Here is a 72089-nt window from a genome sequence, read left to right as displayed (position 1 = left end):
ATTTTACATATTATATTGTTAATTTCTTAAATAATTTTCAGAGAATTGCATTCTTTAAAGAAAATAAAGAATGCATTAAGCCTTATGCAAAATTTAAAGAAAAAGAAATAAGCAAACATTTATCAAGCAGTACTATAAGACAGTACACAAATCAGGAAAATATATCCTTCAAAGATATGTTATGCCTTGCCAAAATTTCATTAGAAATATTACATTCCAAAGCCATTATTTGTACATCTTATATACATTCTGAAATCATAATTTTTTTACTTATCTATTAATACATTCATGAGGTTAAATCCCAGGATGGGAGTACATTTCTGTTTTTGTTTCTCAGGAATAGAGTCGTCCACAGATCCTTACATGAATACAAGCTGTTTTCTGTTTTCTTCAAATATTGCCTGCTACTACTTAACCAATTACAAAGCAATGAATCTAGGTGGAAATCACCTCAGTAGGAAATTGCTCTCAAACTATGATTTCACTAGATGTATGTGGTAATTACCACTGCAACATTAGCATTAATGGCAAAGATAATTTAGTTCTCCTATTGGCCCTAGATCAGAATGACACGTTATAATATCTTCTTCTATAAGTAGAAGAATATTTTCACCAGTTGACATTTATGCTACATATAAGAAGTAAACTGTTTAAAGTAGAAAGCAATTGAATTTCTACAAGGTAATTGAGACTGAAATTATACTGAATTAAGTCATTGATTGATAAAAACAATCTTGGAAAGTACAGATTTTTTAACAGAGGTTTAACTTTCAATATACTCAACACAGAATTATCCAAATATATTTTAATTTCAGATAAAGACAAGCTAGAGTTAGAGACAGACTATAGGTAAGTTCATTCTTACCATTGTAAATTCTAGTGACCATTCAGTGCCGAGAAGAAAAACGCAATGTATGAAAATGTTCTCACCAAATCTGTGAGATGACATCAAACCAATTTTTGAAGAAATTTTCAAGACCCACTTATATACCCTGTAATACAATGAAATGCTAAACAACCTATTTAGCAGGAAAAAAGCTAATTATATTTGAGCTAGAGATACTCGTTTATTGCTTAAATCTGGTAGAGAAACAGAGCATTTAATCAATATTTATTACTTCTGAACTTAGTGTTCTTTCTTACGTATTTTGCATGTTTTGCACAATTTATATAACAGCCTTTTCTCAAAGAGCTGGAAATTTGGAAGGAAAAATGCTTTAGAGAATTAAAAACAAAACTGCTTTGTTAGAAGTTTACATCTTATGTAGGTTTCATCCCTCTAGATTATATTTTTTCACTGTGTATGTTATCTGTCTGATTTCACTGTCTATACCTTTGGGCCTGATTAGATGATTTCTCTCTATTTTTGCTTTCTCTGTTTTTGGCTGTGTCTTAAATTTCCTCCTTAGAATTGCTAAAATTGCTTCTTCCCTATATCACATGATTTTTAAATCGTCTTCATCTCCCTTTAGCTTGTGTATTGCCCATAGTGTTTTCCCCATAATGCTTAAACTTTATTTGGCTACCTCCTCTCTACTTTTCCTGTGATTAATAACATTGTCTATAAAATCACATAAATATATGATAGGATTTCTGGACCTAGTAATACTGACAATTTTGATTGGATAATTCTTTGTTGCTTGGGGTGAGGAATGGGGACGGGGGAAGGACTGTCATGTGCACTGTAGGGTGTTTTGCAGCATCCCCTGACTACTCACCGGGTGACAGTAGCACCTATAAGTCAATTATGATAATCAAAAAATATTTCCAGACTTTACCAAATGTTGAGAATCACTGATGTGTATGACAGTGTTCACATCTTGAAGCTCTTCTAGTTTCTCACTGTTTGGTCCCTGAATAGCTTTTTTACTGTGGGGCAGGCTCACTGTGTACTGGTTACTTACTTGTTTAAGACTGATGGATAGGACACACTTACGTACAGAAAATTATATGAAGTGGATTTATTACTTACTGATAGGCACCAAAGGATTAAAAAAGACTAGGTTTCATTGCCAGCTGGTCCCCCAAGGCTCAAGATATCTTCTGCATGGAGGATGGAGTCTCGACTGTGTGTGCCCCACTTGCACCACACTCAAGGGACCCCAAAGGCAGGCCTCACTGGGTTATGAACTTCAGTGACAACAGGACTCACTGGGAAAAACTTTGAAAGACATCTTGATTCCACAGGAGACAGGAACAAATCCTGGGCTGTCCAGGGAAGTTCCTGTCTACCTCGGGAGATTGCATAACCAGTGCATTCTGAAGTTATTTTTGAGAACTATGAGCAAGAAAGGAAGAGAACTGGATCAGTTCAAGGCTACCAGAGAACTGTCCTTAAATTATTACTAAAATGATTTTGTTTAAAACTATGTCTGGAACTTCTAGGCATTACTTAATATTTGTTTAAATTATAGGACTAATCTAAAATATCTTAGTTAAAAGTTAGGTTAAAATGAACAGTTCTATTTATGTGATATCTAGTAGTCACATGCCAAAATATATCAAGCATTTCTCTAAGAATTACTGTGTCCCATTCGTTATTCTGGTCCAGCACACATCAAACTAGAAACACCTAATGAACTAGAGTGGCTGAACTTTATTGATTACGATTTCACAAAAGAATTATTCAACCTGATTAAGGATATTTAGATGAATTGGACCATAACAACGGGCTTCTCTCTTCTGTTTCTAGAAATTCAGGAGATGAAGTTCTCTGAACAAAGACTGAAAGATTGTCACCACTAAAATATATGGTATAATATTCAAAAACATACTTTAAAATCCAATGGTGAATTTACGTAAAATTAAGGAAAGTACAAATACCAAACCATCAATCCTTGGCAGTAAGAGAGCACCAAGACCAATTTTTGCCCTGAGGATTCCTATTGTGTGCTTGAGAACTTTAGCTGCTTTTGACGGCTGCTTTAGCAAGTAGGACATGTGATAAACCTTAATGCCTGAACACAGCAATGCATTTTACACATTTTATACATTTACAACATAAAATTTAGAATCTAAGGTTTATAATCTAATGATAATAAAATATAAAGTCTGCCACATGTTATTAACTTTAGAACTGTGTGAAAAGAAAAAAATAATCACACAAATAGCAATCTACAATGAGCATGTCACCAGAAGTGTTTTGAGTTTTGGATTTTTTTCAGATTTTGAATTATTTGCGTTATACTAGTTGAATATCTCAAATGCAAAAATATGAAATCTGAAATGCTCCAATGAGCATTTTCTTTGAGCATCATAATGGCACTCAAAAAGCTTGGGATTTTAGAGCATTTCAGATTTCAGATTTTCAAATTTGGGATACTCAACCTGTACGAATTTTCAATTATTTCTAAAATTTCTTCTGCCTTAGGATGTAGTATGGCTAGAATAGCACAGGTATTCTTCACAGTTAACACCTATTTTACCTCCCAGGGCCTATGGGGACAGACATTCAATAGGATTCACTTTCCCAGCTATGAATAGAAATTTGAAAATATCCACATATGAAAACCTCTGTGAGTAAATAGTTGAATAAATAAAATGGGAAAATGGCTGCCCACCAAAAAACTTGGTGGCCCTGAAAAATTATCTGAATATTAAAGCAGATATTTTAGTTAGAGCCCTAAAACTAGCTGCATGGGTTAATGAAGCATGGGGTTAATGAGTGGGTATTCAATTGTTCACGCTATGCAACAGAGGTAGAAAGATTACATATTCCCCTTGTACGTTATTAAATGGCTCATAAGAAATTGAACTTAATCTGAACAGCAAAAAAATTGCTCTGAATTGACTATGGGTAAATTCTCTGAGGAATTTCTTGTGATATTTATAAATTAACCACTACAGATATGACACATATTTAATTCTAATCTACATGATTAAAATTTTCTCCATTATTTTCATGTCTAGATAATCACAAAGCAACTAATCAAGATATAATAGTAGGTTTTGCTAATTTTAATGGTGTAAATACTTCCAGGATGGCTGATTTCAAAATATCAACATGAAGTTGCTGACTGCAAAATTGTGAATATATTAATATGTTTATTATACAATGGCTTGCCATTATATAGTAGTTCCACTACGCAGATGCAATGGTGAACAATATTGTTTAATAGTCCTCTGCCAGCTAACACCTATAACCTCAGAACACACAGAATAGTAAAATGTCTTGAAATAATTAGGCAGTTATGTTTTGACTACTTATTACCTATGTTTTTAATATAAAATATTTAATTATTACTGCATAGTATGCCAAATCTCATAAAAATTTTTATTGTGCTCAAACATAACCTAGGTTTATTGAGTGAAGAGAATTCTGAGAAGAGTAGTTCACACTTAAGATTAAGTAGACACAGTAAAAACTTAACACATTGAATATGAAATTAAGATAATAAATATACATATCATTCAGCTCTTCCCATCAGAGTTATATATAAGAATAGGAGTGTGTCCAGCTTATACATCAATTTTGAGAATTCACCAGTTGCATCACAATAGGCCAAATATAGCCTGAAATCCTTCTGCTGTCATGGTGAATATCTGGGCTGGTAAACAAACATATCTATACATATCTATATCTATGTATATTCTATATCTGTACAGATAGATTATAAATGCAATTGGTTAATATTTAGTCATTTTGTTTGAATGTATATTTTGTTGAATTTTCACCAGAAAGATGATACTGAACACCTATATATGAAACTAAAAAACCCAACTGATTTTTCTACTACCATTTTGCAAAGAAGGGATTTAAGCTCAAAAATAAAAATTTAACTATGTTGTGAGGAAGATGACTTACATGGGAATAAATTGGAAAGGACTTGGGCTTGAGTCTCATGTCTTCAAATATTGTTTAGCAACCATGTCCCAGCTTCTAGAAAGGTGGGAGGTCAGCCATATATTGCTTCTTTGGTAAGAAGTACATATCATTGTTTTATCAACATATAACATTAATTCCAAATTATCATTACATTTTTAAAATTTCAAAGGTAACAAAATATTAAATCATGACACTGACCACTTATCAGTTAACCTTAATGCAAAGAAAACATTTTTGTCTTGGTGTACTATTCTAATAAGTACCACTACTACAGGATACACAATTGAGAATTTTCTGTCTGACATATTTGGTTCAATATAAGAATGTACATTTTTGCAATGAAACCAGATAACTAAACCTTTATATCAATGTACTCCTACTGAAATATACTTTAATTATAAAAACAGTATGTATTATGAAAATAGTTCTGAGAATGCCTAGATAATTTGAAAATCATATATGTATGTAAAAAGAAATTAATTTGAATTTCCAGTGAATGGTTAAAAGATATAATATTTGACATATTTTCAGTTTTCATATTTTTAAAGTTTTATTGTATTTTATTTTATATGCTATACTGATTTTATAATTTTTTAAATTGGTTTGGAACTTCAAATGTGCACAGCAGTGAGGTAATGGCTATTTTATTTCTCCAAAGGCCTCTGAGAAATCAAGGTTCTATATTAATTATACTATAATTAAAATGCTGGTTCTTATTTTATGTAAGTGGAAACTGAATATTAACTCATGAGTCAAAATTCAAGCATATCCTAAAAATATAAAGGGAATAAGATTCCATCAGTATTCAATTCATTTAAGATGAAATTCAGAGATATATATTTAAAAGAGGAAGTAGTTTTACATATCATAAACTTGTCAACTCGGGCGGGAGCTGGGGATTCCAAGTATACAAAATATAATTAGTATTACATACAAATTGAAATTAGGAAAAGTGCACTATGACACCATCCCCTCTGGAAGTTATGGAATCAATAACAATGTAATATATAGAGCTTTATTCATCTCATCAGAATTTGAAACAAGAATCTAAACAAATTTCAACCTAAGTATCTGTTAGTAGAAAACAAGAGTTGGATAATTCAGATCTCAGTGGTCTGAGACCTTGACAATTGTCTATGTGTATGGTAGGATGCTGTTCAAAAGACAGTGGGTTTGTAACTATTTTCTCCGAATCTGTAAGTTACTTTTTCATTTTGTTGATTTTTTTCTTTTTGTTTTTATTTGTTTGTTTTGCTGTGTGGAAGCTTTTTAGTTTCATGTAGTTCCGCTTGTTTATTTTTGCTTTTGTTGCCTGTGCTTTTGGTAAGATATCCAAAAAATCCTTGCCAAGGTATGCTAAGTGAAATAAGCCAGACACAGAAAGAAAAATACTGCATGATCTCACTTGGACCTGGAATCTAAAACAAGACAAATCTCAAATACATAAAAACAGAAAATAGAAATGTAGTTACCAAGGGTAGCATAGGGTGGGGGAAACAGAGATATGAAGATCAAAAGTTACAAAGTTTCAATTATGCAGTATAAATAAGTCTAGAAATATACTGCATGAAGACTATAATGAATAATATTGTATTAGATATTGGAAACTTGCTAAAAGAGTAGATTTCAGGTACTTTTACCATACACAAAAACAGTAACTGTGAGATAACGGATATATTAATTTGCTTGACTCAAATAATTATTTCACTATATATATATATATCTCAAAACATCATGTTGTACATAAAAACTAAACACAAAAAAGAAGATAAGCTCTTTAATATGAATAGGCTGTAGCCATGCCAACATATAATATCTTAAACTTTCCATGTTAACATGGAGAAATAAATGAGGTTATATTGTTTAAAAAAAATAACAGTGTGGATTAGACCACATGAAATTCTCATGAGAAGGCCAATGGTTGTTTCAGCTACTATTCTAGCTGTTTCCTTTAACTTTTAGAGGATATATTGCTGTTATGTCAAAGACTTATTCTTTGCTCCTTAAAGAGTGACTGTATCTGTGGATTACAGTAAATGAGTTTCTAGAAGGGCATCACTAGAGAATTGAAGGAGATGGGAAGCTTAAAGAGGTAGGCATGTTAGAATGAATAAGACCAGAAAACCCATTATCTGCCTATGTTCACCAGCAAGACCTAAAAGACACTTCCTTCATTAATGCAATAAAGAATTTTATGATAAGAAAAGCACCTTTGAGAAACTCAGTAGTGCCTATTCTGTGTAAGTCATAGTTCACAATAGGAGATGCTTCCACCTAATCAGACTAGAACAGTGAGACATTTCCTCAAAAAATTAAAAAGAGAATTACCATATGATCCAGCAATTCCACTTCTGAGTATATATCCAAAAGAATTGAGAGTAGGGACTTGAACAGATGTTTGCTCATAGCAGTATTGTTCACAATAACCAAGATGTGGAAGCAACCTAAGTATCCATTGATGGATAAATGAAGAGACAAAATATACATACAAGGGAATACTGGTGTGATAGTGTAGTATGCATTTAATATTTCTAAAAGAATTCAACTCAAAGACAGTAGGTACAGAAATCTTTTTTTTAAATTTTTCTAAAGAATAGTCACTCTGCAGTAATAAACTCTTTAACACATTTCCCACCAATGCCCTTTTGTGTGAACTCATTTTTAGAGGATGATGCACCTTCACCTTTCCTGTAGGACTGCTAATACTGTCAAGAAAAAGAAAGAACTTTTACCCTTTGAGATCTCTTGAGACCACTGCTCTTTCTCTGTTTCATCAGAGGTGAGAACTTATCAGTAGATACATTTAGTCACAGGTCATATCAGGACAATCTTCTGGGACCAAAGCAAACCTAAAGTCTCACTCTAAGCTCTTAAATAGGTTGCTTTGGACTTTACTGGTTGGTAAAGAATTGTGATGTCCGTTCCTATTGTGAGATTACTGAGCCATAGTACAATGTGGTTTTAAAATAGAATAGTATGGTAAAAAAAAAAAAATTCAGCTACACTTTCGAAACTAAATATAAAAAACAAATCAAATATCTCACATTTTAAAAACCATACTATGTTATCACTCTGGTAAAATATTTACATGCATTTCCTTTAACTATCTTAAAAGTTAAAAAAAAAAATTTTAAATGATACTAAAGGAAGATTAAATGTTGTTCCAAGTTTTTAAAGATAATGAATGACCCAGGATTTAAAGCCAGGTCACTTTAACTAGACTATCATTAGCTTTCCACTTCGTAGCATGACTTTTTTTATTTTCATGGATTTGCTGATAAATCTAAATGTAATTCAGAAATTCGATTAAACACCATTAATTAAAACTTAAAAATTTTAATCTTATTACACTAAAGAAGTTACAAATAGGAAGTCTACTTGTGTCAGTGTGATTTTTTTGTCACTTTAATGATGGCACGGTGGGGATTAAGCTTCCAATACTTAAAATTTCGGGGGCATATTTAAACCATAGCACAATTTTATTTATTTTAAATAAAATAACACTATATTTAAAATCATACTTGTCCATGCTAAAGAGCAGACAGGATAGATTTCATTTGAGGTTAGGAGCTAGCAAAGAACCTAGACTAACTAGGACAGAAAGTGAGGTTTCACATTTTAATCACTAATACTTGGAATTTACATAATACGTCATTGTCTTTGGGAAAAGAGAAATAAACTCTTCATCTGAATCATTCCTGAAACATTCTTAACATAGACCTTATGTTGCATTAGGTCACAGAAACTACAGGAACTTAAAAACTTAGAAATTAAATGGGTCTAATTTATAAAATGTTAAATAGTTAAAACAACTATTACAAAACACAAGAAATACAATGTCTAGCAATTTGTACAAAATAGTTATATAGAGATAGATATATAACATATCTTCATCACATGTGTTAAGTGTATATAAGTAAAGACATATATAGAGAGATAGATACTTATACATTTATATGTATCCACAGATCTAAATATTTATGATATCTAGAATAAACCTTCACAAAGATTTATTTGGTATGACCAAATTGTGGTCATACTTGTTACTGCAGATTAATGGACATTATTATAAATATATGTATTGAAAGCTACACACTTTAAAAAACAACTGTACTCACTAGACAATATTAAAATTTTTTAAATAATAATTCATAATATTGATTGTAATGATGAATTTCTCATTTAACAGAACAACTGAGAGCAAAGCAAAATAATTCTTTGAAAATGAAATATGTTAGAAATCATTGATTGCATATAGAGCACCCTTTTTACCACCATATCAGATAATTTACTGTAATATTAATAAGAGATACTTCAGCTATCTCTTTGCTCCAGAACTCTGTGCTTCAGAGAACCTGAATTGACTTCCAGTTTCAGCTTTGGAATTAATAGGAGGTATTTTTATTATTTTTACAACATATTTGCTGTAGCACGGATATGTAGCAATTCTGGCCAATAAAATGTTAAGAAAAGTCATAGGAAAGAATGATTTATTTTCTTTGTCTGAATACTATTGATTCTGTTTGCAGTGGTTGAAACTGACCTTGCCATCTTGCTAGCATTTGGGCATGAAGCAAAAACTAATAACAGCAGGATGGAAAGAACATGGTGCTTTGATGAAATCATTGAGTCAGTGAATCAACCTGAAGGTCACTAGTTCTCAAGAATTCTTAAGAAAGAGAGGCCATTGTCCTTAGAGTCTAACTAATTTTGAATGACGGTTTTTATTTTCTGTCAAAAGCATTCTAATTATCAACAGAAAAAACTTAATAAAGATCAAGGTAAAATTAATTAAACTACAGAAAAAAATGACGGATATGTACAATAGCCAGAGATGTGTAATAAACAATACAAATAAACAGCTCATTAAAATAATACACAAAAGAGAGTAATATTATTTAATTCCTGAAAATGAGATGAAAGAAGGAAATAAAATCAGATACAGAAGGAATAAAAGAAATTTTAAAGGCATTCATGACTGGATGTGGAGGATAAAAAATTAAACCCACAAAAAACTTCATGCACTGGATTAAAGACTAACCCATCAAAAAAGAACACACTACATATTTCTCAACATATTAAATTTTAAAATTAAAAATATTAAATTTTAAAATTAAAAATATTAAAATTATCATGGGACAGAAATATACAATATTTTAATTGTAGCATAACAAAACAATAAATATTTTCTCTGGTATTTTATTCAGAATAGCATAATGTACTATTAGCAGCCTTAAAAAAGTATTATCTGTGTTAGCAAGAACAAGCACCTTACAAAACTGAATATTAGACCTAAATTTAACCATATCAATAATTGCATTGGTTATTAATGGAATAAATTCAACAATTAAAAAGAAGAGACTTTCAGAATGATTAAAATATCAGCATACGAGGGCTAACTTTAAAATAATTATTAGGTATAAAAGTAAAAAAAACTGAAGTAAAATGTATGAAGTATATATACCATGTAGACTGTAAGGCTAGTATGACTAGATTAATACAGATAGAGGGAAATAAATAATTACCCCAAATAAAGATGGGTATTTTATGAGCACATATAATGATCAATTCTTAAGGAAGATATAGTAATCATAAACAATAAAAGCCTAATCATAATGCCTTAAGATACATGAAAAATATTGGCAGATTTAAGGATGAAATAGAAAAATCTACAATATTGGTTAGAGAAGTTAAGACTCTTTACTCAGCATTTTTAGAATAACCAGAAGAAAAAATTAGTGACCTCATTTTGTTGTTTCTTAGATTATTGCAATGAGTAGAGCATTAATATAATATAGAATAGCTAACAAATCTGTCTTCCATTTTAGGAGAAAACAATTCAAAAGTTTAACGTTAGGTATAAAGTTAACTTTATTGTTATTGTTTTCTAAATACATCCTTTCCTAATTTGAGAAAATCACTCTTATTCTTAAATTTCTGTTTCTTCTAATAATGAATGAATGTCAAAATATTGTTCTATATTTATTAAAGTGAAGATAAGATAAAAAAACTAAAATAAAAACACAGAGAATGAAGAAGAGAAAGAAAGGCCGGGCACGGTGGCTCAAGCCTGTAATCCTAACACTCTGGGAGGCTGAAGCAGAAGGATCACTTGAGGTCAGGAGTTGTAGACCAGCGTGAGAAAGAGCAAGAACCTATCTCTACTAAAAATAGAAAAAATTAGCAGGGCGTAGTGGTGAGCGCCTGTAGTCCCAGCTACTCGGGAGGCTGAGGCAGAAGGATCACTGGAGCCCAGGAGTTTGAGGTTGCTGTGAGCTAGGCTAATGCCACAGCCCAGGCAACAGAGTGAGACTCTGTCTCAAAAAAAAAAAAAAAGGAAAAACAAATAGGCAAATGGAAAGGATAATAGCACACAAAAATAAACTCAGAAATATTAGATTGAAAATTGATTAGGTCTCTTTGAACGTGCTAATCAGTTTGGAAAAAAGGGACCATATAATTTGTTATTCCTAGAGGAGACAGATAAATATCAATAAATATAAAGACTTGGGGAAAAGGCAAATGTATGAAATTTTTAGAAAAACATATAAAATAAATTTTAACAACCAATTTGAAGCAAAGGTGTTTGAAAGCGTAATTCAGAAAAGAATAGATTAGTATTAAAATTGCTAATTTAATTTTTCAAAAGAAAATCCAGAGATGGAGAAAACTATCTTGAATTTTATTTTCTATGTAAACTTCTTTGAGTCAAAGAATAAAATACAATAGAATCTATTTCACATAAGAGGAGACACAATTGTCCATAGTTTATAATAATATGTTCAACTTTATTTTTAGATAGAACCATACAATTGAAAATTAAAATTACAATGACACACTTTCATACTATTAATAAGTAGAATAACAAAATCTGAGGTCAGCCTAATAAGTTTATTTTCCAGGGGGAGCTACTTACATTTGGTTATAATTATTTTTAGAGTAAAATTCAGGATCATAAGTTTCAACCAACGAAGGTTGAGCAGGAAAGGCTGCTTTTCAGGGGTTCTAAGTTACAGGTAACAGTAAGAGATGTGGTAGTGTAAAATGGATATACAACAAAAGTTAATATTTAAAAAGCATCGAAAGAAGAGAAAAAAATAAAAAGCATGTTACATGGCTTTTGGAAAAGATAATTTAAATTCCTAATGTTCATAGATTTGAAAGAAATTTAAATGTCTGCAGAGTGAAATTTAAATCATTGCAGAAATGTATCTGCTTTTAAGTTATGTGTTTCATTTAAAAGAAAAACATTCAATTCATTATTGATCATTGATATGCCTAGGGGAATTTAATTAATTTTTTACAATGCTTAAATAATAATTCTTTGAAAATCAATGTAATTATTTATGATTTTTATGTAATAATTTGGTGGGTAATCTTTTAATGTATGGATTTTTAATTATTTAATAGAGTTAAAAAAAAACATGCATTAACAAAGCCTAAAAGTAGCAATCCTCCTCTTGGCCTAAAATAGCCCTTCAGTTATTTAAGGATTCTGTTAGTCCCCAGATGTGGAAAATTCACCACAAAGTACACTGGCTTATAATTATCCCCTGCCCCAAGTTGTTATGAACAGATCAGTTTCCTTCCCATATCATCCAATTCAAATGCCTTTACTTTTTTTTTTTTAATTAACTGTCCTAATCAGTCAAGAGACTAGTCAAGTCTTTTATTTTATTAGAGACACTACCTAAGTCAAATTCTCATATTTATGTGCAGAAAGGTAAGTTCAAATTAGAAAAGTTTCAACCACAGTCAACCAATGGATCACCAAACTATTATTGGACCCTCATAGTGATGCTTCCTTTATCCATCCTTTAATCTAGCACCTGTCATAACCCAGGGCAGAGTTATCATGAATTACCAGGGATACTTTTGTAATCTCTCAGTACACAAAATACATTGCATCACTTTGAAGCTTGTTGGAATTGTGATTTCCTATGGCTATAATTGCATTATTTAATTGTTAAAAATAAATTAGTATCAATAAAAGGAAAAAAATCAAAAGCAATATTTGAAAGCCAATTGAGATTTCTTGGATACAAGTTGGCTGACAAAGTAAATTTTTCTATAGATGGCATATATTAAAGAACTAAATTCTGTTTCCAACATAATTCAGGTTAAATTATAAATATATGTTTTCATTACACTGCTATTTTAAATAATAAATACAATAATCCCTGACATTTAGATAATCTAATTGTTATTTACACTATATTTTGTATAATAAGTTGTGTGTAAGATTGGAATACATTTTTCCCAAATATATTTTATTAGCTATTCAATTCTTGTTCTCTTTTGCTCATTGTAATATTTCATAAGATTAATAATTAAAAGATAATAATATAGGAATATCTCATAAATCATTCCTATGTAACAAAGTATATAACAAGAAACCAATGTACAATGCACTGAGAAAAATTCTATGGTGACCTTAATAGGAAAGAAAGAAAATCTTACACTTTATGAAATAAAATCTGTTTTTATGTGAGGTGCCAATATTTATTTATTTTAGCATCTGATGATATTATAATATATTTCTGGATTGAAATACGGTACCTATGCAATTTAAGTAAAAATGACTAACAATAATCATTAAGCAGTTAGTTTCTATTTGAAACCATGCCAAGATAATGTGTATGTTGTGGATGTTTGCATGTCTATGTGTCTGGATTCGCACATATGAAAAGGGAATAATTTGGTGTTGCAACAAAGACATCCAAGTGTACAAGCCAACGATAAACAGTACAGTGACAAGTATTCTGTATCATTCAATGTCATGTCTGCCTTGGCTGCAGTATCCCATTAAAAGTCATATAAATTATTGTCCAGTTTTACTTCAATGGTTGGAAATAAATTACTTGCACATCTCTTATGGATTAAGTTATCTCTGTGCATACATATAAATCATGCTGAAAGAAACCAAATTACCCCCAAAATGCTCATAGACCCATATTCTTCATTCATAATAACACACATTTCATCTACAGACATTTAATAGTGTAGTGCAGTTAATATGTTTCAAAGATGACCCTATAACACTCAGGATTATTAACTACAACAAATCTGAACAGCAATTCAAGGCTGCTAGTTTCTTGGCAGTATAGTAGATCATTTTAATTCAAGATATACCTGATATGTTTCAGCTGCTCTCTACTTTCAAAGGCAATTTCTTCTACCCCCTTTTTCCAGGACTAATAAAAGAAAAAGTCAGAATGTTACAGTAACTTTAGTTTAGTTACTCTAGCTATAGAGTGTTTAAATCTGTCCTGCTTTAAATATATGTTTGGCTGCTTAAAACTTCTCTTATACTACACCTTCCAACTTTAAAATCCACAGAATTAGTTTTGCAAAGGCATTACAGAAAAACTTTTTATTTAAAAAGTAATTCAGCCATGACTTTGTAACTGAATTTCATTCGGAACTGCTATAACTGAACTGAATATTGCAGGAGAAAAATTAAACAAAAGCAAACAAACAAATAAAAACAAAAACTCTTGAATATGATATACCCATTGAATCTAATGAAATATCTCTAAATATATTAGCATTTTTCAAAATAGGAAAAATTGAAAAGAACTATGGAAGCTGATAGAATTTACAGAATTGCTTAAATAATAATAAATATAAAAATAGCGATAAAAATAAATACATCAATTGAATAGGTTCTACATTTCTATTACTAGCAGAGGGTTTGGAGAAGAGAAGGCAAGTTATAATCCAAGCATATCCCACCTTAAAAATAATGGGATTATTTTGCAAATCATATGCAATCTGAAGGATTCATTATGTAATAAGAAAAAGGATTGAAATATTAGTTCAGACTTATACACACCAATGATAAATTTTACTAATAATTCAATGATTACAAAGAATCAACAGGGGTTAAAAATTCTATTCTTAGAGAAGTCCAAGCATATCAGACACCCTCCCCCCGCAAATACAGCCCTTTGCTCCTGAATTATAATCCATTTTGGTTTTGGATGTAATAGGAAAGTTTCTTTTTGAACACAAATCCTACTAAAATCAATTTATAATTCAATATATTATTCACTTTCTACCAAGAGATGAGGGTTGGGGATTATCATGCTTAGAAGTAGATTTATTTGGGTCATTTATTACACCACATGGATGTTCCCAATAGATATGGACAGGCTACATCCTGAGTTTAACTCATTACTTTCAACTGTTTTAAATTTTTAATTTTTTTAATTTCAAAATATTAAGGGGGTACAGATGTTTTTCATACATGACTTGAATCAGGGATATAAATGTGCCTATCACCCAAATAGTGTTCATTGTACCCATTAGGTGGGTTTTTGCCCTTCCTCTTCTCCTCCTCCCTCTGCCTGATTTCCAATGACTTTTACTTTCTTCTGTGTACTTGTGTGCCCATTGATTAGATCCAGTTTATTAGAGAGTACATGTGGTGTTTGTTTTTCAATTCTTGAGATACTTCACTTAGGATGATAGTCTCTAGTCCCTTCCAAATAGTGGCAAAAGGCATTAATTCATCCTTTTTTGTGACTGAGTAGTACTCCATGTCACTTTTTGATCTCATATTAATTAGTATGGCAACTACAATCCACATCTGGTTTTAGTTGAAACAAAATTATAGGAAGAGTGATGAGGTCAATAAAGGAGGATAGATGTAATAAAAGGAAAAACTGTTTTCTGATGAAAGACAGCAAAAATGCAATTTTTAAAAGATACATTCTACCCTATATTTCAGCATTACACTAAAATATGTCATAATGCATTAGACATAGGAAGATTGCAACTATAAAATCTGGTCATTTAAAAAATAAATATATATTTTTATGTGACAATGAATGCACATGTATTTTATATGACAACTTTCTTTCTTATAGGTCATAAATTTCCATATTTTTTCTTAAGAAAATATTACTTGAATAAAAAAAAGTTTATCTAAAAATCATAGGAGAAAATAATGTATTGAAGATGAGAAATTCTAGGCAAAAATGTACAGAATTTTATACACTTAACATAAATGCCAGAATATAAATAAGTGACAATTTCAAAGACATAAAGCTAAGTTAGTGTGGAGAAGGGCAGATTATTGAGAAACACAGTGCAAATAGGATAAGGAAAGATGATTCCCATAACTAGATGTTGTTATATTCTTTCTATTAATTATTGAGATGTTAATATAGATATTGTAATGTATTGTAATGTTATGAACAGTATATACTTTAAGAATTCATCTTTTAGCTATTATTTATTTTCTAACATATCTTAACTACAGACATTATATTACGCAAACTTCCAGAATGTGACAACTAGTTATCCAGGCCATATATGAGGTCATTTAAAATATCTCATCTATACACACACACACATATATATATATATATATATATTAACATAAATTTTGTCTGTAATTATACAAATCCTATTTCATGGGTTCAAAGACATACTTGTCTTTTCATATTTTAATGATTCTGAAAACTGCTATATCTAAAACTGATATTAAATTATGTCCACCAGCCATTACAAAGAACAATCTGTGAGGAAAGCTCCGACCTTATTGGGCTAGCTGGAGCAAAATGTCTTCAAATGTAATCAGTAATCATATGCATTATACTCAGAGTTTAAAACAATAATGGTAATGACTGAATGTGAGTCTGTTTTTTGTTATCACCATGTGCTGATAATTGTGAACAATGTAAGTGATAAAATATTCCTTGATAACAAGACAGACAGCTTTTGCCAATAATAGCAAATCTATGTCTTTAAAGTTTATGTGTGTGTATGTACATAGTATACAAATGAATTTTAAATTTAATGTCTCTAATAAATAAATGTGGATGTAATTATGGACAAGTTTAAATGCACGTGATATTCCAACATCTAAAAATGATACTAATAATTATGAAGGCAGTAAGAGATCAAAATCACTGGTGTGCAATGATTGATAATTAAAGGTGAACCAGTGAAATCTCTGAAAGAAGACTAAAGCACAAATTCTGGTTTTGACATTTAGAAAAAATAGTGGTATGTTTCAGGATAAGTGTGAGCTTGGAAAATTAATGAAAACATGTTACTATACGTTCTAGTATCTTTTTTCCTTTTACATTATACAAAACAGCTGTTATAAATTCATGCATTTTTCTAATAATCAAGGTGGACATTTCCCTTATTGCTTAACATGCTGTTTATAATAAATATAATAATAATTAAATTGTCTCTTGGTCTTGAATCTCTCAGTTTCACACAGGAAAACAATAAAAGTCTGAGAGGTTTATAGATTTATATCTCCTAGACACCTTTGTACATAAATTAATTTTGGACTAAACAGTGCATTCCAAAGTATAGCAATATAACTATTTATATTGTTACTGCAGTGACTCATACAGGCAAACTTCAGAAAAAAATTAAAGCATACCCTTTTATGGTAACACTTATGTAATACAAAATGCAGTACTCCATATGAAGAAATAATGTTCTTAATAAAACAAAAAGATTTATACAACTTCAAAAAATTATTCGTTTTCCCAGAACCATTTATTGAATAAGGAATCTTTTCCCCAGGGTATGTTTTGTCTGCTTTGTCAAAGATTAGATGGCTATATGAAGATGGTTTTATATCTGGGTTCTCAGTTCTGTTCCATTGGTCTGTGTCCCTGTTCTTGTGCCAATACCATGCTGTTTTAGTTATTGTAGTATAGTTTGAAGTTGGGTAAATTGATGCCTCCTGTTTTGTTCTTTTTGCTTAAGATTGCTTTTGCTATGCAGGATCTTCTCTGGTTCCATACAAAGCATAGAATTTTTTTTTATAGACCTACAAAAAATAATGTTGGTAATTTAATAGGGATTGCATTGATTCTGCAGATCACTTTGAGTAGTATAGACATTTTAACAATTTTTGTTCTGCCAACCCACAAACATGGTATGGTTTTCCACCGTTTACGTCCTCTGCTATTTCCTTCCTCAGTGTTTCATAGCTCTCCCTATAGAAGTCTTTTATCTCCTTAGTTAAATATATTCCTAGGTACTTTATTTTCTTTGTTGCTATTGTGAAGGGTATTGAGTCTTTGATTTGGTTCTCAGTTTGACTGTTGTTGGAGTATAGGAATGGTACCAATTTCTGTACATTAATGTTGTAACCTGAGACTTTGCTGAATTTGTTTATCAATTCCAATAGTCTCATGGCCAAATCTTTGGGGTTTTCTAGGTATAAGATCATATCGTCAGGAAAGAGAGATAGCTTGACTTCTTTTGCCCCCACTTGAATGTCCTTGATTTGCTTCTCTTGTCTGATTTCTCTGGCTAAGACTTCCAGCACTATGTTGAATAGAAGTGGTGAGAGAGGGCAGCCTTGTCTGGTTCCAGTTATAAGCGGAAATGCTTTCAATTTTTCCCCATTCAGTATGATGTTGGCTGTGGGTTTGTCATATACAGCTTGTATAATTTTTAGGTAAGCCCCGTATATCACAGTGGATTACAGACTTAAACCTAAGGCATGAAACTATAAGAATTCTAGAAGAAAACGTTGGAAATAGTCTTCTAGACATTGGCCTAGGCAAAGAATTCATGAAGAAGACCCCAAAGACAATCACAGAAACAACAAAAATAAATCAATGGGACCTAATTAAATTAAAAAGCTTCTGCACAGCCAAGGAAACCATCACAGAGCAAACAGACAACCGAAAGTATGGGAGAAAATATTCGTGTGGTATACATCCGATAAATGGCTGACGACTGGAATCTACATAGAACTCAGGAAAATCAGCAAGAAAAAAATCAAACAACCCTATCAAAAAGTGGGAAAAGGACATGAACAGAAACTTTTCAAAAGGATAATTCTTATAAATTCACATAATATACAGAATACAGACTTACTTCATTTTATAGTGCTTTATTTTATTTCCCTTCACAAGTAGTGCATTTTTTACAAATTTAAGGTTCATGCCGAGCCTATATTGAGAAAGTCCATGGCACCATTTTTCCAACAGCATGTGCTTGCTCACTTTGTGTTTCTGTGTCACGTCTTAGTAATTCTCACAATATTTCAAACTTTTTCATTATATGGTGATCTGTGATCAATGATCTTTGATGATGCCATTGTGATTGGAGCACCATGCCTATGTAAGACAACAGGCAAACTTCATGGATACATATTGTGTATTCTGACTGCTCCACCAACCAGATGTTCCCCCATCTCTCTCCCTTTTCTTTTCTTTTTTTTTTTTTTATCTCTCTCCCTTTTTTTTTCTTTCTTTTTTTTCTTTTTTTGAGACAGAATCTCGCTCTGTTGCCTGGGCTAGAGTGAGTGCCATGGCATCAGCCTAGCTCACAGCAACCTCAAACTCCTGGGCTTGAGCAATCCTATTGCTTCAGCCTCCCGAGTAGCTGGGACTACAGGCATGCACCACCATGCCCGGCTAATTTTTTCTATATATATTTTAGTTGACCAGATAATTTCTTTCTATTTTTTTAGTAGAGATGGGGTCTTGCTCTTGCTCAGGCTGGTCTCGAACTCCTGACCTTGAGCCATCCACCCGCCTCGGCCTCCCAGAGTGCTAGGATTACAGGCGTGAGACACTGCGCCTGGCCTCTCTCGCTTTTCTTGAGCCTCCCTATTCCCTAAGACACAACAGTATTGAACTTTGCCCAGTTAATAACCCTACAATGGCCTCTACATACTCAAATGAAACAGCTGCACATCTCTCTTTTTAAATCAAAAGCTAAAAATGATTAAGCTTAGTGAGGAAGGTATGTCAGAAGGCAAGATAGGCCAAAAGCTAGTCCTTTGTGCCAAAGAGGTAGGCAAAGGGGAAGTTTTTGAAGGAAATTAGAAGTGCTTCTCTAGTAAACACACAAATGATAAGAAAGCAAAATGCCCTTATTGCTGATATGAAAAAATTCTAGGGATCTGAATACAAGATCAAACAAGCCACAATATTTGCTTATGGCAAAGCCTAATCCAGAGCAAGTCCCTAACTCTTTTTAATTCTATTAAGGCCAATGAGAGGAGTAAGGAAACTACAGATGAAAAGTTTGAAGCTAGCAGATGTTGGTTCATGAGGTTTAAGAAAATAAGCCATGTCCATAACTTAATAGTGCAAATTGAAGCAGCAAGTGCTCATGTAGAAGCTGCAGCAAGTTACCCAGAGAACATCTAGCTAAGATAATTGATGAAGGTGGCTACACTATGATAGATTTCACTGTAGATGAAACAGCCTTCTATTGAAAGGAGATGCCATCTAGGACTTTCATAACTAAAGAGGAGAAGTCAATGCCTGGCTTCAAAGCTTCAAAGGACAGGCTGACTCTTTTGTTAGGGGTTAATACAATGGTACTAAATAACTCTAAGTTGAAGCCAATGTTCATTTACCATTCTGAAAATCCTAGGTCCCTTAAGAATTATGCTAAATGTACTTTGCCTGTACTCTAGAAATAGAACAACAAAGCCTGGATGACAGCATATTTGTTTACTGCATGGTTTATTGAATATTTTATCCCATTGTTGAGACCTAGTGATCAGACAAAACAATTACTTTCAAAATAGTGTTGCTCATTGATAATGCACCTCGTCACCCAAGAGCTCTAATGGAGATGCACAAGGAGATTAATGTTGTTTTCACACCGCTAAAACAACATCCATTCTGCAATGCATGGATCAAGGAGTTAATTCAACTTTCAAGTCTTATTATTTAAGAAATAGATTTTGTAAGGCTATAGCCACAGTGATTCCACTGATGGGTCTAGGAAAAGTAAATTGAAAACCTTCTAGAAAGGAGTGACCATTCTAAATGCCATTAAGTTCATTCATGATTCATGGGAGGTCAAATTATCAATATTAACAAAAGTTGAGAAGAAGAAGCTGATTCCAGCCCTCATGGATGACTTTGAAGTGTTCAAGACTTCAGTGGAGGAAGCAATTGTAGATGTGGTGAAATAGCAACAGAACTAGAATTAGAATTGAAGCCTGAAGATTTGACTAAATTGCTGAAATCTCATGATAAAACTTGAACAGATCAGGAGTTGCTTCTTATGGATGAGCAAAGAAAGTGGTTTTTCCAGGTGGAATCTACTCCTGGTTGAAGATGCTATGAACACAGTTGAAATGACAGCAAAGAATTTGGAATATAATATAAACTTGTTTCATGAAGCAGCAGCAGGATTTGAGAGGATTGACTTCAGTTTTGAAAGAAGTTTCATTGTGGGTAAAATACTATCAAACAGCATGCTATACTATAGAGAAATTTTTCAAGAAAAAAAGAGCTAAGCAATGTAGAAACTTAATTGTTGTGTTATTTTTAAGTAATTGTAGTTTCAGTTACCCACAGTCAACAGTAGTCTGAAATTATTAAATGGAATATTTCAGAAATAAGTAATTCATAAGTTTTAAATTGTTTGCTATTCTGAGCAGTGTTAACAAATCTTATGCCTTCCTGCCTGGGACATGCATCATTCCTTTGTTCAGTGTATCCATGCTATGTGTGCTCCCTTCCCATTAGTCACTTGTAGCCATCTCAGTTATCAGATCGACTGTCCTGGTATCACAATGGTTGTGTTCAAGTAATCTTTATTTTACTTAATAATGGTTCCAAATGGCAAGAGTAGTGATGCTGGCAATTTAAGTATACCACAAAGAAGCTGTAAAGTGCTTCCTTTAAGTAAAAAGGTGAAAGTTCATAACTTAATACAGAAAGAAAAAAATTTGCATGCTGAGGTTGCTAATATCTACAGTAAGAATGAATCTTCTATCCATGAAATTATAAACAATACATTGTTACAATTGCTGTATTTTATTATCTGTTATTGTTGTTAACTTTTTACTCTGCCTAATTTATTAAGTAAACTTTATCATAAGTATGCATGTATAGGAAAAGCATAGTGTGTATAGGGTTTGGTACTATTTGTGGTTTCAGGCATTCACTAGGGGTTTCGGAATATACCCTTCATGGATAAGCAGAAGAGAGGTGGGGGCTACTGTAACCATTATGTAGTCTGGAATGTTAAGAAAATATTTGTCTTCAAAATTGCCCAGACATGCAGCGTATTTAGCATACTATGTGATGCAGTAATCAATCTCATTACTGGATATATTATTTGAAGGAAATATAATCAGAATGTCAAAGAGACATCTGCACACCTGGGTTTATTGTTTCACTATTCCACAATTGCCAAGATATGGAATCAACCTAAATAGCCCTCTAATAATTGAAAAATAAAGACAATGTGGTATGCTATATACAATGCAAGACAATTTAGCCATAAAACAGAATGAAATCCGGTAATTTGTGGCAACATGGATGAACCTGGAGGTTATAATGTCAAGTGAAATAAGCCAGGCACAGAAAGATGAACACTGTGTGATCTCATTCATGTTAAATCTAAAAAAGTTGATTTCATAGAAGTAGAGAGTAGAATAGTGGTTACAAGAGGCTGGGGAGAGTAGGTGGGTAAGTGTTACTGAGGTTTGTCTATATATAGAAAGTTACAATCAAACAGAAAGAATAAGTTTTGGTGTTCTATTACACAGTAGGATGATTATAGCAAATAACAATGTATCGTATATTTCAAGACGTGTGTTGTCACTAAAGAAATAATAAATGTTTAAAGTAATGTATACATTAATTACCCCAAAATGATCATTATACTATGTATACTGCACTGAAACATCACATTGTACCCCAGAAATACGTACAATTAGGTGTCAATTACAAAAAAAAAAAATTAATTAATTAAACAATGGTATAAAAGGCACTGAGATTTTGGTGGTGATTTTATACCAAGCTATCTGGACGGGTAGTAGAAAAAAAAATGAAGATCAAATGATCACATCCTAATTTTAACAGAATCATTTGACATTACTAATATTTATGTCTTTAGAAAATAAACCATAAACAACAAGCTTTAAGTTTGAAATACAGATCTTTGTGAATTCCTTATAAAATTTATGAAGATAAATTGAAATGATCAAATACATTTACTAAAATTAATGCTTCCATATAAATTCTAAACGTTGAAGAAAGAAGAGTGGCTGGGCACGGTGGCTCATGCCCGCAATCCTAGCACTTGGGGAGGCTGAGGCAGGAGGATTGCTTGAGGTCAGGATCAGGAGTTGGAGACCAGCTTGAGCAAGAGCTAGACACTGTCTTTACTAAAAATAGAAGAAATTAGCCAGGTGTGTTGGTATGTGCCTGTAGTCCCAGCTATTTGGGAGCCTGAGGCAGGAGGATAGCTTGAGGTTGAGGTTGCTGTGAACTAGGCTGATGCATGACACTCTAGCCTGGTGACAGAGCCTGATTCTGTCATAAATAAGTAAATAAATAAATAAAATTAATTTTAGCTTTCAGTTTTTGGATCTAAGGAGGCCAAGGTGCAAACCTATATCTGGGTTTATCTAACACCTGGTACCATAATGCCCCCTAAATTCAACTCCAATGAGTTCAAAATCATATGACTGAAGTGCACCACTGAAGAAGTTAGTGCCACATCTGCCCTTGCCCCCAAGATCAACCCCCTGGGTCTGACTCCAGAAAAGGACGCTGATGAGGGAAGGAATCTGAGGATGACAATGAATCTGACTATTTAAAACTGACAGAGATTGAAGTGGTGCCTTCTGCCTCTGGCCTGACCATCGAATTCCTCAAGAAACCACCAAGGGAAAGAAAGAAATAGAAAAACATTAAATACAGTGGAAATATCATTTTAATTAGATTATCAGCATTGCCCAACAGATGCAGCACTAAATTCATCCAGAGAACATTCTGGAACCATTACAGACACCCAGACTTCCCAGTTTATGGGCTACAATGTTAATGGCCGCAACCCTCATGATAGCATAGATTATATCAACAGTGGTACATTGGAATGCCCAGTTAGGAAGAGCAAAGGAAAATATTTCAATAAAAGACCATTCGGCAACCAAAACAAGAATAAAATTAATTTTATAATCATAATGTTAAATGAGAAAGCCTTAGTTAAGATACAAATATACAGTATAAAATATAAATATACAGTAGCATTTTAATTAAAATTTATAAAGTTATAAAGTTTATAGTCTCAAGAATTACTTGGACTGATTTGGCTTAGATACAACTGACTCTTAACATTCTAATTTCAGTTATCTTATTTGACTTAAAGATCATATTATATAGATCTAGATACAGGTCTTCTTGTGGAAATTTCTATTATATAATGCTATCTTAGTGTCCAGTGTTATGTTTATTAGTACATAAATATTTATAAATATTTGAACATAATATGAATTTATAAACTGAATATTGCTTATGTGAAGAAGTAGCATTTTTTTACCTGAAAATATCATTATTTTAGATGTTGTTGATGTCTTAAAATTTAGATGCTTGTTAGTTTGTTGTTATTTATAATTTATAAACTTGTTTTCACCTATTTAACAAATTTAGAAAATATCTGTATCAGTTCATACATATTTTTGCTTCCTCTCATATTTAATTTATGGAAAAATTCAAACAATATTTGAAATTGAACCCATCCTGCATCTATAAAATGTATAGTTTGGGGAAAAATGTGAGATTTGCATATTATATCTTTATATTAGTTTATTTTCCATGTCTAAAACTTTTTTCCTGAGAAAAATGGAATTTGTCACATAGTTTCCTTTTAAACTAATAATTTCCTTGCTATGTTAGAAGGTTCCTTGAAAAATAGCAGTCATTATGAAGTCCATAAAATATACATTTCACAGATGTTCACATAGTCTTTCCAAAGATGAGAGAAAATGTATCTACTAACAGGTGGGCATGCTGATATTTCTTTGGTTCTGAAGAATAATTGGGATGTATTTTCAAAATACAAAAAGGGAAAGGGTGCCACTCACAAAAATAAGTAATATTCCAGCCAACTGGTACAATTAGAATCAGGCAGAGAGATGGGGGAAGTGAAGCTCATGGGGAGGTAATGGACTGAGTCATTCATGACATTATAGAACAGGTAGGTTTTATATTTTTTAATGAAAGAGCAATGGGAACTAATTAGCTAAAACTGAAAGTGATGTGATCATAGTTCTAGAAAAGCAATGTACTCTATGGAAAACTGGATAGATGGGTGCACTACAAGACATAGTACATCTGTTAGGAAAATTTTGTGATGCTTCAAGTGGGGGATGAAGATAGACTGAACTGGAATGGTATTGGTAGAGATCTCCAATTTTAGAAATCTATAAACCAAGGTAAAAATTTCCCTTTAATTTGTTTTAAATGCACAAATATTACTGAACAACACCTTTCAATTTAGCAACAACAGAGTATCAAAATGTATTATTATGAAGACAAAACTCTGAGTTAGCAATGCAGTACAGATCATTACATGGAGTATTGCATCTCCTTGATTACTTGGAGCTTTTAAAAAGCAATATAGTGTTCATATTCTCTTTATAGAAAAAGGATCCTGACATTAGAAAGCTAAAACCTAATAGCTATGACTTATAACGTACTGATGTAAATGAAAGAATGTGAAAATTTGTGATAATAAAGTTTTCCTTACAAGAAAGAATATAAGTCATAAAATTTCAGAATTTGTAATGGTACCCTGGAAAAATATAGTAAGAAATAAATAAATCAGGTATTATTGAGTAGAATATTCTTATCTGCCAATGATAAGTAAAAACTACGCAATGATCCCTACTTGTGTGTATCTTGGAGGCAATATGCCAACTATTTTGAACTTTTGATTTGATAGGAATTTCATTTTAAATGTAATAATAACAACGTTCTATATTCTAGTGCAGTGCAGTGGCTACTTTTTTGAAATACCCAAAACAGCTTTTGACTCTAGAACCAATTTTAAAATGGCCATTGAAAATTTTTCCTTCATTCTCAGCCAGTGCCTTATCATTCTGAGAGTGCAGAGAGGGAAGAAGCGTATCAAAGACCAAGTGACCTTGTTCACAGAATTGATTTTTCTAATCTCCAAGGCGTAACTCCTTGCTTAAATGCACAACCTTCTTCTTTCCCATATAAACAATTGATTTATTTTTCCTTCAATTAAATATGTATAAAGATATATATTCCTAATATGATCAAACCTCCCCAGTTTAAAAAAAATATTTAATTTTATTCCTGATCATCTAATTTTTAGGATGATTTTTTATCTTTTTTTTGATCACCTTTGTGAAAAACATCAGAATTTATTTGATGAAATAAATGTGTACTGATGGTTGATTAAATGAAAATTTGGCAAAATTGTGGCATTTGATAAACGCCTGACTATAAGCAACGAAGGCATTCATATTTCTTGAAAATGAAAAAAACCTCATTTTAAAAGCACTCTCAGAATGTAGGCCCACAGTGCATTTTATAATAACATTAATAATAAAAAAGCATATTCATCAAAGTATGCTTTTCTAGAATTATTATCAGACTGTATCCATATGCACTCTTTTGTTTGTGTGCCATGACTTTTAATTTTTACTGCCTTGCTTGTACATGTGTTCTTTTCCATAAAACATAATTGTATATTGCAGAGTCTGATGGAAGGACTCTTATTTATATTAATACTTATATGCTACAAGTAGATGTGATAATCTGGCAATTTCATAGTTACTTCTTATTTCCCACTAAAATTAAAAATTATTATATTTTTTCCTGATTATTTACCATTGAGATTTGCTACAATATGACAAATTTATTTTGTAACTTTTTATTTATGAATTCATCAATATCTCATTTATTAAGTATACTCAACTTTTAAAAAAGTTTTCATCTTTTTTTATTTAGTTGCTCCTTTCTAAAATGACTTTAAAAATTTTAAGGTGAGTCACCAATATTTCTTAAAACACATACAGAATATTTTTCTGATATAAGAGGTACTTTGAGTTAGCCTGGCTCCAGTGGCATGTAGTCCCAGCTGCTCGGGAGGCTGACGTGAGAGGATGACTTGAGCCAGGAGTTTGAGACTACAGTGACTCTTATTGCGTCACTGCAATCCAGCAATCCAGCCTGGGTGACAGAGCTAGATTCCATCTAAAACAAAACCAAAACAAAACAAAAAGTACTTTTCGCAAACTTAACATAATAAACTTAAACCTGTTTACCTTTTAATTTTAGAGAGTATTCCTTTTCTCAGCATTTTACTTTCCTCTTTCCTTCTCCCAACAAATACGCTGAGAATATTATAATTAAGCAAATAATGTTCCGTTCAGACTATCAGTGTGAATAAATTCATAAGGAGAGAGATGCACTCCTAACACAAAATCTATGCCAGGACTCTCTTCCTCTTCAACTTCCTGCCTTACACTCCTGTTACCGCTTATGCTGCTCTGCTTTTTTGTTTTGTTTTATTTTTTTGTTCACTCATAACACACATAAATTTAAATTTACTTACTTGCTGTGAATATTACTTATTTTTTATGAATGTTGCTTATTTTCTGCCTGTACCAATGGGAGTGTCAACATCATGAAATTGCTCAATATTTAATGAATTAATGAAAGCATTAGTATTCCTCAAACCTTCATCAAATATAACTCCTAATAATCAACCCCATAATGGACCTGCCATGGCTATCTACATCTTAATTTAAAAATGAACAGTATTTAAGTTCAAGCTAGAGGTTTGTTATACATTATTTAATTAATTATAGCTTCACCACCGTACACATTAATTCAGTTAATTATATATTAAATTGAACTCCTAAAAATTTTGAAGGTTTTAGATAAATGCTGAGAAAACAACATAAAATAAAAGAGAAAAATATTCCTGTTATTTACAATCTTATATCAAATAGTAAACAAATTAATAAAACTAATTACAATTCAACTAAGAACCACAAGGGTTTATACTGAGTATTATGATGAAGAAAGGCAGGGGACCCAATTAGAGGGAAGGTTGACACCGAATTCCTCTCAGAGAGGGACATGTGGTCAGCGGATTGAAGTGGTAGACAGTGTAACCATGTGAGATTGCATATATCAGTAAGGCCAAGCTTATAATCTTTCCTAGATCCTGGTAGGAAATTTTAATATTATTCTAAGGCCACAAGTAGCATAACCAGGAGACTCAGCGTCTGTTTTGTTTGTTTGTTTGTTTTCTCCCAAGATAATTCTCTATTAAATACTTTCTTCAATTTTCCACAATGACAAATTACTAAGTATTTTACAGTCTGTTCAAACATGAAACTTTCAGTTTTAAACTCAGTCTTACCAACTCTTGGGATTCACATAAAACACAGAAATCAAAAAAAAAAGAACATCCAAAATATTTTCTCCCCAAAATAAAAATAAAACCTAAATGTGCAGCTGTTCACATAGTAATAATATAGTTAATAATATTAATATAATGTTACAATAGATGTTACACCTATACTTATTTAATATACTCCTGACTTCTCAATGATCTGGTATTGTGGATTATTTATCCTCATTCTTCTAAATGTCATTACTGGAAAAACCACATTATCAACTATATGCTTAGCTAGTTTTCTGAATTTAATCAATGCATAAATTGTTATTCCCATTATAATCACTTCAGATGACTTTTAAATCAACCAGTCCCGAAAGCCTGTTAACTCTCTTACAAAAGCTTTCAATTTTAGAGTCATCATTACAACTTCCAATGCTGTATTTCAGGACCTGTGTATCACAAAGGAAAGCATGTAAATGTAAATTGAATGAGGCCTGGATATCACTTCCAGATGGCTACCATGGATATTTGGCATATTTTCCGAGACATCCATATCAAATACTCTCTTAGAAGATGCTACAGGAGATACAGCAGAACAAACCACTTTTCGTGAGTCCATCTTAGGAGACACTTACTTTTAAATATAGCAAACTGTGGGAACAAAATGCAGAGAAAAGTCATACTTGCTCATTCTTTTCCACTCTAATGAATCCCAAAGAAACTTCTCTTTGTGTTTCCATTGATATTTCTAATATTTCTAGTGCCATTCTTATAATATTATACTATTATGTATTTTCTTAGATATTTCTCAGCACTGTTTTTTGTGAGACCAGGAAAAGTAGGAGCTGGGTCTTATTCATCTCTGTATTCAGAGTGCCTATTGAGTGTTTGATTCATTATGAGCAAGTAAATCTTGAAGAAAGGTATTTTTAAAATTTTTTTCTCAATTTGTGTTGCATATTTTTATGCCCCAGCTTGCTTGGTCCACAATTATCCAGAAGTACTAGAAATGTCTTAATCTTAGAGCTTGTGTAATGGTTTCTGATTTTTTTGCGTGGTAAAGTTTTATTCCATATATACATCTCAGGACTTCTGTTCATTTTATTTAACATGAATTGATCATTTTTTGAAATAAAATAAATCAATTTTATATTATTTTGTTGAAATTAAATGATGAGTTATTGTGAAAATATTAAACAGTATTTCAGATACCAACCAATGGTGATGAAGGTTGAGGTGACCCATGAACAATGACTCAATCTACATCTCTGTGTAGCTTGTTGAACATCAATATTTCCACGAGGTACAAATATGATAAATAGGAAAAACTTTAAGTTGATGGCATTTCTACTAATTTAAATCTTTCAGTCTTAATGACCTTATATAATACTATGTTATGGTGAAAATCAGGGAGTTATGAATCTTTTCCAAAGTAATTAGAGTTTGTTTCCTGTCCTTGGCTAACTCTAATACATGCTATTGTTTATTGTAGCAAAAAACACATAAAATTTACCATCTTAACCATTTTTAAATGTACAATATGGTAGTGTTAACTATATGCACATTGTGTACAACAGATCTCTCAAAATTTTCACCTTGCAATGCTGAAATTCTATACTTATTGTACTGTGAATGCTGTTTTTGATAAAGGAGGTTTATTTTCAAAGGAGATCAATGTCATGTCAGAGGCCTAAATAAAAAATTGTTCTCCACAGTATTCAACTATTCTTTTAGCTATAGTTATTTTTTTCCTGGAACTATTGATCATTTCCAGATTATAGCAGGAGTTAAGAACTGTCATTTGGCATCAGAATGTGATTTCACAGAGCCTTTAGTGTTTCATAATTATTATTTTAATAATTATTAATAAATATATTGTAAATTATAAGTAATTATATATAGAAAATGAAGGTAATTATTAATAACTGGAAAATAGTTGAGAAATTTGATGAATACTTTAAGTTGTTAAGTGGTATCATACAGTAATCTATTTACTATAAAATTATATATCTGATATTTAATCAAAAATATATTGCTTTGGCTATCCAGCTAGATAATAAAGTATTATTAAGTTATTCAAAGCCTTCCTATTGAATATATTCTCTCCTTTTTTAAGTGAAGCTTTTCAAAGATGTACAATATGATACTTTTCCATTAATTTAAGTTGATGTCAGAAGAGATTATAGAAAAATGTGTTCACTTTTAGGAGTAATCAGTGGATGGAATGGAGGTTTATTAAGCTTTCATTTTTGGTCCAGGAATCTTACAGTACAAAAACTATGAAAAAGTGAGGGACTTAAAAAATAACTATGAAACATTTTTCATCTGGAACAGTTGTCCTAAGTAGTTATATGAATACTAGAAAATATATTTTGCAGATACAAATACCAGGATAAGCTTTCGCTTCTAATATTAAATATATTGAAGATGAAAAGTCACTCTTGTATAAAGCAGTTTTTGTTGTTGAGGCCAAAAGTGAATGAAATTCTCGTATCTAGGTCAACTGTCATTATTTTATGTATAATAATATATGCACTGTCTGGGGAATGGACACACTTGAAGCTCTGACTCGGGGGGTGGGGGGACATGTGAAATAATATACATAACCTAAACTTTTGCACCACCATAATAAGCTGAAATAAAAAAAGCTTATTAAAAATGAGTAAACTATAAAAAAATAATATATGTTCATATATTTCTCTTAACTTTATATACTTACATATTTCCATTTCAGTCAAATTAATTTAACAAGCAAACTTATACTTTTATGTCCATGAATTTAGACAAGAATATAAGTGCTCATAGATTCATAACCCTAAGTATTTATATACATTAAACAACAATGTATAAACTTCATACGAATAAACTGCATATATATGTGTATATATGCACATATAGTTTTTATAGGTATATATGTTTTATATATAGTTTGTATATATATAAGCCACTATTTAGTACCCCATTAATATATTCAATTATTATTTGTCAATTAAAAATAAAATAAAACAAAAAGTTTCCCCAAGAAAAGACATTTACTGGGTGATACATGTGTGTGTGTATGTTATTATTACTACAAGGGAAGTATGCTATAAATGATAAAGGACAAATTGTGATGTTTGATTCTTAATTCTGATACTTTCTGTGTGCTCTTGGGCAAAGTATTACATCTATTTGTGTCTTGTTTCCCTCATCTAAAAAGATGATGAAAATAATAATGGCTTACCACAGTATTTGTCCTGAGGACTAGTGGAGTTATATCTCATAAGTACTTAGTAAATTGTCACCAAATCAAAAGTATTTAATACATGTCTTTTATTTTACTTTTGTCTTTCATATATTAAATATAATCAGTAATATTAATATTTAGATTATGTAACAAAAGTTTTTGATATTTTTAACTAAATTGTGTTTAATAAGAATTTTTTGCTGCTCATCATGTGAAATAATAATACCATATATTTCTGATCTGTTTATATTTTTAAAAGAATAAATAGCTTAAAATATAGGTAGTATTAGAAATAATTATGTATGCTATATATAATGATTGCCAAATCCTAATATTTCTTACCAATATATATGAAACTTATACATTTTATCTAAAATAGATAAGTATGTCTTTCCTCTTAAATAACATGTTTTCAAAATATCATAATAATGAGTTATATTAGTGTTCTATTAATGCATTCTGTTATTGTATAATAATTTATTAAATATACCAAATATTTTTCCTAACTGTATACTACAGTATTTGTCTTTTTAAAAAATTGTGTTTGTTTTCATACCAGTGTGACATATAAATATTTGAACTCCTTATAACAAGTTTGATTATTTTCTGTATTTAGGATATGTTTTATGTTACTATTTACTCATTATGATATTAGATGGCCACTTAAGGGAAATAAAAAGCTAGGAATTAGACTCGCTGTGCATTTAATGGAAGCGTTGAGATATTTATACTTTTTCTTAAGCACATGAGTATATAGATAACAGTAACTTTTCTCACATACTATAGTGTGACCATAAAAATTACAGAACCCTATACGTACGTGGTAGACTCAATATAAAATGTTGGAACCAGTGGCCCTTTGGGCCTAATTTTCCTTTCTACCTTCCCGTTTCCCTGCCTGAATACCTTCCCTGGACTATGACATTTACAAGAAACTTGTGAAATGTATCCAAAGAACACCACAAACATAAAACAAAAGAGGAGCTATATAAAAAGAATTTTTGTTTGTTTTGCAGGTGTCATGGGACTCTACAAGTGTGATCACATCAAAGTGAATATACCTAAACCACTAGCTCATAATCCTGCATTACACAGAAACAAGCATTTCAAGGACAATTGTTCTTAATTTAGATGAGCACTAATTGTTGGAGGTATTGTCAAAAGATGAACATAGGAAAATTATGAGTGAGAAAATTTAAATTTCTTCTTTATTTCCACTTTTTGCTTTTTTCTTTAATATGTGTTAGCTCTGTGAGGAAATTAGTAAGAACTAATGATATGGATGCTACTATGGATAATATAATTTGATGTGAATGTCGAGGAGAGGCATGGCCACAAGACTGTATATGTGGGGTTGCTGTAACAAAGTACCTCAGACTTTGTGGCTTAAACAACAGAAACTTATTTTCTCACAATCTGGAAGCTGGTAAGTCCCACACCAAAATTGTCAGTGCAGTTGGTTTCTTCTGAGATCTCTCTCCTTGGCTTGCAAGATGACCATATTCTCCATTTCTTTTTATGTGGTCTTCCCTCTGCCTGTTTCTGTGTTCTATTCTCCACTTCTTATAAAGACGTAAGTCATACAAGATTAGAGTCCTAACCCCATTTTGACTTATTTACCTCTTTAAAGACTCTATTTCTAAATGTAGACACATCCTGAGGTATTTGGACTTTGACAGATGAATTTGGGAGGAGGGGAGTGGACAAAATTCTTCCCATGAAAACCAACATTGCCTTATCATCCTGGATGTAGGGTCAATTGTCTATTGAGAAAAGCATTATCACTTAGGGCAAAAAGATTTGAAAGGGTGCTTTATGCCGAGCAACTTGTGAAAGTGAGAAAAGTAAAGCTGAGTTCAGAAAGTCAGAAACTGAGAAACTTTAATTGAATTCCAGAAATAGAAGTAGCAGGTAAAAGTTCATTGGGGATCCTACTATTTATAAATAATATCAATGCTGCAAGACTGCTAGAAGAGTCTAAAGAAAATTACACTATTTCAGGTTTTCTATGAAATTATAACTGATTTTCAATTATGATAAATTAGATATAATGAGAGTAATAATAGATAAGGTTGAAAATTATATCCCATAAGTTGTAAGTCAATGTTTTTGAAAGATTGATCAAGGACTTCTCTCAGAGTGGATTTAAAGTTCAGGATTCAGAGAATCTTTACAGAGGTCAAAAATACCTCAGGGAGTAGTGGCTCTGGCAGTCATATCAGAACAAAGAATACAGGGATATCTGGTTTACATAACTGTTAGTTTGTGAACTCCTCTGTTTTGAAACAAGAATAAGCCATCTGGCATACATACACTTAAGTCTCTTATTGAGAAATATGAGCACTTATAAACAATTCTCGGTGTGGATAAAGCAATTTTTGAATAGCAAAATACCACACAAGATTAATGAGACAAAGGAATAGCTTCTGATCCATCTTTTTGTAATCAGTTGAAAATAACTACTTTAAAGGATAAAATAATGTAACAGAATGTGAATATTTGTAATGAGAATGGTAGTAGATGCTACTATTGATTCAGTCAGTGTTACAATAGTGTGTATATACATGTATAAATACACATATATGATAACTCAGTGATGGTAAAGATGTGTTATGCTGTGTCACTATTCTCTTCTAGTGCTTTGCTAGAAGTATTAAGAGTTGGGTAATGGTAAAAAGTAAGGGCTCCAGAACTATGTTGCCTAAGTTTAACCTCTAGTCTATCCCTTAGGAGACAGAAGAACTTGGTCATATTACTCAAGCTCTGTGCTTTACCTGTGAATGGAGGATATATAGGCAATAACTACTTCAAAAAATTTTTATGAAGATTACCTTTCTGTGATCTCAACACATTCTGCTCAAAGGTAAACTCTTTCATGTATAAGTTTAGCGATTTCCTCCAATAACGTTTTTCTGGATCCAAATTGCCACCTGTAAAGCTCAGTTAAGAGAACCCCCACCTGTGCGCCTAACAATTTCATGGATCTTATAAGGTGTTTATCAGATTAAATTGCTATTACCTATCAAACTGAGAGGTTAAGAAAGACAAGCACTGTGGCTATGTGGAATAGCTTTGTATCTTCAGTGATTTGAACTAAGTCTGCCACATGGTAGGCAATCGATAAATATGTGTTAAATAATGTAACAAGTTTTTAAAATACATTTTAAAAGAATAACCTGATAGCCTGAAGGAAACAATTCATTTTCCAGAGTCAAATGATGTATATGTATAAAGTATCTGAGGAGCAAGCTTTATTATTGTCTTTCCCTTAAGCTGGAAATATTCTTAATAAGCAATTTTATCACTCTACTAAAGAGAAGCTTAATGATCAGAGAAAATAATATCTTTACAGAATTTGGTTCATTGACCGTGACTTGAATATAAATAATGGAAGGGTCTTACTAGTTAAAATAAAAATGTATTGTATAGAAACACGCCTGTAATTATTTCCTAGAGTTGTAATTGCCACATATATTTCTATGTCAATGGTTTGTATTTTTTGTTTTTCAAAACTGGGAAAAACAAAAACCTGATGTGTAAGAAGTGTTTAAAATAGAACTCTCAGTTTTTCTCTGCTTAATAATTATTGCAAATAATAACAAAATAATATATTGTTATTTAACTAGAGTTTAACAAACTCAGCTCCATGAATTAGGAACTGGAATTCTAGTTCTTAGCTTACCAATTTGATGTTGAGGGAGTCATTCAGTGTAATCAGCTGATCACAATTACATCAGTGTTTTAGAAATTATTTTAATAGGGAAAACCATTTTTGAAAGATAATTTTTATAGCCTTTATTTTTAGAACCGTTTTAGGTTCAAAGAAAAATTGAGCAGAAAGTACAGAGTGTTCTTACATACCCTTTTCCCCCACCACACATTCATAGCCTTCCCCACTATCAAAATCCCTAACCAGGGAGGTACATTTGCTATAATTGATGAACCTACATTGATATATTATCATTATCCAAAGTTCATGGCTTACATTAGAGTTCTCTCTTGGTATTGTACATTCTCTGGTTTTTGACAAACATATAAGAACATGCATCTACAATTATACTTTCATATGGAGTAATTTCACTGCCCTAAAATCTGCTGTGTCCTAGCTGTTCACCCCTATCCTCCCCCAATCTCTGGACAACCACAGATCTTTTTACTGTCTGCATAGTTCTGCCTTTTCCAGAATACCATATATTGGAACCATATAGTATGTGTATAGTTCATCTTTAGTAATATGCATTTAAGGTTCCTCCATGTCTTTTCATGGCTTGATAGCTCATTTCTTTACAGTGTTTAATAATATTCCATTGTCAGAATGTACCACAATTTATTTATCCATTCACCTACTGAAAGACACTTGTGTTGCTTCCAATTTTTGGTAATTATAAGTGAAATCACTATATATATCCATATACATGCAGGTTTTGTGTTGTCATAAGTTTTTAACTCGTGAGTAAATACCAGGGAGCATGATTGCTGTATAGAATGTTTTTTAAAAAACTGCCAAACTATCTCCCAAAGTGACTGTGCCATTTTTCATTTCCCCCAGCAATAAATGTTGCTCTGTATCCTCATCAGCATTTGTTATTATCAGTATTACAGATTTTGGACATTCTAATAGCTATGTAGTGATATTTCATTGTTTTAATTTCTAATTTCTTAATTACACATAATTTTGGGTAACTTTATGTGCTTATTTGCTATCTGTATATCTTCATTGGTGAAACGATTTGCCTATTTTTTATGATTACACTTTTGTACATCTTCTAAAACTATTGTGCATTACTATTGTACAGGAAACTTTGAATTTACCTTCTTTTTTACACTTTCATAAGTTTTCAGTTTTTTTTGTCAAAGATAATCTGTGATCATTCCTCATGAAATGTATCTTCCTTAAAATTTCCTTAAGTTGGACAAAATTTATTTGTTTTATATTTATTCCTAATAAATTGGACCAGAAAAGTATCATTTCTTAAATCTTTTCAATAAAGCAGTTTTTGCTTTTATTAGTTTTTCTCTATTGTTTTCTATTTTCTAATTAATTGATTTTTTTCTTTTTAATTATTATGGATACATAATAGTTCTATATCTTTATAGGGTACATGTGATGTTTTAATACAGGCATACAATGTAAATTAATCAAACCAGAGTAATTGGAGTATCTATCACCTCAGGAAGGTAAAGTTTCCTTGTGTTAGGAACATTCCAATTCCACTGACTTTTGCTTACATCTTTATTTCTACTACTCACGTTGGGTGAGCATTCCTTATTTCTTTATTGCTCATGAAGAGTATTTTTCCTATTTTCCTAACATTAAAATTGATGTCATTGATTTATGACCTTTAATTCTAATATACGAATTTAGGGATATAAATTTCCTTCTCAATATTGCTTCAGCTGGATCCCACCTTGTTTTTAATATTGAGTTTTCACTTTTTATTCAGTTCAATATACTTTTTAATTTTCTCTTTAATTTCTTTTTTTGATGTATGGCTTATTTGGATGTGGTATTTGACTTTTAAATATTTGAGAGTTTTTCAGATTTTTGATATTCATTTCCATTTAATTCTATTGTAGATTCGAATATTTTAAAATTGAAGACATATTTTATGGCTCCCATATGGCCCATGATGATACATGGTCTATGGGAACTTGACAGCATTCTGCTATTGTGGTATGGAATGATGTAAATATCAACTTGGTCAATTTGGTTGATAGTGTTGCTCAAGCCTTATATATTCGTATTGATTTTCTATCTACTTGTTCTATCAATTAATGAGAAAGTAGTGTTGAAAACTTATATAACCTTATTCACTTACTTCTAATACTATCTCTTTTTGCTTATTTTAGTCAATCCTTATATTGCACATTTCCTAAAGGCATAAATTTCAGGTATCATGATATAGTTAAATAATGCCACTCACTGGACAACTAAGATTTAGATAATTTCTTATATGTCCAGTTGGATTCTGTGGTATTAAATTTTTTTCATTAGTTCTGAAATATTTATAGCTATCATCTCTTCACACGTTTTGCTTCTTTTTTCTCTTCGGTTTCTTCTTCTTGCACTCTGACCAAATGTGTGAACACTTCTTCATAGTTCTCAATAATTTTTCTGCCTTTTATAGCATCCATCTTCATTTCTCTTATCACTGTGTTAATTTCTTCATCTTTCCAAATTTTTTCATCATTCCACTCTGTAATTCTTTTATTCCAGTTGTATCTAACTTGCTGTGAAAACGTTCATTAAGCTTTTCTTTAATTATAAGTATTTTTTCTAGAAATTTTATTTTTTCAATCTGCCTGATGAAAGAATATTATTTTAATTTCTGAGACTCTTTTTTCATTTGTTTTTACATTTGAATAATTGTATATTTCAATATCCCATGCATACACTTTCTTTATAAAACTAAATGCCTGCAGTATTTTGGAGTGTAAATCTGTTCGTTTTGTTCTGTGTTGATTTGCCTTCTTATGGTGTTACGTTTATGAAAATTTTATTTTCTCTTACAATGTAGTAGAGTTAAATTCCTTCATTTGAGAAGGTTTATTCTATTAAAGAGATGCTTCTGCTTCCAATATGTCTGTAGCCAGAGATTACCACCAACCTAGTGCCTCCTCCTTGAAAATCTACTTAGAATGTAAAGCTTGGCTAAAACCATACTATATAAACAAATTATCTAGTACTTAATGATGCTGTTGCAAATTCTATCACTGGGACAATACTATCCCTCTGAGTAGATACAATTTAATTTTTTAACATCTTTTCACAGTGTCTTTATTTTCTCTATTTTTCTGAGGCATAGATTGGAGGACTTTTGTGCATTTTATAATACAAGAAAAGCCTCAAAGATTATGTCATATCCAAAATCTAGATTTATTCTTCTAGTCAGGTTGACCCTTGGAGTATTTGTCATCCATAATGATAGAGGAGAAAACTCTTACTGATATATTATAGTCAATTATTGCTTCTTTATTGTTTAATTTTGATCAACTGCCTATAATAACTAGCCAGATTGTGTTTTCACATAAAAACACTTTTTTATAATGCGAAAATAGTGACATATTTGTCAATTTATATTATTTCTTTATTATATAATAGTACTTTTTAAGATCTGTTGCTAACATAATTACATTCAATTTCAGTTAGGAAGTGGGTCACATTTAGAAATGCCCAGCCTATTATATATAGAACCTCCGTATCATTCAAGTGACTTTGATCTTATAAATCATTTTAATTGGCCCACTATAGTCATGAAAAAGGTGTAGAAAATCACTTACTAACTCAATTTTGAACATCCACAAAGTGTTATTGAGTCAAACCTCATAAATTTCTTTTCTATTAAATATCATTTTCAATTAAAATTATAATAACTTTTCCTTTTTACTTCAGATTTATTATTATCTCTTGATTATGTTGGACATAGCATTTTGATACTGCAGTAAATTACAATTTAAATTATAAGTTTGAAAATATCTTTATTAGAAAATAAATGTTGTTTCCATTTTCTGAAGTTGTTCAATTATTCTTATTGACATGACAGAACTTTGAAAATTTAATTACTTTAATTTACAGATAAGTTTATCTTTCCCAGAATATAGAGAAGAGTTTCATTTTACAGATGTTCATTTTTTTCCTGTGACCTAAAGAACCAACAATAGAAATGGATCTTAATTTATTAAAATCAGCATTTTAAAAAGTACTGCTAATAATTAGCCCAGCGTGCCAAGTTCAGTATATTCTTGAATTATACACAATGTTAAAATTGAAGTCAAGTATATATTTTATTGGTATTGATTATGAGATGGCATGAAACTAGCTGAATTCTTTATTTCAGTGGTTTTAAGTCAGTGGTTCCTAAAGGTTAAGAATGTACATGTGAACCAACAGTAATACTTTGCAAATATACAGATCCCCAAATATTAGCATCAGACTTTTATACAATAAGAGGTATGCAATATATAATATTATTATAAAGATGATCTTCAGATAATTAGTCACTTATTTCTAGTTCGTCTGTATCCTTTTAGAGTAACAATTGGCACCAGAAATACTCTGCATTAGATATTGTATTAAATTTTCTTGATAAAGCATAAAGCATGCAATGGAAATACTTTTCCCTTATGAAGCAACATCTTTATTGTGGAAAAGAGAGAAATTTCTGAGCAGTAAAGCAGATATCAACCAATATCAGTAAAGAGAAAAGGAGACATCTCCAGAGTTCCCTTTCTGCTGATCAGGATTATATAATGTTACAATTTATATATAACTCAACTTTTTTTTGGTGCAAGGGTGAAAGTATTAATACCAGAACTAATCATATGCTTAATTCTAGTAAATTCTAATAAGTAGAATTTAAATATAAATTCACTGAATAATCTTAATTATTGGGATTTTTTTTCCTTTAAAATTCAAGTTTTGTTTTTTTTTTTTCCAACAAGTAAGGTCTGAATTTACAAGGAAGATTAATATGGCTTGGGCATTCCATGTTCCATTCTTAAACATTCAAATAAAAAATTTTTGCTATATTTTTGCTTATTCCAATATACCCCTCAGAATCAGAGAAACTATACTACTTTGTCATGTGAATTTTAAGATTGTTTTCCCCAGGGTTTGTTTGCTAATTGTGTTTAAATTGGACAGAATTACCTCACCTGAGATGAAGTAAAGTTCATTCTACCAAATCTTTGTGAAGGCAAAGATGCTAAGTTTTTAAGGAGAACTAACAATTATCTCTGGCTATCATCAATGGCTAGACATAAAGGATGTTGACCATTTTCAGCGGATGTTGACCATTTTCAGCGGATGTCAGTATGTATGAATCATGTTCAAAGGAAATCTATGTTTACAATATGCTGTGTTAGAAGTACAATTAAGTAAAATCTGCTATGGGAATCAAGGATATTTTTGAACAAATTAAGAAATGGATTAGGAAGCTCAAACATTAAAAACACTCTACTACTAGGCAACTTACTTTTATCTCCTAGTTACTATAAATTAATCAATTTTATGTACAGTTGCAGTTTAAAATGTGGGCACAAAGGGAGTGAGTGGCAATTACTAATCCTCCACTCAGTCTGCCATTAAACATCTTCATTGTTTCAAAGCCGTGACCAAGATCCACTAGCAGGTCACTTCAAAGCCAAGGAAGATTGTAGGTTTGGACCAGAATATTCCTAAAGTTGGCAGGCATACACTTCAAGACACTTCAAGACAAAATGAATCATCACCATATATGCTAATCATTTAAAAATACCATTTTCTTTAACATAACCTAGAAACCATGTTAAAATGCCAACTGAAGATATATTCTGATCCCATAATTCTGTGTTGGATTTAGAGATTTACATTTTAATAAGTGTTTAAATAAAGGTGGCACTAATATTGGTAAGAAAAAATGAACTAATTCATTTGTTCTTAAAATTGGATATACATTAGACGTATCTGAGGCACATAAAAAAATACAAATGCCTAAGCCTACCCCCAGAAATATAAATTTCATTGTTCTGTGTGAGGACTGTGAATCATTATGTTTTCAATATGCTTCAGGGGTGCCTAATGGGCAGACCATTTCCAGAGCGTGACAGTTCATCAAGCAGCAAATGCTACACCTACCCTTCCTTCATAGCTCTCTGACCATGCTCATAAGCCTTTCAGATTTCTGCTATTTCATTTTCTTTGAAAAACATAAATCACACATATTGACATCTAAAAGGACTTGGAAGTGTTTTAGGAAAATTGGGTTGTATTCAGAGTTCTGCACCCTGTAGAAGTTAGCCTTTCAATGTCTCATGTCCTTCATATGTAAAAAGATTATTAGTGGGATGAGATGATACCTGTGGTGCTTGGAAAAAAACTAGATCTGTAATAAAAGGCCATTTAACCAACTAAGTTGTCTTTTATCCTTGAAATATCTCATTATCTCATTATAGTATTAAATGCACAGGCAGTGTCAAATTACTATTGTTAAAAATCAAAGTAGACCTGTATAATTCAAGAAAGTAAATTTTTAACAAATGTTTTTAAAGAATGTTCCCTGGAATCTCAATACATTCATTAGTCTTTTTATAAAAGAACTTGAGATCATATATCTTATGCAGTTTCCTAAAACTGATGAGTGCTAAAGGATAATGATGTTAGAAATTTCAAAATGTAGGATTAGAAATTTAGGCTCACAAAAAAGCTGTAAAAATTTACAAGGCAGTACTGGTTTAAACAAGTTAATAGGCTGATTTTTTAAAATTCAAAATACTTTCCTCTATGCCATTAAAATCATCATACAAATGTAATGATAATTACATGACATGAGTATAAATGTTATTTTAAGTACACCATTTATTCAACAAAATCATAAGGTAAATCTTTTTTAGGCCGGGCACGGTGGCTCATGCCTGTAATCTTAGCACTCTGGGAGGCCGAGGCGGGCGGATTGTTGGAACTCAGGAGTTCGAGACCAACCTGAGCAAGAGCGAGACCCCGTCTCTACTAAAAATAGAAAGAAATTATATGGACAGCTAAAAACTTATATAGAAAAAATTAGCCGGGCATGGTGGCACATACCTGTAGTCCCAGCTACTTGGGAGGCTGAGGCAGAAGGATTGCTTGAGTCCAGGAGTTTGAGGTTGCTGTGAGCTAGGATGATGCCATGGCACTCACTCTAGCCTGGGCAACAGCGTGAGACTCTGTCTCAAAAAAAAAAAAAAAAAAAAAAAATTTTCTTAAGTTCTGTTTTTTATTATCTCTTTTTGAAAGATAAGAAATGGTGAACATATTCCAATAATGTTTTTAAAAAAGGAAAATTATACCTCTTAAGCAACAGTTGAAAAAGAATGTTGAATCTGGTTGTCATATTTAGATAATAAGAAACAGAAGCAATAGAGCAAATTAGATGCAAGCCCAGGCTACTGGTAGAACAGACAAGTCAGAAGGGATTTGAGATGCTGGCAGGAAAAGCAATCTGGAGATCTCCATCATGAAAGGAAGAGAATTAACCTACTCCTTGAATGTGTTTAAAGGTTCAGGAATGTAACTGAAAGAATAATTACATTTACCATAAGCAGAAGAATCTACAGGTGTTAACTAAACAGGTGAATCAACTTGTACTAGCTAACATGGCTCTGAAGTGAAAAATACACATTTAATTGTTGTGAGTACATTTTCTATTGTGTACTAGGATAGGGAACTGTCCTATTATTCATGTTTGAGGGGGGGAAGATTCTAATGAATTACATCTGTGGATAATTTTAAGCTTCATTTTTTTACATTACTTTTTCCTTTTTCTTTTTTTTTTTTTGTAAAAAATAAAGCTACATTTTGGCCTGATTCCCCATGACTCCAGGCTTTGATAACTAATACCCTTTCTTTCTCCCACATGTTATTTCATTGAATCTGTAGATTGTTTTGGGCCATACGTTAGGCAATATGTTTTAACAACATTGATTTTTCTAATCCGTGAGCATGGGAAGGTTTTCCATTTGTGTCATCTACAATTTCTTTCATTACTTGTAGAGATCTATTTCTAGGTATTTTCTGGAAGCAATAATGAATGAGATTGAATTTTTAATTTGTTTCTCAGCTTGTTCTTTATTGATGTATGGAAATGCTGCTAATTTTTGTATATTGATTTTGTAACCTGAGACTTTATTCAATTAATTTATCAATTCTGGGAGTCTTTTAGAGGACTCTTTTGGGTTTTCTAGGTATAAGATCATATCATTAGCAAACAGAAATAATTTGACCTCCTCTTCTCCAATTTGAATGTCTTTTGTTACTTTTTCTTGCATAATTTCTCTAGGTAGGAATTCCAGTACTACACTGAATAGAAGTGGTTGCAGTGGGATTCCTTATCTGGTTTCAGTTCTTAGGGGAATGCCTCAACTTTTATCCTTTCGATATAATGTTATAATGTTGGCTGTGGGTTTATCGTATACAGCCTTTATTTTTTGTTGTTATGCTTTTTCCATGCCTAGTTTGTTGAGGGTTTTTATCATGAAGAAATATTGAATTTTATCAAATGCTTTTTAGCATCTGTTGAGATGATCATATGGTTTTTGTTTTTAATTCATGTGTCTCATTTATTAATTTGCATATGTTGAACCATCCTCATATCCCTGGAATAAAACCCATTTGATTGTGATTTATTATCTTTCTGATGCGCTATTGGCTTTGTTTGCTAGTACTTTGTGGGGGATTTTTACCTCTATTTTTGTCAGGAATATTCTTCTGTAGTTTTCTTTTTGTTGTTGTTGTTGTTGTTGTGTCCTTTCCTCACTTTGGTATGAGGGTGATACTGGCTTCATAGAAAGAGTTAGGGAGGATTTCCTCCTTGATATTTTGGAACACTGTCGGAAGGATTGGTATCAGCTTTTCTTTGCACATTTGGTAGAGTTTGGCTGTGAATTTGTCTGATCTTAGGCTTTTTGTTATTTGTGTTGGGAGATAAAAAAGTGTATTTTAGATGACACAAAAATCAGTGAACTTAATGATAGATTAACACAAATTGTCATATCTGAAGAACAGAAAAATAATTCAAAGATGAATAAAAAATGGCTTGAAAATTGAAGGAACCCATCAAATATATCAGTATATAAATAACAGGAAAGTCAGAAGGAGAAGAGAAAAGTGAAATAAAAATATTTGAATAAATAATGGAGCATAACTTCTGAAATTTGATGAAAATCATGAATATACAAATCTAAAAAGTTTGAAAAATTCTAAGTAGAATATAGAGAAGTAATTTATAGACACACCATAATCAAAACTGTTGAAAACCATAAACAAAATAAAATTTTATATAAAACAAGAGAAAAATGGCACATCTAGTAAAGGAGCACACAACTGTATGATTGATACCTGATTTCTTATTTTAGAAAATAAAGGCAAAACATATGAGAAACATTCAAAATGTGAATGGATTAAATATTCCACTCATAAGTCAGAGAGAGCCACACTAAATAGAAGAAAAACAAAAACAAGATCCATGTTTTGAGATTTACAAAAGAAACAGTTTAGATTAAAAGAAACAAATTGAATGAAAGGAAAAGGAAGAAAAATATACCCTATATAAACAAAAAATAGGAGAGCTGGAATGGCTACATATGCATATCAAAATGTCATTAAAGATAAAAAGACACTGTTGATAAAATGATAAATTCATCAAAAATTTATAGCAATTATAAATATTTACTTAATTTACAACAAAGGTCACAATACATGAAGCAGTACTAACAGAATTGAAGAGAAAAATAAATAATTTAACAATAATGAAGACTTCAATATTTTGTTCTCAATAATAGGACAACTACGACATGGAAAATCAGAAAGAGTATAGGAAACTTGAACAGCACTATTAGTCAATTTGATTTCATTTTAATGTAGAGAAAACTCTACCCATCAAAAGCAGAATGAACAATTTTCTGAGCAGATTTGGAAAATTCTCCACGATGGATCACATACTTGAATGTATAACAAGTCTTAATAAATTCAAAAAGATTGACATAATACAAATACATTTTCTGACATTTATGGTATTATAAATCAACAATGGAAGGCATATTGGGAATCCACAAATACTTGTAGGTTTAATACACACACTTATAAATAGCCAATGGGTCAAAGAAAGCACGAGAAGAATTAGAAAATATTTTGAGATGAATGAAATAAAAAAAGCACAACAAATTAAATTTGGGGAGATGTGGTTAATGCAATGTTTAAAGAGACATTTATAAATGTATTTGTCTATATCAAAAGAGAAATAAAAATCATTAACTCAAGTTTCCACATTAAGAAATGAGGTAGCACCTCAGGCCTGTTAGAATGACTATTATCACAAAAAGAAAAGATAACTAGTGATGATGAGGATGTGGAGAAAAGGAAACCCTGATATACTGTTGTAGATTGATACAGTCATATGGAAAACACTATAGAGCTGCGGCCCTCTAACCCTCCCCGCCACCCTCTCGCCCTGTTGCAGACCGGTATTGGTCCGTGGCCTGTTAGGGACCCGCTGCAGAGATTCACACTCCCTCACTCCCTGCCCCAGGGTCTGGAAAAATTACGAACCTCCAGGGGCCACACAGCAGGAGCAGCGGGCAAGCTTCATCTGTATTTGCAGGTGCTCTGCTCCCCATCACTTGCATCACCATGTGAGCTCTGCCTCTCTTCCCCCGCCCCAGTGGAGAAATTGTCTTTCATGCAACATGTCCCTGGTGCAAAAAAGGTTGCGGAGCACTGCTATAGAGGTTCCTCAAAAAGTTAAAGATAAAACTATAATAGTTCCCCCCTTATCCACAGGGGTATGTTCTAATATCCTGCCCCGTGGATGCCTGAAGCCATGGATACTACCAAATCCTATATATACTTTTTTTTTAATCCTATAAATACATACCTGTGATAAAATTTAATTTATAAATTAGGGACAGTAAGAGATTAACAATAACTAATAATAAAATAGAACAATTGTAACAACATACTATAATTAAAATTATACAAATATGGTCTCTCTCTTTCTCTGAAAATACTACAATGTTTTCTGGGATTGACTGCTGATAACTGAGGCCACAGAAAGCAAAATCAAGGATAAGGGGAAGCTAGTGTACCATATAATCTGGCAATCCCACTATTAAGTATATATCCAAAGGACATAAAATCAATATGTTGAAGGGATATCTGCACTCTCATGTTCATGCAGTATTATTTATAATAGCTAAGATATGGAAACAACCTAAGTATTCATCAAGGGATTAATAGACAAAGAAAATGTAGTGTGTGTGTGTGTGTGTGTGTGTGTGTGTGTGTGTGTGTGTGTGTGTATTCTATGGAATAATATTTAACCTTTAAAAAGAAGGAGATCCTGTCAATTGCAGCAACATGGATGAACCTGAGGAACATTATGTTGAGGCACAGAAAGACAAAAAACACATGATCTCATTTACATGTGCAATCTAAAACAGTGAACTCATAAAAGTAAAGAGTAGAATGGTGGTTACCAGGGGCTAGCAGTGTGTATAGGGATATTGTGGAGAGGTTGATTAAAGTATACTAAATTTAAGTTAGATAGGAAAAATAAGCCCAAGAGATCTATAATAAACCATAGTAACTCTAGTTAACAACACTATACTGTATGTGTAAACATTGCTAAGAGAGTAAATTTCAAGTATTCTCCCCATAAAAAAGTGATAAGTATGTGAGGTTAATTAGCTAGATATAGCCATTTTACATGTATACATATTTTAAAACATCATGTTGTAAACAATAAATATAAACAATTTTTACTTGAAAAATAAAAAATAAATAAGAAACTGGAAAAAGGGCAACCTAAACACAAAATGTATTGGCAAAAAAATAATAAAAATTAAAGCAAAAATTACCAATGTAGACAATAAAAAATATAAACAGAAAAAAATGAAAACAAATACAAGTCTTTGAAGATATTAAAAATATTAAAACAACAAATTTCTAAACTGACCATGTAGAAAAAGAACACAAAAATTATGAAAATCTGGAATGTAAGAAAAGACATCAATAATGACCTTACAAAAAAATTTAAAAGATTATGAAGAAACATTGTTAATAATTTGTTTTTTCTATTAATATAGTAAGCATATCTAAATGTCAAAAATTAAGATCTATATGATACACACAAATAAGGTATATATGAGCAATTTTTATTGGTCATTTTACTTGTTTGTTAATTTGTGCACTCCTGATTTTGTATAATTTTTCTATTTTAGCCTATTATGTAATATACAATCACACTATTATTTCTGTTGTGGCATATTATATATGGACATAAATATATATATAAATGTTTATATATGACCAAGCTACATGTTAAGCATGTAAACTCTTCTTGGCAATTTGTTGCAACATTTTTCTCCAGGCTGATTATAGCTTTTTAAAGTACATTTGGTTTTTTTAGCCACATACATTTTTAATATTTATTTGCATTCCATTTTACCAATATTTGTCTTTAAAATATCTATATTTTTTGTCAGGTAAAAGCTTTCCTAACTCACATTTGAAAATGTACACATCATCTCTTTTCTTTGGACAGTAAGTAACATGCTTGTATTGAACACCTTCACATATTACTTGTTTTGGAATCTACAGAAATAGTAAGATTTTTAAGATTTGTTGCTTTTGTTTTGGTTTTCTTGCCTTGTTTGTTTTTCCCTCATTTTTCATTCCTAGTATAATTTAATAATTGTCATTTAGCCATTTTACTTCTCTGCCTATTCTAAAGAAAATACTTAGTCGATCATTAAATTCACCTGGGTGGACAAATATAATACATCTAAGGTATAGATTTATTATATAATATTTAGATACATGGAACACACAAACATAGATTTATTACCTTCTTTGATGATTCTTGCAATTATTTCTTTATCAAAATTACGTTCTGCGTATAAGAGGTTGCTTAATCCCTGTGATGAGACGCAGTAATCCCTATAGCTCTGTGAGCCACAGTGAAGCCATCTTGTGTACATGCTCACTACTGCTGTGTGATTCATGAGCCCGTGACCTATGAGCTGGGAAAATATACATGGAAAACAGGAAAAAATAAAGTGACTAACTTGTAATCGATTGTTTAAAATCACTAGGTCCTTAAATTTAAATCACTTAAATGTTACTATGCTTGAGAAATGTTCCTTGACTTAACTGATGCTATCTGCTTCCGTAAACTCACTTGCATATAGAGTGTAATCAAAACAGGTGGTCTTGGGCTTGTCCCAGGCCCCCTGGTAATGAAATTTATGGCAAAACTGACTCCAGCTTGTGTAGTCAGAATCACATAAGACCCCGATGTAAAATAGTATAAAAACCCTTCCTCTTTTCTGGTTGAGCTCTGCTCTCTGTGCTGCCTGCCGCCTTTGGTGGTGCAGAGGGTAGTCACTGGGCAGCTAATAAAGACTCCTAATTTGGCTCAATTGGGCTTTCAAGTGGTCATTTTCTCAAGTTCTGCACCATAACAATCCCCAAGGTTTTTTGGTTTTTCATTAGAAAATAAACATATATATGTATGTATGTGTATAGCTAGATAGATATGCCGATTTGTCTGTTCGTAGTCGTAGTCCGTTCTGTTCTTGGTTCTTTGTGTGCTCTTGGCCGAAGAATGACCACACACCAAAAGCAAAGCAAGTATGAAACTAAGTTTATTGAGGAAGGACAAAATAGACTTACAGAGCAAGAGCAAGATATAGTTTTACAGAACAAGAGCAAGACACTTTCTCCAGAGACAACAAATTGACCCCTCTATTGTAACAAAAGGGCTCCGATTATGGTCTGGGTCCTGTTTTATAGTGTCTGGATTGGGACTTCCTGATCCTTTCCATGTCACCACTGAACCATTGTGATGGATAGTTAACAACAGGATAATTAGCCTTAGGTTACTCTAGGTCACTTTCTAAATCCTATTGTGCCTGTGCTGCCTGGCCTGCAGGTTGGGGATTCCTGCACTCTTTTGCAGATTAGCAGGGCTTCCTCCTTCCCCCAGGTAGATTGGGGGGGGTGAGGGGGATTGTCCTTCTTCCCCTCTACCCCAGCTGGGCAATTAATTACTCAAGGCAGCACCAAGGCAAGAGGCAAGGCACCCACTTTTGCCCATAGGAAAGTCTTGGAGGTCCCTTGCTATCTACCTAACAAATTGACTTATATTCATATAAGGAATAATCTTTCTTATTTTTAAGACTAACTCATGCCTAATTAAAATTTACCATTAGGAAAATTATTATCAATTTACTAATCTAAATATAGTTAAAGTCATTATGAATGTTAGCAGTATCTTATACCACATAATGAGAAACAATTTTGGTTTTCCTTTCCATTTGGTGACTAATGCTAATAATTCATTTATTTTTAATTTGTACAGCTTTTCCCAATTGGCTTTGACATTTTTAGTTACTAATTAGGAATTAATGTAAGGTGTGTAGGGAATTAATAAGGACTTTCATGATGCTAATGAATACATATTTGCTAGGGAATTAGTTAATATTATTTTAGCCACAGTGCAGAAACATATAATCTGCATAATCCACAGATTGCCCTCATGTAAACTTAGTCCTGATATTTATTTCCATTTTCTCTTTAAAATACAGTGAATTTCAAATGAAACACAATAGCAAAATTCAGAAATAAAAATTGTGAGTGAACATCAGTGTTTGGGTATTTCTTTGGATGGCAATATTTTTAAGATTTGAATTAAGATTTGACAGACTTCAGTATATTTTTAGAAATAGCATTTTATGACTAATATAGTCTGCAGAAATATCAGCCTATTATGTTTAAATGCATGACTTTTAATTAGCTATATTTTTTAGCATGAATATGATTTTCTTCTCTGTTTACATAAATTGATTCTTCTTAAAACAGAAACTTAGACTGCTTTGTTTTACAATTAAGAGATATAAAAATTATTCATGTTTTATTAAAATCTCTGAATACTATAAATAATTTAATTTGATAAATAGTGATCTAATAAGCATTTGGAAAAAAGTCAAGTTTAGTATTTGCACTGTATATATTTGTGATTGTATAATACAATATTATTTTATTAATCTTATGATGTTTTAGATCATAAAAGACCATATGTATAAACAGAAATATATATATTACATTATATTTTATTGTCTTACTTACTTTCCCAAACAAAAAACAAAGCATGAAAGCATGTCTCTATATGATTTGGATTTGTCTTGGTGGTGATTAACTTGTTTTGACAAACAAAATCTAACTCCTAATTATCAGGAATTAGGGCAACCATACTTCAAGATTTAATTATTTTATTTCTAATATTATTTTAGCAACATTTGTTCACTAAAAAAGTGATTCATTCTTATATAAATTCAGAGATATTAATGTATATCTAATGGTTTAAATTTTATATCAGTTTACATATATAAATAAATATATAGGAATATCACTATTTTTGTGCCTATGTATGTGTGTACATCCATGTATATGTGTGTTGTGTGCAAAATTTTGACTAGCTATATTGCTGTATCTGTGAAACTACTTAGAAAACTTGCTAATACTTCATAATAAATAAATATGGGAAAGCCTTTTGGGTGAATCTAAATGCCTTGTAAAACCTTGAAGAAAAGGAAGATTTCACTGACAATTATGCCAATTAGAATAATCATCAAACGAAGTGACTGGACCTACCCTCTTTCTCACATCCATTTAGAGTGATGCAGACCATTATTAGAAGTAGCCATGGCATCCAGGACGATATCATCTTGTATATGTGCTATGTTGTTACACACAGTGACTCCAAGGCTGTACTTCAAACCAGGTTATTGAGGTTGCATAGTAAATGCCATGATGTATGTGCCTCTGGCATTTGGAATTTGTTTTCACACTGAACTCAAAGGTTTTAGATTACTACAGTTTGAAAAACCACATAAGAAAAAAAATGAAAAAATACAGTGAAATAACACCGGAAATCCCAATACAAATATCATTGGCCAAGAAAATGTGGAGCTTATGAGAGATCAACAAATCCACTGAAAAATATTTTCTTTTAAGAAAAATCAAGAGTCTTTATTCAAGTAAACACTTTGCAAACCAGGGAGACACAACCTTCCTTCCATACAAGATGGGTTCCCAGAAAACAAAGAAAAGGATTATCTTTTATAGAAAAGCTTCCACCCAGGTTTTCACTCCTGTCTGCTTACGCAAATGAAGGATACAAACTTGCTTAGTTCTGAGTAGTTGATGTTTGCTGAGTTCTGATTGGTTGATGCAGGTCACAGTCCTTTGACTGATTCAGGAGACATAAAGAGGAACAAGTGGTTATGAAATTCTCAAAATTAAAGGATTGTGGTTTTCTGGGAATTCAAAATGCCTCTGTGTACCCCTTGGCTCTATTTTAAATTCATGCCCAGTTAGCTGCTCAGGTTCTATTTTGAAGGATTGGCTCTTTGAGAGTTCACACAGAAAATATTTAAATCTAATGAAAAATTAAAGCAGGTCAGTATCACAGGGTGACCATACTTCCTAATGTTAATTTGTTGCCTTGACATAATTATTAAAAGAGTTTCTTTTACTTTCAAAAGTGTGCTAGTTTGAAAGATAGACTTCATGATTCTCCTAAATACCTATTATTACCATATTCTGGATAACAAAAATATAGAAATGAGCCTTAGTATCTACTATATATCTACTGTCTAAATTGTTACCAAACAGTTACTTCAGAGATTGCGTTCAATTTTGTATGTTGATTTAGAGTGTGGTTCTCAATCTAAGATTATAAAAATGTTCTTCTTTCTCAAAGAGTTTATACTGAAGGAGATTATGGAAGAAGAGAAAAGAGTTGGATATAAATAATCAGTGGAAATGACTTCTGGTTAAGAATAGATGTAGGAGAAAGAAAATTATTTTAGATAAATTTTATATTAGCCTGTATAACTGGCCAACTAGAGAAGAAATCCGTAAGTGGTTATAGAGATTTCCAAAGAATGTTCAAGGCATTACTAGAAATTATTCTGTGTTATACAGAGTATATTTAACATGGTCAGGGAAAACATCCAGGACATGTACGTTTCTTCTTGGGCTTAATAATAAACATTATCTTGTTAGAAATGTGGTTGATAAAAGGATATATAGGTAGCAAACTAGATGAAATTAAAAAGTGAATAAAGGGGAGTTAAAGAGATTTGTATGTATCTATAGCCTTCTTAGAAGGAAAGCATTAAGAAAATTCGGTGCAAAGATTGCCTTCAAACAGAAGGAGAGCTCTTTTCTCCTGTGACATAGAGAAAAGTCTAAGTGGGCAGACATTGTTATATAAATTGTATAATTGCAACATAGTGGATTATAGAAGATTATATGGGTAATGTTCTCTGTTTTGTCTAGAAAATGAGAGGCTAGGGATTCTGTTTTAATGAAAGGATGTAAGTTTAACAAAATAGTGTCAAAAAATAGGAATAGTTCAAGGGTATAAAACAAAACTGGGAATTGAGAACAAATAAAGAAATTAATGGGTAGATTGAAAGAACATTTTATGTTGGTTTTAGATAATTACAGTAAATGTTAGCATACAATGTGACTGTATATTCACAGTTGATTATTTTCTGAAGGCAGAAATTATTTTTCTTTGATTATTCAATAGAACCTCACGGCCATGACGTAATATGTGCAGAATTTTTATGTAAATTTATGTTAAACTAGCAATAGTTACAAAACCATAAAAGGACTAATACATTTTAGAAATTATTTTTCTTTTTGTTGTTTTTAAATAGTTCTATATAGTACTTTGTAGATGATTAATATAGGTACTAAATCTTTCTCATTAAAATCTGAGAAAAAAGTAAAAATTATTTTTAAAAAATCATTTGCTGTTAGAATTTAAAACATTATATCCAATTTAAACTACATCTTCCTTTAAACACAGCTTCTTGATATGAAAAGCTTTTTCTTTTCCTGCTGTCATTTTGTATGAGAAAGAAAGATGTATTAATTTAGGAGCAAATCCTTTTGTTCTGCCCATTTCATGCTCCACATCCAAAATCTCAACCTGTGGATTACAACAATTTTCCCTTCCCTGAGAATGTGTTTTCTTGTAATACAGAAAAAGAAATGAAAATGAAATTTAAAATGTCCAGCTGTTTAAAAACCAAAGGGAAGCTATTTGCTTCAGCTCAAAATGTATGTGTTGTCCTTAAGTGAAGATTAGGGCAATTAATTATGGTTGTTTCCCTTACCTGAACAATCGATCAGGCAGTGATGATATCATCAGGTATATCAAAGGTTTTAAGGAAAACACAGTAAACAAGACTTAATTATTGCACTCGCACACAGGGGGTGCACTCTAGGAGCCTAAACTAGAAGGCAGATTAATTTTCCTCCTCTTATTTTTCTTTCCCTGTAGCAATTGCTATAGCAACAAAATCAAATTTCATGTGAGGCCAACATCTACAAACTTCGAAGGCAAACAACTAATACACAGCAGTTTTTAGCATGAAAGAAATAATAGCCACCCAAACAAAGTGTTGAATGATTAGTTGCACAAAGGGTCCAGTTTAATGTGTTTTGAATAGTTATCTCATTGTTTTAAAAGGAGAGGATCTTCGAAAAATCATCTTTATTTATGTTCATTGTGCAAGTCGTAGTCTTTCTTCTACAGAACACAATACTATAAAACCTCCTATACAAAGTTAATTAGATTTAGTAGATAGGATTCTATGTGTCAGGAATTCTTCACTTATGAAAAGCCTACTCTAGCAAAAATAAAGTAATTAAAATTATATGTTTTATTATATGAAGGGGTTTGCCCTTATCATTTTTATGTATGCAATATATAAAATTCATTGAGAAAAGAATGTGTGTTACATAATTCATTTTATGTGATGCAGATTTGTATATAAAAATAATAGACTATAGTAACGTGATATAATAGAAATTCTCTAATTAGAATGTAGAGATAAAACGTTTATATTATTACTGTTTTAATCTATTATGTTTAATTTCTCTCACTTTTGTATATTATAATTTTAACATTATACAGTTTTTTATTGATAAATTTTAGGAGAAAAATCCAATTTTATAGTAATAAACCGTCATCTTTGTGAGTGTTTGTGATTGTGGGTCAAAACTGATGGGCTTTTGAAACCAAATATATTTGAGCCATACAGCTTCTATCCTAATGAAAGCTGTTTTTACTGAGAATAAATGGCTGCATCTTAAAAAGATTCTTATTGAATATAAATAAAAAAGGATTTTGAATGTTGTATTTCATAAGGTAATTTGTCAAATTTTCATATGATTGCTTGTGATTTGTTATAGGCAGCCAAATCTATTCAGGCTGACTTTCCAAACATTTATATATTTACATCTTGCTTCCTACAGCCTTCAGCTGTTCTTTCTCTGAGGCAACACTCACATTGTATAGCACTCACGTAGTACTTTAAATGAAATTCATCCCATCTCAGATCTAAGAGGGGATCCCATTAGCCTATAGTGATAGATATTAATCCACAACTCTTGTCCTCCAGGCAGTCCATGGTTTTTCCTTGAACACAGTGATTGGTTTAGGTAACGATGCCTGTCTCTCTGTGGTTACATTTCATCAAATACTAGTTAATAATTGATATTTGTTAATAACATGTGTAAATTGTTGACTGGAGAGAATTATTCTCTTTTTCCTCATGGATGAGCAATGAGATAATGTTGCTATCCTGATCAATACATTGCAATAAGGAAGTGCCAGCTATTGAGAAAAGCTGTCATATTTGTAAAGTGCACCTAGAGGACAGTAAGCCTGGGAGATGAAAGCATGAAACACTCCAAACAATCCAAAAGCCTGAAAAGTTTTTAAGATTTTCAAAGACCTTAATTCTAAATGTTTTAGTAACATAGACCATTATACACTACTTGTTTATTGTGGTTTAAAGTAGACTTTATGTTATTTAAAATGTACAATTCTCACTAATATACTACACTTTTTAAATAAGGCATGATGAAGTTAATTTTTTAGTTTATTTTATTTTATTTTTTTTTTTGAGACAGAGTGTCACTTTGTTGCCCGGGCTAGAGTGAGTGCCGTGGCGTCAGCCTCGCTCACAGCAACCTCAAACTCCTGGGCTTAAGCGATCCTACTGCCTCAGCCTCCCGAGTAGCTGGGACTACAGGCATGTGCCACCATGCCCGGCTAATTTTTTCTATATATATTTTTTAGTTGTCCAGATAGTTTATTTCTATTTTTAGTAGAGACGGGGTCTCGCTCAGGCTGGTCTCGAACTCCTGACCTTGAGCGATCCACCCGCCTCGGCCTCCCAGAGTGCTAGGATTACAGGCGTGAGCCACCGCGCCCGGCCTTAATTTTTTAGTTTAAACTTAAAAAAAAACCAAATCTTACACTATTTGTATACCATACATCATCATGACATGCTATGTAAAAAATAAACCAAGGATATGTAGACATAAACACTAGAGTTATTTATTCCTAAACTGCTAACTTCTAAGAATGTTTTTAGATCATAACAATGTTAGATTATTTTGTTTAAGCAAAACTGCAGACAAAAATGTTTTACTCATTGCAAACAGCAATTCTACTGTTGGAAAGACCATCAATAGATTTAAATTTATTTATAAAATCAACTCATATTCAAAAACATTACAAAATGTTGAAATATATGCCTCTTCAATCTTGTCACTCTCAGAGAAACACACTATTAATAATCTGGTAAAAAAGTAACTGGTTTAAAAATGCACATATTAATTAATTTTATTATTAAAGCCTATTATATGCAGGTAGTTTTAAGGACTGTGGCTGGAGATGTAAGTAAAATAGACTTCATGGTTCTTGTATTATTAGAACTCACTGGCTACTAATAATTCAGATATTCTAAAATCAACAACATTGTATGTAATTATATAATGTCATAGTGCTCTGATGGGAGTGACTGGTAACATGAAAGAACATAATTAGTTGCTTCTCTGGAAGATGGGAGTCAAGGGTCTTTCTTGAAGATAGCCGTTAGGCAGGTATTAGTGTGATGAGCAGCAGTTAGAGAGGCACAGTGTAGGTGTGGTGAAAGTATAACAGGCAGAGACCAACATGGTGAGGACACTTAGAGAGAGCGAGGGCTTCCCTTAATCAGGAAAATGAAAGAAGGTAATTAAAGACAGAGCCTAGTAACCAAGAGAGCTGCACAAAATGAGAGCTGAGAAGCCAGCAGGAGCCAGATCATATAAGGGATAATAGCTTAATTGTTTTACCGTTTTATTATAAATCTAGTACAAATTTATTGACACGTTTAAGCAATAGGCTGCTAATATACATGTAAAACATTAAGGCATTCATCAGTGTGTTGGTTAGAAAATAAATTTAAAGAGATTAGGAGATAAAGCAAAAACAAAACAAAACAAAAACCTGTTAGAAGACTTGCACGAAGTGGTAGGCAAGAGCTGTAGCTCCTTAGGACTAAAATATGGACTGCTTATGGAATAGAAGTTAAATGCATGCTCGTGTGTGTGTGTGTGTGTGTGTGTGTGTGTGTGTGTGTGTGTGTGTGTGTAATGAAGATATAGCCAAGGAGATGTGGTGAATTGCTCAATGTTAGATGAAAGATAGATGCCAGGATGGAATTATTGTTTCTGCCATGTGACATTGGGTAGCAGATAGTGCTCTTTTGTGAATTAGAGAAGAGAAGAGGAAGGTCATAAATGGGGAGTGTAGATTGGGAAGTGTGAGATCCTATGTTTTATTTGGGTAATTAAGGGACACTTCAGTCCCATGATCTCCTGACATGTCAAACCGGTAATTAATTGATATTCAGGTATAGAATTTAAAGAGAGAGCCAAGTTAAAACAGGAATTTAGAAATTGACAGCCTTTAAGTTACTTATGTAATAAAATCATATTATCACTTTACACTACAATTAATGCTATTTTTCTATTTAAATTAACATAGAATAAAAGTGACTTTATCATACAGTACAGTTTTATGAATTTTTACATATGTGTACGTTCATGTAAACACTGGTATAGATACAGAACAGTTTCATCAACTCCAAAGATACCCTTTGTTACTCCTTTGCAGTCACACACTTGCCCACTCCTAATCCTGAACAGGCACTGATGTGTTTGCTGTCATTATAGCTTTGTCTTTTGAGAAAGTCATATAAATGGAATCATATAGTAAGTGACCTTCCGAAACTGACTTCTTTTACGTACACTTGAAGATTCATCCAAATCGTTGTGTGTATCAACAGAACCTGCTGTTAGCAAATGTCTTAGTGCATCTAAATCTATCTCTTTTTCACTCAGTATTATTCCATTGTATAACTGCATTGTGGTTTGTTTACCCATTCTCCATTTGACAGATTTTTGGGCTGTTTTCAATTTTTCAGTTTTATAAATAACTTCTGTAAACATTTGTGTACAGGTTTTTGTGAAAATACAACTTTTCACTTCTCTAGGGCCAATCAGAAAAGTGGTATTTCTAAGACATGTATGTGTATGGATAACTTTATAAAAAACTGCAAAACCATATTCCAGAGTGGCTGTAAATTTTGCATTCCAATGAGCTATGTGTGTGAATTCCATTTACTTTGCATACTCACTAGCACTTGATATTATCATAATTCTTATTTTTAAGCCATTGTAATAACTATGTAGTAGAATCTCACTGTAAATTTACTTCTCTAATGGGGAAATACATTTATTAATATCTGTATTCTACATATTCTTTTTGCCTTTATGTGTCTCTCACATATATACACATCTTCCTCCATTGAGGTCTGTTGGCTTCTGTTGCCTCTGCTCTCCCACCTTTTTCCCATTGGATTGATTATTGTTCACCATTGAATTTTGAATCATGTTTATTTTTTCTGCATGCAAATCCTTAGTCAGATATGTGACATGCAATTAATTTCTTCCAGTCTATAGCTTGCATCTTCATTCTCTTAACAGATTCTTCACAGAAAAAGTAAAGTTTTTAATTTTTGATGATCTCTAATTTATAATTTCTTCATGGTTTTATGTACTATTGGTGTCATGTTTGTGAACTCTTTGCCAAACCCCAGATCATGAAAATTTCCATTTTCTCCTAAAACTTTTATAATTTTATGTTTTATGTTTATATCTACCATTTAATTTAGTTGATTTTTATAAAAAGTATGACGCTATTATTAAGGTTCAAATGCATACATATTGATGTCCATTTGTTCCAACATCATTTTGTTGTAAAGATAACTCCCTCAATAGTCTTTTGCTTTTAGACCTTGATCATAAATCAACTGGTCTTTGTGTGGCATTTTCAGAAATATCTGTTTTGTTCTATTTATCTGTGTATCTCTCACTTCACCAGTAGCACAATCTCTTGATTACTATAGCATTATAGTAAGTTGTAAATTCAAGGAGTTATAAATTCTTGAATTTTAAAACTGTTTTACTGTTTTAGTATCTCTGCTTTTCCATATAATTTTTTGATTCAGCTTGTTTATACCTACACAATTATCCTGCCCAATTTTTGGTTGGTATTGTGTTTAACTCTGCAGACCAATTTGGAAGTACCGACGTCTTTACTAGGTTGAATTTTGAATCAATAAATTCAGACTCTCTCTTTAATAATTTAGATCCTCTTTTATTTTTTATCATTATTTTCATTTCTATACTTACTTATTTTTAACTTTAGAATTTTTTAACTTTTTAAGCTTGTTCAATGGTATTTTTATGTTGGATTCCAATTGGTCATTGCTAGTACATAGAAATAGGATTAATATTTGTGTGTTGAATTTGTTTTCTGTAAACTTAATGAACTTACTTGTTAATTCTGGGAGTTGCTTTGTATATTTCCAGGATTTTCTTTGTAGATAATACTATTATCTATAAATAGGGACAGTTTTTTTCTTCCTTTCCCATTGTCATGACCTTTAATTCTTTTTCTTTCTTTTGTATAAGCTTTGATTTTCAGTATAACATTGAACAGTACTGATGTGAGGAATTGCTCCATTTAATCTAAGTTGTCAAATATATGTGCATAGTGTTGTTCATAGCATTCCTTAGAAAGCTTTTAATTCTTGTGATATCTACAGTAATATTTCTACTATCATTCTTGATATTGGTTATATGTCTCTTTTTTTTCCAGTCAGTCTTGCTAGAAGTTTAAAAATTTTATTCAAGGAATCAACATTTAATTTCATTTACTTCTCTCTAATGCTTTCTGTTTTCAATTTAATTTATTTCAGTACCCATTTTTATTGTTGCCTTCTCTTCTTTTTCTTTTTTTTTTATTTTTTTTTGGTATTTCTTAGGAAACATAACATCACTCACATGAGACCTTTTATCTTTTCTTTTATAATCACTAAATGGTATATATTTTCTTCAAAACAATGTCTTAGCAGCATTCTATAGAGTGTGATATGTTGTGTTCTTATTTTCATTCAATTTAAAATATTTTCTAATGTGCTTTAAAAATGTTTCTCTTTGAACTATTACTTACAAGTGTATTGTTTTATTCCAAGTGTTTAGTTTTATTTTATTTTTTTCCTGATTGTCATCTGTGGGAGGGTGTGTGTCTCTCACCAGACATGGGTTGTCTCTGGCCATCATTTTCTTCACTTTTTTTCTGCATCACACTTCTTTTTCCTTCCCCTCTTGGACTTCATTAATACTAAAGTTAGCTTTTTTGTTATTGACCCACATGTCTCTCAGCTCTAATTATTTATTTTTCAATCTTTTGTCTCTCTACTTATTTAAATAATATTTTTCTTTTGAATATCTTTAATGTCATTGACTCTTACCTTATCTCAATTTTGTGTTTTACAAATCTTGTTAGATATTTTCATAGTTATTTTTTGCAGTTCTAAATTTTCCATTTACTTCTATATGTATTTATTTGCTGGGATATTTTTAACTCTTCATTCATTTCCAGAGACTTCATCTATTTTTGAGACATTTTTATAAATAGCTATTTTAAAGTTTTTTTCAGAGAATTCCAACATTAGTGTCATCTTGTCTTTGACATCTGTTGATTGTCTTTTCTGATATTTGTAGAGATTTTCCTGGATCTTCTTTTGGTATTTTTAGTTGTACCATGGACATTTAGAATATTAATATTTAAAAATAGTAATATTATTTAGAATATGAGGTACTGAGTCTTCTTTACTTTATATACAAAATGCTAATAATTTTGTTTTGGCAGGAAAGCCAGATGGTTGAGTTTGGCTGGCATGTTCTGTTCAGGGTTCTTTCTTTTTTGGTTTTAATGTTAGTTAAATTTTCAAAGGCTTTAAAGTGCTATTTTGACCTATTCTACATGTGTACCAGCCAGTAGCCACTTTGGACACTGAGCAGTGGGCTATCTCTTAGCTTAGTATTTAAAATGTTTTGGTATTTTCTTCTTTTAGGTCCTTCAGCTGCAAATTTGGGACTCTTATCACCCCTACCCCACCAACACACAACTTTTTTTAATCTCAGGTCATTCCAAAGCAAATGGCAGGAAGACACAAAGAGAAAGGCATCAGTGGGATTTGTCCTGATTTTTGGCAATACAGCCTTTTTACTTGAGGAGGAATTCCCCCCTAACTCAAAGTTTTAGGCCTTACAGGTCTTTGCCTGAAGAATCCTCTCTTTCACCTTGAACCTGAACTAGAGGCTTCTCCTGGCACTCTTTCTGACTGTGTTGCTGTCCAATTCTAGGTTTTGGGATCATACTGAGGAATACTAGAGGTGGGGGGTGGACAGGAGGGAGAAGGAAGCTCACTACTATTCAATGTTACTTCGAATTCTGATTTTATCAATCTGTTTGCTACTATTTATTTATTTTCAGAGTCCTCCCATCATTCCCTCATGTGCTCCGTTTGGATTTCACATCTGCATTCACTAGGAGAGACAGAGTATACTGTGCTTACATGATCTTCAAGGTTCCTAAAGTTGAAAGCTGCCTAATTATTATAGTTTTACAATGTCACTAAGCATGCTGGTTTGATATGGAAGTCTTTGCGGCAGGGATTAAAACAAATCAGTCTTAATTATACATATGCAAACCTATAAATTTATTCTACCTCATACAAAGTCTTAATGATAATTGACTACTTGTTTGTGAGAGAATTTGGACTTAATGGGGATCTGAATGATGCAGCACCCAAATTCACTCAGGTATGTCCTGGTGTCATCAATTTGGAATTATTTGGAAATGAGTTTTTAATAGCAGCTATTTCTAATTGTGAATATATGTTCTGTGTAAGGATTCAGCAGAATATAATTCTGTAATAAATTCCGACCTTAACATCATAAAGTTCATGGAAAACATAGCTGCCTAGACCAAGTATGTCGGCTACCAGAAGGCCCCTGTAACATTCAATCTATGAAATACATGGTATTATAGTAATAGTAGGACTAAAAGGCTTCTAAAATGTTTGAACAGCTAGAATTCTCCAATGTGAAAATTTAAACTTAAAATATAATTGTATTAAAATACTATACTAATAATATACTTTAAAAAGAAATGAGGAGGGCTATGTTTGTCATAATATAACCACATCCCTAAGGCAGTAAGAGATACTAGACTTAACCAAGTATCTATAATCCCAAGAGTAGCTATTATCTTATGACAACTATGCACTAGATTCACTTTGCTTCTATAATAAATGTCTGTATTGTGATAGAAAATGTAGCATGATTTTCTAGAAGATAAAATCAGTTTGACAGCAGTCTCAGTTTGTTTCGCGTAAAATAATCTAACGTGTGAAATATTTTCTAGCCAACTAAGTTACTTCTTTTATATGTCAGCATCACTTTGGAGAGATAGAAACCTGCCACTGGGATTAATTCATGGGGCTTTGTGAACTATCAACCCATAGTTGACAAAATACTCACATTAATGCTTCATGATATGTATCATTTCACAGAATTTTATAGTACAATGTGAAGCTAGAATAAGCAAAGCACCAATTAGTATTTGTCTTTGGAGAATAAAATAGGTCTTTTGTCCTAAAGGTCAAACAATTTTGCTTTCATAGTAATATTCTATAAAGTTTTTTCATTATTTTTGGATTATGTGAGGATTTTTATTTCTAAATTCTAATTTATCTTACAAAGTTTGATGGGATGTGTATTTGGTTTAGGAAAACTAAAACGGCTTTAGGTATTTCAGACTACCAGGGATGTAACATAGGGAATTACAGTCTTAAAATAATGTCAGAAATGTTGGGGTAAGGTCAAGGAATCTGCAACTACCGTTGCAGTAATCAGGCAGCGCCGATATCACCAGCAGCCACTGTGAATAAGATGAGCTGCCTGCAGTCTCCAGCTGGGGGATTTGAAGAAGATGCCCATAACTACCAGTAAAACCTCATATCTGTCATCTGTCAAAGCCAATGTGCTTACTCACCACTGCTGCAAGGGCAAACCTGGCTTCTATTTCACTTTCCAAATCTTTACACAAGGGTCTTTTAATGGCAACATTTAAACTGGAAACTTTCAAGCAAGAGAGCTTTCCAGGCCCTGTAGTATAATCAAATGCTTGTAAAGGAAGAAATTGGGATAAGTACCAACAGACAATAACCTGCCACTCAGAATTTCTAAATGCCCTTCTACTCCTAATTAAACTTAAAATTAATACGGCTTATAAGTAATACGGCATCATACCTTTATTTACTGTATCAGTTTCCAAGGGATCCTGTAGCAAACACTGGATGTACCACAGTGTACACACTGGGTGGCTTAAACAACAAAAGTGTTGTCACACAGAACTGGAGGCTAAAAGTTCGAGATCAAGTTTAAGCAGGCTCCTGCTGAGTGCAGTGAAGGAGAATTTCCCCAAGCCTCTTTCCTATGATCACAATATAAATAAAGTGTTCCCTAAGTCAACATAAGGAAGGGCTTTCAGAGCACTTTGGCAAAGGACACACATATATGTCCAATATATGTATCTTTTTCAGTGACAAGAAATGATCCATGAGAAAAGCTATCTACTATAATGTACCTGCCAACTATGTGACCGCTCCAGTGAGAAATGGTGCCATTTGCACCCTCTGCATTCATCTCTGCTTTTGAATATTGGCGACAGTTCAGCCTTTGAGAGGGAAAATTCATTTAGTTGAGTCTATACAAAATTTCCACACTTGATAACATATTTATTTTGTTTATGAACTCGTTGAACACACACTAGATTAGCTGAGAAAGACACTGACTTCCACACAGTAAGTCACCTTTCCCACCTGATTATAGAGGGCCTCATCATTATCGAGTGAGCATTCAGATGTAACACAAATCTCTTTTTATGTTGTATGTGCCCTTTCTGACAGATCTAGTCATGCTCATTGTCCAAGACCCACACTTGAACAATCTTCCAATGTTGTCTACCTCTAAGGCCCCCGTCATTTAGCCAAATTATTAGCTACTTCAAATGAAACAATGAAGAGACACATATCTGACCACTTCCTCTTCAGGCAAAATAGAGACCAGGTATACATCTTCGGGTCTCCTCCTCGGGAGGGTTCACTTTTTCACTGTTTTTTACATGGGTTATAAATCATGGACTTTCTAGGTTAGTGCAGCTGTTCATCTTTATATGCTAACAATTTAAGTGGATTCCAAAAGATTCCCTTAAAACATGAAAATGGGGATCATTCTTTTTTTTGGTGTTTCTTTTGGTAATTTTATTGTTATTGTTCTAGTGGTAAACCTTATGCTAAAAATTTATGTAATTTCTCTCTCTATATTTATATATTTTTGTCAGTTTCATTCTATGAGCAATATTAGGTGAATCATTGCCTCTTCCCTTTCTTCTCCTCCATTCTACAATTTTAATCACAAGTAAAACTATAAACCTGTGCTGTATAGATTAAAAAACAACAAAAATTAAATTTTAATACCTGAATTGCCAGCTTCTAATGTTATTCTTTTATACCCAGCTATTATCTTTATAAGACAAATAAACTTATTTCGATAACGTATTTTCCCATATTCTTTCTTTTTATTTATTTTTCTTGTTTCCACATTGCCAAAATTCATATCCACATTGTCAATGCATACAGAGCTTTAAATATTGTTTTGTAGCATGCATCAATGTCTTTTTATCTTGATTCAAAAAATAAATAAATTTCATATTAATTTTAAAAATTATGTTAATATATTCAATGCTCTTACCTAGGCCCTAGGATAAGACTTCTTTGATTAGTTCATGTTTATCTGAAGTTTATTCTCTGAGGCAGGGTTGACAACATTTTTCTGTGAAAAGACAGGAAATGTTTTAGACTTTGTGGTTTACATGATTACTATTGCAAACAGTTAATACTGCCATAGTAGTACTTAAGAAACCATAGAAAATATGTAAATAAATAGGAGTGCTGTATCCTCCAAAACATTATATTTATAAAAAAATAAACTAAAAACAAAACAGGGGGCCATAGTTGACTCACGGGACTTATTTACCTATGCCTATACATTTTTCAGACAGAGTTAATAGAACAATAGCTACTAAGTTCATAAATATTCATAACTGTTTGTCCAAAGTCTTTATTCTGGGTTTATACTGGGTTATTAAAAAAAAATTTACCAAAAATATCTTAACATATAATACATCCAATGATGTTTTTTCATAATACATAAACATTTCAGAATTTCAATAATAAATTGACAAACCTATGATATGATCATAAAGAAAATTATAGCATGCACTTCTTAGAAACTCAAATTACAAACAGAACCATTAACATGGCCTCTAGTAGATTTGAACAATATAATCAAAAAGCTCATCCTGATGAATTTCTGTAGGCCTCTAACCCAGCCAACAATTGGAGACTGCACATCATTTTCTATTACCAATATAAAAAAGGATTGTATGCAAGAGCTCAGAAAGAAAATCTGCCTATATATTAAAAAGGCAAAATTTTAATTGTAATTAAAGAAATCATTAAAACATATTAAAATTCACTGACTAAAAATATAAATGACATATATACTAAAATATTTACACTTGAAAACAATCATTGAAAATTAATACATTTGAAATTCTAACTAGTTAAAATTTTTAGGCTAAAAGTATCTATCAGTGACATTGAAAATTAATATTATTTCCCCAGAGGCAGGCATGTTGTCCTGGGCTCAAATGGAGCTTGATGCAGCCTCATAACCCAAAACTAGCCCTTCATAGCCATGGTCCAGGAGCCATATTCTCTATGCAGCAATACTGTTTGTTTGCCTGTTCATGCCCAATAGCAGGCCTGCAGACCTCTGTCTTGGCTGTGGACCCTGAAACAGCCCTGTGACTCAGTTCCAGCCCCTCTCGATTGCAATATAGGGCCAGTTCTGTCTGCCTAGGGACCCATCCAGTGACCTAGTGGGAATTTTTCAGGGCCCTGGCTGGAGCCAAACCCATTCACACACCTGTTAATAGGCCTGTAATCTACAAAACTAACTTCATACTCTGAAATAATCCATTGTCCCAGTGCCAGCTCTACTGACCAAGGTCCTGGAGGCAGTCCCATGTGTCCAGGGACCAAACAGGATCCATGCTGGCCTAAACCTATAACAGGCTGCCATCTGTGGACCCCACTGTGGGCTTGACAGCAGCTGTATGAACTGAACTATCTCTAACCCTGCTTGACTGTGACCCTGGAGGCAAGACCATGAGCCTGTGCTTTCAATAAGGGAAAGATTTTATTTGCTGAAACTACTCTATAAAAGACTGGAAGAGGTATTAACTCCTTCAAATGCACAGACAACAACACAAGCTTCCATGTATCGTGAAGAATCAGGCAAACATGACAACATCAAAGGAAACTAATAAAGCCAGAGTGACTAATCCCAAAGAAATGGAGATCTACAAATTGCCTGATTAAGTATGCAAAATAAATCATAAAAAGGCTCAATGAAACAGAAATTAGATGAAATCAGAAAAATGATGCATGAACAAAATGAATAGTTTATTAATAAAATTGAAACCATAAAAATGTGGTACTGGAACTCCACTTTAGCTGTGAGCTCCTGAAACATTCATTCTCATTCTGTCCATTACCTTTTCCACATCACATACCACCAGACTTGCTATATGTTTTCCTCATAAATTATATTTTATCAAATAGCTTATGCTTTATTTCTCAATCACTGGGATATATACTTAGCAATAAGACAATGCTGACACATTAGAGGTTAATAATAAACACTTGCTGAGTAAATTAATGAGGCAAAGTTCTTTTCTATATGAATAGACTTGATTTTTGTAATGATATTTGAATTTCCTAAAGCCCACATTTCTCACCAGGGATTTGGGTCCTGAAAATTTTTTTACTTTCTGTGTTTTCTTCTAATGTGTTTGAATTATTGAAAATAGATAACACACTTACATTGTTTTCTTGGTTTTTAAAACAAAACAAGTACAAGTAGCCATGGTTTTTACAAAAATATGTGGTTGACATGACTCTGATTATTACAGCAATAAGAAAAGCAGTTGGGAAATTAGACTCCAAATTAATCTACCTGGACCAATTAGTGAAGAAAAAGATACTGTTTGGAAAACATTGTCAACATAAATTAAAGACTGAACATGAAAAATTTTGACTGGAATCTTAAAAAAATATAGAAATAGGACCCTTGAGAATGGACATTGGTCTGATTGTAGGATAATCAAGGTCAAGTAAAACTCAGAGCTAAATACAGAAATAATGTCAAGATATTATTAGCTCAGCTCAGTGACCAAACAAGATGGCCTTAATGATCCCCTTAGCTTGATTAAATTTTATAAAGGTTTCTTTCTGACTATAGGCCCTGACCTCCCCTTTTCTTAGAGCATTTACTTTAGAAAACTTGCAATTGTAAATTCTTTCTCTGGTTCTTTGAAATGTAAATCTTCTACAAGCCAGGAATGTCTTTCTCAAGGAGCTGGGAGCCATCCCTTTGAAATGTAATCATCCAAAAATAGTACTATCTGCCAGTCACTCTGAGAAGGCAAGAACTAACTTCCAGAGGCAACAATTAGTAAATACATATGGTCTAACCGCCCCCAACTTCTTCCAATACTTTTCTACTAGTTCACTCCAGTGTTTAACATTTCTCCCTGCTCTTGTCTCAATGTAGTTGAAGAAAAATCCCTCTCCCCTATTGCAATAGTTTTAAATAAAGTCTTCCTTATCTATTTAATTTATTCAGTCCAAATTTTATTTTACATCAGTAATTGTTGAACATAAATTTGGAAGTCAGTATAAATGATAATGACTATATGTGTTTGCATTTAAGATCTGAACTATATCTTGGTCTGATAAACTGGAAAAGTAGAAATTGTAAGTAGAGGGATAGATAAATAGATGATACAGATATGTGTGTGTTATAGAATAATTGGAATAAAATATGTTAACTAACACAATATATAAATATCTTCATATTTTCTTCCTATTTACGTATTTAATTATTATAGCACTGTTAAGTAGATAGTGAGGGATTTCCCCTCTCCTAGGGACAAAGGGTGGTACCTGTCTTGGTGTTGCCCCACCTTAATCCTGCCCTGAGCAACTGCCACACCTTGAAAGAAGAAAGAATGCCCTGTTAATCTGCAAAAGAATACAGGGAATCACCCAGCCCTTGGGCCAGGCACTCTAAGCACAATGGGATCTAGAAAGTGGCCTAGACTAACCTAATGCTAATTATCATGTCATTAACTGTCCATCAAAGTGGTTCAGTGGTGATGTCTGAACCACCATGAGGAGTGCCCAACCCAGACACCAGACCATTACTAAAGCCCTCGTGTTATGACAGGGGATCTGTGCATTGTCTGTGGCAAATATATCTTACTTTACTCAATAAACTTTACCTCGTGCTTGCCTTACTTTGGTGTGCCTGGTCACTCTGGCCAAGAGCACTCCAAGAACTAAGAACAGACAACTAGAGCCCAACAATATGAATTTCAAAGAAAAGAGATTTCAATATATATGTGGAAGAAACAGACTGTGCAAAGCCAAATAAACTTATTCTTATTATAATAATAATTTTTACTTAAAAAATATTTTTTCATGAAGAAGCTATAGCTACATGATTAAGTTTTAAAATCGTGAACCAATTTTTTACCATGCAGAATATAATTTCAAACCATGATGATAATAGTGCTATTCAACGTACTTTTCTTTTATCTAGCATTATGTGTTTTCAGTTTTATGAATAGTTGTTTACAATTTGGAGCGTTTTTGTTGTTGTTGTGTGCTTGTGTTTGTATTACTTGAAATGACTGAGTGCCTCATACATGATAGAGCCAGAGTAAATACTTGTCAAATTTTTCTATTACTTTATGCATATTTTACTTTGTATAGCCTTTTTTATACTATAAAATTTTACCATATCCTAAACATTTGTACCTCTGTAATATGCTGAAATAAAATAGAAATTTTTAAAAATTTACCATATTTCAAATTAAACATTTTATATACAAAATGGCAAAAATTCTCAACTTTTTCCCATTAATAGAAAAACAGTAGCTGTCATTTAAAAGGAGGCCATAATCCATTGAATTACCCTGGTCACATGTTGTTGCAGAGATTAAATCTGCTGATAACAACATCCTTTCATAGCTAGACCTTATTCTCTCGCTCACAAAACAGCATTGGAATGCATTTGAGAGAAATGGATGTCATTATAAGAACAAGTAAAATTCAGTCTAACGTTATCATTAAAAACAACAACAATGAGACAGAGTAAAACTGTCTCAAAATTAAAATAACAACAATGACACATTTTTTAAGCATTTCAGGGGAAATGTATTTGTTGTATTGTCAGGTCAGCATCTTATTCTCGGTTCTTGGTTTGCTCTTGGCCAAAAAATGACCAAACACACTGAAAACTAGGTAAGGATAAAAACGAGGTTTATTGAAGAAGAACAAGATAGGTTTATCGAGCAAGAACAACAAAAGGCCCTGGTTATGGTATGGGGTCCTTTTCTAATACTGTTTATTGAATACAAGTTTTATAAAAGTTTGTTGAATAAAGTAAGTTCACCACAGACAACAATGGACCCCCATCATAACAGGAGGGCTCTGTTAATGGTCTGGGGTCTCGTTTTATAGTGTCTGGGTTGGGCACTCCTCGTGGTTCGGACATCTCCACTGAACCACTTTGATGGACAGTTAATGACATGATAGTTAGCATTAGGTTAGTCTAGGTCACTTTCTAGATCCTATTGTGCTTAGACTGCCTGGCCCATGGGCTAGGAGATTCCCTGTGTTCTTTTGCAGATTAGCAGGGCATTTCTCCTTCTCTCCAGGTGCAGCAGTAGCTGGGGCAGGATTAAAGTGGGGTGGCACCAAATGGGGCACCTCCCCTTGTTCTCCTTCCCTAGGTGGGCAAGTGCTCCAGGCAGCATCAAGGCTTTGTGCCAAGGATAGCCAGATTATCCTCATTATCTGCCTAACAGTATGAACTAAAATAAAATCTTAAACCCTCCAGCAGACAGAATAGACCCCCCCATTTAGCCAAGGGGATCCGGGATAACCTTAATGTTATGGTCTGAGACGCGAGAAATGACCACCTAAAGACCGAATTGAGTCAAATCAGGAGTCTTTACTAGCTGGCCAGCGACTACTCTCTGCACCGCCCAAAGGCAGCACAGAAAGCAGCCATGAGCCTTTGAAACAGAAAGTTTTCATGTTGTAAGTTTGTGGGTGGACAATTACTAAGACAGAGCAAGCACGTGTACAAAAAGCCTTGAGTAAGCATTATATCATGTTCTTATCTTTGGTGTAACAGGATCTGGGCAGTTTGGGCTCTGGGCCATATCTTGTTCATGCAAAACATGAGTGTTGTAATAGCTTCATGCAAAACGTGCGGGCTGTAATCATTTTACGCAGATTTACGCAGAACATGGGTGTTGTAGTCACTTAGGAATTTCTGTGTTGGGGGTACTATCTTGAGTAAGCAGGAGCAAGTAGGTTTACAGAAACAGAATGGCAGATTAATGATTTTTCGGCGCAAAACTCAGACTGTGACACTTAAAGCTGAGTTGCCAGCCATGAAGAGAAGGGAAGTCTCACAGGCCTTGTCATTCCCTTTCCCTTTTGGAGTTACTCTTTGTAACGATATGATACTAATTCTTTAACAGGTCTAAGGCCATGAAAAACAAAGCTTAAACCACACCTGCAGGCTAAGAATTTACTTAACAAAGCACTTGAGCTTCTGTAAATATCCAGTGGTTTGTGTCTGATTAACAGGCATCCTTATCTTAAAACATTCCAAGCCTTTAGACAAAGTTTCATTTATTTAACCAATTACAAATTAAAGACTCTTTAAGCCCACCTATAACCTGTAAGTCCCCCATTTAGAGATGTCCCAACTTTTCAGACCAAACCAATGTTCAACTTCCATGTGTTGATTTGGAATCTTATGTGTAATTCCTCTCTCCATGAATGTATGAAATTAAAGAGTAACCCAGTTGCTGGGGGAAAATTTGCTCAGGACCTCTTGAGGCCAAGTGCTGCTGGCTGCTCACCTATATGTGGCTTAATGTAAACCTCTTTAAATTATTTTACAGCATGTGTTTAGGTTTCTTTTTTCCCATTAACAGTAGTGTTCCTCACAATTGGTATTTGCATACTAATGTAACACAGGACAACTTAATTAACAATAATGGGACTTCATATAATTTTTGTTACTATCAAAAGTTATAGCAAGCAAAAAAAAACCCTCTATTTTTCTTTTTCTCTCTCTTCTTCTTTCTTTTCTAAATTGTGCTTCCTATTAAACTATAGAAGCACTGAAATAGTGCGAGGAAAAATCAAGATCAGATAATTGTAAAATATGGGTCATAATTCATATTATATTCCAGATCAATTTGATTTAAAAGCATGCTAGAAACTTAGAAACACTTATAATTGAAAAACAAACAGATCCAGCTATGGTAGAACTTATTATGCCTTTAAAAGGAAGGTATAAATATTGAATTTCAAATATTCAATGGTAATGACAATCTTTGTAGTGAGTCAGGCATACTTACTTAAAATGTTAAAAATTTGGTGAATGTAAATAGTGAGCATTTACAAGAAACACTTGAAATCATGTAATACCAGTATTGTGGTCTCTGGTGTTCTAAAATTTGAACATAGTTAATCTATTAGAATCCATGAGAATGAGGGAGTTGACCCCATAACAAACTCTGTCCCTAAAACCATGGAGAAAGAGGGTTACAGGAGCAAGGCACACATTTACGAAGTGAGCTTAGTAGCTAAACATATATATTGCTAGTCTACTGTGTCAGTAGTAAATGTAGAATATAATTAGGAGAACAACAATCACTTGTTTTCATAAGGAATTATGACAAAGACCCATTGTTTCAGCAAAAGATTTTAACAAAATCACAATGAAGAATGCCTAATTCAATAATTTCCATTTGATTATAAGCACTGATAATTCAGAAATTGAAAGTGAAATAAATTTTCTTTCAAACATGTTTAGACATTATTTAAATGAAAGTATAATTGAGAATAATGACAATAACAAAGGAAAAAGTCATGTAAGAAAGCACTAGGTGGCTGGGAGGAAAAAGACAATGCAAGTTAAAATATAGTTCTCTCTGATATTTCTATTCCCAATTCCTACATCAATGTGTCTATGACAAACCTTTCAATAAATATTTATATGTTATACCCTAATATTTCCATTAATATTCTACCTAATATGCCAAGAAAAATTAGAAGGATTTAGAGGTCGCAGCCCCTGATGCAGAGGCAGATGCTAGAGAGGGCGGGACTGCCATCCAGGATCCACAGGGTTTTGGCAGCTGGATGCATCGCAGAGGGAGGAGCATCGAACCACAGAGGATTATTTTCAGACATTGAAACTTAATTCAATTTGTCCTGTTGGTTCAGGAACTTGCTTAGAACATACAACCACTTTATTTCTTCTAATTTCTCCATATGGGAATAAGGATGTCTGTCTTATTACTGTCCCATCATTGTATTTTTATTTTGAAAGCAGTTATAACTTTTTTCTTTTTCACAGGTCCACAGGTGAGTGGAGAAATATTTTTCTCCAGACTGGACCCTACCCAGATACTCACCCATATTTGATTGAGATGGTAAGTTCTGGGACCTTTTCAGTTGATTACATTTAGATGATATTTTGGATTTAGATTTGATGCTCAGTTAAGAGTTTTGGAGATTTTAGAATTAGGTGAATGTATTTTGCATGTGAAATAGACATGAAATTTAGGGAGCCAGAGGACAGACTCTTATGGATTGAATTTTGTCCCCCAAAATATATATTGAAGTACTAATCCTCAGTACCTTTTATTTTGACTTTGAAAATAGGGCCTGTGCAGATGTAATTAACGATGGCCAAGATGAACTCATCCTGGGTTTAGGGAGGTCCCTAATCCAATGATTCGTGTTTTATATGCTAGCACCAACTGTTAAGTAAGTCATTATTTTTCATCTAAATTGAAATGCAACTTCCATCACATATTAAGTTCTCATATGTGT

Source organism: Lemur catta, chromosome 13 (assembly GCF_020740605.2).
Source record: "Lemur catta isolate mLemCat1 chromosome 13, mLemCat1.pri, whole genome shotgun sequence".
Lineage (NCBI taxonomy): Eukaryota > Metazoa > Chordata > Mammalia > Primates > Lemuridae > Lemur > Lemur catta.
Note: the sequence above shows the minus strand (reverse complement) of the source record.